The sequence below is a fragment of the Myxine glutinosa genome, chromosome 1, assembly GCF_964187855.1.
Source record: "Myxine glutinosa chromosome 1, kmMyxGlut1.1, whole genome shotgun sequence".
NCBI classification, from domain to species: domain Eukaryota; kingdom Metazoa; phylum Chordata; class Myxini; order Myxiniformes; family Myxinidae; genus Myxine; species Myxine glutinosa.
This window is the reverse complement of record NC_136261.1, coordinates 400,476,821-400,548,909: the sequence shown is the minus strand read 5'-3', so window position 1 is coordinate 400,548,909 and position 72,089 is coordinate 400,476,821.

Sequence of the window (72,089 nt, the reverse complement as noted above, 5' to 3'; positions counted from 1 at the left end):
ACATATTCCTTTTTGACAAACTCTATTATTTTTAGCTTTAACATGAGATATTTTTAGATTTAGTTTTCTTTTTACATTTGAGACAATAACTCATATTTATTTATCAGAAAAAGTCCGACAAAGTATCAAAACCTTTTTGGTTTTCAACATATACATTTCTATCCTAATTTTTAAAACATAAAGAATCCTTAGGAATGCCTTCACTCTCTCCTCCATTTATTTACAAATAAAAACTAACTAAAGTCAATAACACCAACATCATCAACTATATGACCTTTGTCTTCCTCATGTAAATCTCCTCGCTGAACTCATCTCAACCATTTTTAAAATCATTATCTTAGTAAGAGTCTTTAATTCTTTATTTTCCTCTTCGGTGCGTTGAGATTGATTTATTTGCTGTAATACACTCATTCTTTTATGAATCTCACTGATTTTCATCTTTTTATATTTTTCCTCCCTCTCTCTTTGCTCCCTTTCCTCCCTCTCCTCCTTCTCCTTTTTCTCCCTCTCCTCCTTCTCCTTTTTCTCCCTCTCTTCCTTCTCTCTTTTCTCCCTTTCCTCCCTCTCCTTTTTCTCTCTTTCCTCCTTCTCCTTTTTCTCCCTTTCCTCCTTCTCCTTTTTCTCCCTTTCATCCTTCTCCTCCTTCTCCTTTTTCTCCCTTTCCTCCTTCTCCTCCTTCTCTCTTTCCTCCTTCTCTTCTTCAACTCCTTCCTCATCCCTTGCTACCCTTGAGCTTGAGCCCCAAAGTATATTATACATATACTCATCTGGATTTTGAGATATTCTTGTATCTATAATTATTTTTCTCATAATAGGATACCAATAAGATTTGTTGACGATTTCTAAAAGAGTTTTATATTTCATAACTTTGAGAAGTTCATTTTTATTTAATATTTTAAACAAGTCTCTATTTGTGGGTTTAGCAATATCAGTATAAGGCCAGTTTTTTTATGACAAAATTCCCATGTATATGCTCCAAATCATAAGGTATGTAATACCGAGCACCCTTTTCTTGTAGGTATCCTTGAATACAAAAATTATAATTCTCTTGTAGTCTTCTTCCTGCCATTTATGTGTCAGAAATATATGTGAGATTAATATTATGACAAGTAATACCACCCCATCTTCCCACTACCAAATCGGTTTGTATTCCTCGGCTTTCTATCCTTATCTCATTACCTTCCTTCTTTGTGATGCTAACCATCGCTATACTATCATATATTTTTCTTTTCTTAAAATCATGCATTTGTTGTTTACCAATTGTACTTCCACATAAATCCTTATCCTCGCCAAGCGGATAATATTCTTCTTTACGAGACTGATTCAAATCATGCAGGTCTTCTAAGTTTATTGAAAAATACCAATTGTACCCTAAATCAGGCATATCATACCCCCATTTATTAATTCGCATATTAACTATATGTCCTTCTTTATAAAATTCAATTGTAAGCAGGTAGTTAAATTCAATGAGGAAAGGTGTATGGTCAGTATAACCAGGTGTTGTGGTTGTAAATTTTACTTGTTTAACAAAACGTGCTGTTTTCTTTAAAAATATATATTGTGATAAATCACTGAATCTAATTAAGTCATTCGCATCTGTAGGGTTTGGATAATTGATTAATTTATAAGTATTCTTCATATTAATATTTTTACTTATACTATATTTTGGTCCTCCTCTTGACTCGTCTATTGAATATTTCTTTAACATAGGTTTTGTCATTTTAATTTTAAGTGAACCAGTATCATTTAGTGTTTTTACTTGTGTGTGTGTGAGTAAAACATCAATTCTTACAGCTCCTTTTCTTTGAATTGTATTAACATTAATAAATACAAGGCTTTTGATTTTGAATACAAGATGTTAATTTATTAAGATTGATTTGATTAACATATACCCCTACCATTTATTTATGAGAAAAAAACCTATGTGATATTAATCATAACACCATTATCTGTATTAATCTGTAATTCTGTTTCTTCCAAAAGCAAACAATAAGCATCAACTTCTTCATTCTCTCCTCTTTCAATGTATAGAGAAGTGTCCACTCTATTAGACTTTATAGTTTCTTTTTGAGAACTCAGGTCAATTGTGTAGATTGTATAAAGTTTTTGAAACGCAACCATATCCAAAATAGGGTTCTTATTACCATTACTTTCACACACCTTTTGGTAAGACCTGTAGGCTTCCGCATCATCATTTTTTTTCCAATCAATTTCCAATCTATCTCGTGGTTAAAATGTGCCATCAAGAGAAACCCAAAGTTGTTTCACCTTAGCATTATCACTCAGCGCATTATTCTTATCAGTACCTTCATCTCCATCTGGTTTCTTAAAAATGAGCCATCGGTATCGTGGCTTTCCTTGAAGAACACCTAAATTCCAAGTGTAGGTAGAGTTCCAGTTTAACGTGTTGACATCTTCTTTTAAGGTACGATACATTTAGTGGTTTCTTTGAGTTAAGTCTTCTATTTAACATCTCTTCCGTTTTAAGATTAGGAGTATATTCACTGATATACCAACACAAATCATTAATAACAAATTTATTATTATCACCAAAAGCATTTTGAGCCCCAAAAAGCAATCTGTTTACATTATCATTCCTTTGTAGTTGAAATCTAATTTTAAGCCCATACAAAACTTTATCATAATCACAAAATCCAAATATACCTTTCAGAGGTACTGCTACGGTAAAACTATTCTCTGCTTTTGTATCATCATTATACATTGACTTCCTTTGACTATAACCGGGGTCAGCATTTGTTCCCGTTGACGACATAGGAATAAAACCTTCAACAGCTCCCTTACCCATTCTATCACTAAACGAATATAGTGTAAATTTCATCATTTCAGATGTAGCAGAGACATAATCAACCGCTTCAACCTCTTGTGTTCCAATATACAGGTGGACACTGTCAAACATTTTCCAGAAGAAATCATTTACGAGTGTAGCATTAGTATTATTCGCAGCCTTAGTGAATTTAAATTTACACAGCAAGAAACTATCAGCTATATTCAAGTAAGTTTGTTGATTACTTATTTCAAAACTTTTTGTTCCGTTTGAATTCCAGTCTGTTCCTGTTATAGCATTTACCACCCACAATGCCCGAGCGCCCTGCGCGGTTGGAGGCCGAACTGCCGGTGCAACTGGCGGCCGCCACGCCGTGCCGACCGCTTCCAACACGACGGCCGGGGCCTCCACCTGACCAGGCGTCGTGTTATTACCACGCCAGGTTCGGACACGCTGACCCCCGTGCACTTTCGGCAAGTCGGGAAACGGCCGGGCCGGCGTTCATTACCAGCCATGAGCGCCGGCCACTCGGGCAACTTGCTTTTTATTAAGGACAAAGCGTCCGGGCGGCGTTTCCTTTGTGACACCGGCGCCCAACTGAGCGTCATACCCACCTCCGGGCAGGACAGGCGGAACGCCGTTTGCGGCCCCTCTTTGGTCGCTGCTAATGGATCGGCCATACGCACTTTCGGTCCACGCGACGTCACCCTCTGCTTCGGCAGCCAGCGCTTTCAGTGGACCTTTGTGACCGCCAGCGTCCCCATGGCTTTGCTGGGCGCCGACTTCCTCTGCACGCACGGGCTGCTGGTCGACGTCAAACGACGTCGCCTTGTCAACGCCGAGACCTTCAGCTCCCTGGCGTGTATGATGAGCAGCTCCGCGCCGACCGAACTGGCATGCGCCCTCCCGACGGCGAACGAGTTCGCTCGCCTGCTCGTGGAATTCCCGGCCCTCACGCGGCCGAAGTTTTCGGCCGTCGCATTGCGGCATGGGGTCGAGCACCACATACCCACTACGGGCCCGCCGGTCTACGCCAGGGCCCGCCGCCTCGACCCGGCCAAGCTCGCCGTGGCAAAGGCCGAGTTCGACGCGTTGGAGCGCCTTGGCATCGTGCAGCGCTCCGATAGCGCGTGGGCCTCACCACTGCACATCGTGCCAATGCCGGGGGGTGGATGGTGCCCGTGTGGCGACTACCGCCGCCTCCTCAACGACGCTACCACCCCCGACAGGTACCCGATCCCGCATATCCAGGACTTTTCCGCCCGTTTGGCAGGACGGGTCATATTTTCAAAAATTGACCTGATACGGGGATACCACCAGGTACCTGTCCGGCCGGCCGACATCCCGAAGACGGCCGTCATCACGCCGTTCGGCCTGTTCGAATTTTTGAGGATGCCGTTTGGCCTCAAGAACGCGGCCCAGGCGTTCCAACGCTTGATGGACGGCGTGCTGCGCGACCTGCCATTTCTTTTCGTCTATCTGGACGACATCCTCGTCGCCAGCACGTCCCGCGCCGAACACCTCCTCCACCTCCGAACACTGTTCGGTCGCCTCAGCGAGCACGACCTAATTGTCAACCCGGCCAAATGCCACTTCGGCACGACGACCGTTGACTTTTTGGGCCACCGCATCACCAAGACCGGGGCCGTGTTGCTGCCGACCAAGGTCGAGGCCATCACCACGTTCCCGCGTCCCCGCTCCATCAAGGCCCTACAAGAGTTCCTCGGCATGGTGAATTTTTATCACCGATTTGTGCTCCGCGCTGCTCAGCTCATGCGGCCCCTTTACGAGGCCCTCCGGGGCAAGCCAGCCAAGCATGACATCGTCTGGTCCGCGGCCATGGACGCGGCATTCGCGAGCGCAAAGGGGGCCTTCGCCGACGCAACGCTGCTGGCTCACCCGGTGCTCGACGCGCCCATCGCCCTCACTACGGACGCCTCCAACTACGCGGTGGGCGCCGTCCATGAACAATGGGTGGACGGGGTTTGGCAGCCACTCCCTTTTTTCAGCCGGCAACTCCGGCCGAACGAGTTAAAATACAGCACGTTCGACTGCGAGGTCCTCGGTCTATTCCTGGCCGTTCCCCATTTCCACCACCTCCTGGAGGGCCGCACGTTCACGGCTTTCGTCGACCACAAGCCATTGGTTTATGCAATGGCCAAAGTCACGGAGCCGTGGTCGGCCCGCCAGCAGCGCCACCTCTCCGCCGTGTCGGAATTTACCACGGACATCCGGCACGTCGCCGGCAAAGACAACGCCGTGGCCGACTGTCTTTCTCGGGCCAGCACGAACACGGTCCACCTCGGCGTGGTCTTCGCGCTCATGGCGGCCAACCAGACCACCGACACCTCGGTGCAGGCCCTCTGGGCGGCGGACACGGGCCTCCGCCTGGCCGACATCCCCTTCGCGGACACTGTCCTGCTCTGCGACGTCTCCCAGGGCCAGCCTCGCCCCATCGTGCCCGTTACCTGGCAGCGCCACATCTCCGCCTCCATCCACGGCCTTTCTCACCCGGGCCGGAAAGCTTCTCAGAAGCTGGTGTCGGCGCGTTTCGTCTGGCATGGCCTTCGATGGGACATCCGCGACTGGGCCAACGCCTGCACGGCCTGCCAGCGGGCCAAGGTCCACCGCCACACCCAGGCCCTGCTGGCACCTTTCACCGTGCCTGAACGGCGTTTCGACCACGTCCACGTGGACCTGGTGGGTCCCCTACCCCCATTGCGGGGGTTCACCCACCTGCTCACCATGGTGGACAGGACCACCAGGTGGCCGGAGGCCGTGCCCCTCACCTCCACCACCACCGCCGACGTGTCGCAGGCGTTCATCGCCACCTGGGTCGCGCGTTTCAGTGCACCGGCGGACATCTCGTCCAACCGCGGCCCACAGTTCACGTCCGAACTTTGGGGCGTGGTCGCCCGCTCGTTGGGAGTCACTCTGCACCGCACCACGGCCTACCACCCCCAAGCCAACGGGTTGTGCGAGCGGTTTCACCGCTCCATGAAGGCCACACTCATGGCCGGCCTTCAGGACGACGGTTGGGCCGACCGGCTGCCGTGGATCCTTTTGGGCCTCCGCACGGCCCCCAAGGAGGACCTCCGGGTGTCCGCCGCCGAGCTCATCTTCGGCCAGCCGCTCCGCGTCCCGGGCGAGTTCGTGCCCGACGCTACCAGTCTCTGGTCCGCCGCTCGCCAGCACTCGGACCTCCAGGAGGCCGCCCGGCAGTTTGCCCCCGTGCCAACGTCCCGCCACGGTGGCCCCCAATCCTACGTCCCCCCCGGCGCTTCGCACAGTGGAGTACGTCTTTGTGCATCATGACGCGCACCGGGGGCTACTCCGGCCGACATACGACGGGTCCTTCTGGGTCCTGCGACGGGGCGACAAGTCATTCGTCGTCGACTTCGGCAGCCGGTCGGACCGGATTTCTGTGGACCGCCTCAAACCGGCGCATGTGGACGTCGACCGACCACCACGGTTGGCCCTTCCTCCACGGCGAGGCCGCCCCCCGTCCACAGTTCCCCCCGCTCGACCACCCACCACCACATCGGACACCCCCCCCCCCCGCCCCCCCGCGTCCCTCCAGGGGTCGCTTCGGCCGGGTCATCCGGACTCCCCTTAAATTGACCCTGCCGGTGCAGGTCGATTCTGGAGGGGCGTGTGTAGCGGTTACCGCTGGGTGTACACAATCGCCTTGCACCTGCCAGGACGCGGCCAGGGCCCAATCGCCATGCCGGGCTCATCCGGACGGGCCCAGACGCGCCTCTCCCGGGCATGCCCGAACTCGCTGTTCCCGGGCTCGCCCGAACCTCCCGGGCACGCCCGGTCTCGTCTTTCCAGTGCTCGCCCAGAACGCCCGGGCATGCCCGCTCTCGCCTTTCCAGGGCTCCCCCAGAACGCCCGGGCATGCCCGCTCTCGCCTTTCCAGGGCTCGTCCAGGACGCCCGGGCATGCCCGCTCTCGACTTGCCAGGCCTTGTCCAACACGCCCGGGCAGGTCCAGACTCGCCTTTCCAGGGCTCGCCCAGAGCGTCCGGGCATGCCCGCTCTCGCTTTTCCCGGGCAAATGCTCCGGCATAAATGTGTATATATATTGCTGCCCGATAAATGGGCTTTTCAGAGTACCCGAGTTTGATACGTGCAATAAAGTGTGCAATAAAGACGGATACGTGCAATAAAGACGGAATTTCCGTCTTTGGTCGCGTCAATTCTTTCGACTCGCGTTGGAGCACAGCTCCTTCAGTATCTTGTATTAACATTTCCATTAAAATTATTTTGAATAATAAATATCATTAAACCCTTATACATTTCCTCAATACAAAGAGTCTCTTCCCTTGAAAGAAATGGTGTATTATCATCATAATACTTAACATTCATCTCTCTTATTAATCTTGTAAAGTAATTCATTTTTGGTTCTAATTTAAAAGAGTTATATATATATATATTTTTTATTATTATCATTAATTAGAAGATAATCACAGAAAATACATTGTTTGTATGAACCCTCATTATTAAGCCCTATTCTATCACAAGCCGAACAATTCTCTAATTTATCATATGGAGTCTGGAAATTCTAAATATCCTTCAGAACTTATCATATTTATATGGTAAATTTTTACTTAAACTAAACGCAAGTTTATTCGTTAATAAATACAATGTTTCAAAGCACAAAAGACAAATTTCAATCAATCTCTACTTCGGTGGAAGATATAGAAAAATATGTCAAAGATGTTAAATTGAACAAAGATAAATATGGGAATTTTTGGGTAAAACCAGTTATGAAAAATAACATGAGCCCCTCTATTTCATTTAAAGGAAGAGCTCTAACTATACCTGGAAAGACATCCATTAAAGTAAATCTAACAAAAGTTTCTCCTCGACTCCTGGCAATTTATTCAAAGCTTGAAAAAGTGATCGATCGCGATACTTTGAAAAAGAATGATAAGACCATCAACAATACTCGTGGAGAAATTTGTATTTACTTTAATAATCCAAAGGGTGTAGATCTAAGTAAAATGAATGATGTTAATATTTCTGGTGAAATGTCATTTCGTTCTATGCTAGTTAGAGATTATTTAAAGATAACTTTTGATATTAAAAATGTAGAGATTGAATCTGTTAATGAAAGAAAGTATATAGATATTGATGGGAATATTTTTCCTGCTAATTAAATATGAGTCATTACAGCAGTGAAGATTTTACTATTTTATTGAACTCGGACGATAGTGATGATAGTATTTCATTGAACTCGGACCATGGTGATGATAGTATTTCATTTAACTCAGATGATAGTTATGATGCTAATAGTTTGTGCTCAAATGATAGTTGTGAGAGTAGCTTTATTGATGACTCTGAGTATGATTCTGAGTATTCATGTGTTAGTTATGACTCAGATGATTCTGAGTGAAAAAGTGTTTTAGTTTAAGTAGTTTCATATATAAAAAGCCTGTAAAAAGGCACTTTCTTCTACAAGTGTTTTACTTTAAGCACAGTTTCATCTTTAAAAAAGCCTCTAAAAAGGTGTTTTACTTTAAGTATAATTTTGCTATATAAATATGATCAAAGCAACGTATTGCGACGTTTGTGAACAAGAATATAAACAATACAAAAGACACCTTAAAACTAACAAACACACATTTAATCTACTTCACCTATTATCTCCTATTCAAAAGGAAACAAAACACTGTTCTGCCCATCATAAAACTATCCTCAAGAAAGGCTTCGAAATACATCTTAAAACAAATCAACATTTATCAAATTTTATCACAACTAAAAACTCTGATGGTGCATTCAAAGGACATATTAAAATAAGAGTCTTTAACTTCAAACCTCCTGAACCAGAGTCTATAGTTGATGCTGTAGAAATAGTTAAACCTGCTGTTCAAACGTTGATTGAAAAAACACAAAAAGAAATGAAACCACTTAAATTTTATATGGGAGTAAAATTAGAAATGACAAAGGACGAAGGAGTTATAGATACACCATACATGAGAACTGAGCCACACTTTATATCTTCATATCAAGATTTTAAAACATCAGGAGTCTATGATGAACTTATTAAACAAGAGCAAGATGTGGATAATTCAATCGTAGGAAGTGGATTCAATATAGGAAAAATTATTTACATAGACATTCATATTCTTAAATCAGATCCTCCAAAAGCTTCTTCTTACATTGATTTACCCAGTGTTATCAAAAATAGAAAAGCAGTTATCAATATCAAAAATAAAGACAATAAATGTTTTCTCTGGTCTATTCTAGCACACTTACATCCTCCACATTTTCATGATGAAAGAGTATCTCATTATAAAATTATGAGAATACATTAAATACGAAAGATCTAAAGTTTCCTATGGCTTTAAATGATATTCCGAAATTTGAAAAGTTGAATAATTTATCAGTTAATGTTTATGGTCTAACAGAAACAAACAACATTCAGGTTTTAAAGCTTTCTGACAATTGTAAACAAACTCATATTAATCTTCTATATTTTATTTCAGACGAAAATTCACATTATACATACATCAAAGATATTACAAAATAAATAAAACCACAAGTATGTAAAAGAACAAATAAAATATATATTTGTATGCGTTGTCTAAACTTCTTCCATACACAAGAAAGATTAGATAAACATTCAAATTATTGTGGTGAACATAAATCAACGGTAATCAAGATGCCTAAAAAAGGCTCAAAGATCACATTCAAAGATGAAAAGAAAACAATACAACATCCATTTGTTATATATGCTGATTTTGAAAGTATTTTAGAAAAAATTGATACTGCTTCTCCAGATCCAAAAGAATCATACACAAATAAATATCAAAAACATACTCCTTGTGGTTTTTGTTATTATATCAAATCATCCGGTGGTGATGAATATAACAAGGTAGAGGTGTATAGAGGCTCAAATACCCCCCGAGGAGTTTGTGAAACGACTAGAAAAAGACTGTGTCCGATTAACCAAGATAATGAGAGAAACCAATAAACCAATGTCCTTAACAAGTAAAGAAAAAAGAGAATTTAGACAGCCAAAGGCTGCCTGTCATATTTGTGAGAAGAAAATTGGTAAAGGTCTAAAGGTTAGAGACCATCGTCATCTCACTGGTAAATATAGAGGTCCAGCTCATCAAAGTTGTAATATTAATGATCAACTCCCCTCTTTCATTCCTGTTTTTCTTCATAACAATGCTCATTATGATGCACATCTATTTATCAAGGAACTCTCAAAGACTTCTGGAAGTATCTCAGCAATTCCAAACACGGATCAGAAATACATTTCATTCACAAAAACAATTCACACATCTCCTATTACTCATATCAGATTTCTTGATACATTTAAATTCATGGCAAGTCCATTGGCTAACTTGGTTCAAAATCTAAAAGAGTTTCCATGTCTTTCAGAGTATTTTTCAGACAAAGATTTACTAACACAAAAGGGAATTTACCCCTATGACTCTATGGACTCTTTTGAGAGATTCAATGAAACACAACTTCCTTTAAAAGAAAATTTCTATAACAAATTAAATAATAGTCATATATCTGATAAAGATTATGTACACGCACAAAATGTTTGGAAAAAATACAACATTAAGAATCTTGGTGAGTATCACGATTTGTACCTCAAAACTGATGTGCTTTTGTTGGCTGATGTGTTTGAGGCTTTCAGAACAATCTGTCATTCTGGATATGGATTGGATGCTGCTCACTATTACTCTGCTCCTGGATTGGCTTGGTGTGCGATGTTGAAAATGACAAAACAAGCTTTGGATTTGATAACTGATGTTGATATGCTTTTGATGATTGAAAAGGCAAAGAGAGGAGGAATTTCACAAGTCTGTTCAAAGAGATATGCTAAAGCAAATAACAAGTACATTCCAAATTATGATCCATCGGTAGAGCTCCTACTTGATGTATTATGATGCGAACAACCTGCATGGCTGGGCAATGTCTCAGGCTCTTCCTTCTGGAAAACTTAGATGGGTAAAGGAAAAAGATTACAAAAAGGTTTTACAAGATGTATGTATCTCTACACAAAAAGAATTGGATGATTCAAAGGTTGGTTATTATTTTGAGGTCGATTTGAAATATCCAGAGGAACTTCATAACCTACACAAAGATCTCCCATTTGCTTGTGAAAAGGAAAGTCCAAAGAAGGAGTGGTTAAGTGATTATCAACAATCATTTAATATAGGTGAATCAACAGAAAAATTACTTACTACATTATATAACAAGAAAAATTATGTTCTACACCAAAGAAATTTGCGACAATATTTATCAAAAGGTCTAAGAGTAGAGAAGATCCATAGGGTTCTAAAGTTCAATCAAAGTCATTGGTTAAAGGGGTACATTGATTTTAATACACAGAAGAACAGAGTCAAAAACAGATTTTGAGAAAGACTTTTATAAATTGATGAATAATGCGGTCTTTGGTAAGACCATGGAAAATGTGAGGAAAAGACAAAATATCAGACTATCAACATCTTGGAAACAAGCATCAAAATCAATTAATAGACCGAGTTTTACTAGAGCCGAGGTCTTTACTGAAAACTTTTGTGCGATCCATTTGATTAAAGAGAGTATTGAAATGGACAAACCTATTTATATTGGAACATCAATTCTTGATTTATCAAAGTCATTAATGTATGATTACTTTTATAATAACTTGAGGAATAAATATCAAAATGATGTTAATCTACTTTATATGGATACAGATAGTTTTATTTTGCAAATTAATACTGATGATGTTTATTCAGACATGAAAAAGGACATTAATATCTATGACACGAGTAATTACAGTCCAGAGAGTGAGTTGTTCTCTTCTAAAAATAAAAAGGTGATTGGAAAGTTTAAGGATGAATTAGGAGGAAATGTCATGAGTGAATTTGTGGGATTGAGGTCGAAGGCTTATGCTTATAAATACATTGTGAATAACGTTGAAAAGACTGATAAGAAGTTAAAAGGTGTAAAGAAAAATGTTATTAAAGAAACAATAAACTTTAAGGATTATTATAACTGTTTAACAACAAAGAAAGAAGAGTTTAGAAAGATTAATGGAATAAGAAGTTATAAACATAAATTATATTGAGAAGAGGTGAATAAGAAAGCATTGGGGGCTTTTGATGATAAGAGGTTTATTTTAGAAAATGGAATTGATAGTCTCCCTTATGGTTATATAAGTATATAAGTGATAAGTTAAAAAGGGGGTTAGGGATTTTAACGGGCTACCGCCGCCTTTTTTTACTATTATATAAATGATAGAACCAAGTACCAACCAGACTAAAGAGTGGAGGTGTAATCAACCTTGGTATATAAATGGTAAACATAACGAATGTGAAAAATATCAAATAGGTATAATTGAAAAGACAACTGGTAAAAAAATTTACAAAACAAATAAGAGAATTAATTTAAATACCGGTGAATTGGGTAAAAAAGATGGAAATATTTTTGAGTGGACGGAAAACTTTGATGGTTGTCAGGAAAATATATACTTTAATTTAAAAATGGTATGTGGCACTGGAGGCGCTCAAATAAGAACATTGAGGGAGGTTTACCATTTTATCTTAGCTCAGTTAAAATATCTTGATAAAGAACCAAACTCAAACATATACTTTGTTAATATATTAGATGGTGAAGAGAGTTGTAGGAGAATTAAATTATTTCCTATGCATAAATAAATATTTGTAGGATCATTGTTTGAGTGGTCTACTCGGGATCATTGATAGTAAGAGTACCATAAGACCAAGGGGGAATCATTGTTTGAGTGGTCTAATGAACAACATTAAGGATAGGTGTCAAAAGGCTAAACGGTTCGTAAAGAGGTGAGAGGAAAATTAACATGTAAGTGAATGGGTCGATGTTTGAGTGGGTCAAAGATAATCTGCTAGATGATATGTAGAAGAAGGATTATAGGTCTATAAGGGAAAACAAATATTTGCAGCGTTTGAGAGGTCTAATGAACAACATTAAGGAGAGGTACTATAGACAAAAGGTTCATAAAGATTAGGGTGGGAGAAATAGAGGTGTTAATGGGCAATGAGGTTAAAAGGAAAATTAACATGTAAGTCAATGGGAAAATGAGAGTGTCCCAGAAGCAACATATATACACTACTATGGTCTGTGATTAGATGAACGAATTGATGGTGTTGGGGTTGCCCACAGGAAAATTATGTAACCAACAGTCAATTGAGAAAATCCCAAATTTGTGTGTTAAATCTTTCTTTGTGTATTAAATTTGTGTGTTAAAAGAGGAATGCAACCTTTTTTCTTCATTCCTCTTCTCTTTTATCTCTTCTTTGGCCCTCATTCATTCCTTCTTTCCAATCTTTTCATTCATTCATTATTCATTGATTTTCATTGATGAAGGAAATCTAGGAATGAGAATGGGGACACTAATTTGACCCTCTCTTCTGACGGAGGTAACAAGCGGATAGCGAGGCACATGTCACTTCCAGGTGGGCCCCCACGAAACAGCATTGTGCTTCCTGCTCGCAAAATGAAGAATCACTCTGAATTGAGCTAAACTCGTGATTCTATTGGATTTTTGGTGGTGTAAGTATGGAGATGATGACCAACCAAGAAGATTAATTTGATTTATATATCCTGATAGTTGATGCTGACCTTTGCTGGTGTTTTGACCATTTTATCCAGGTGGAGGTCGTCATATTTTCACCCATGTTTGTCTGTCTGTGAACTCGAAATATAAAAGGTTATGGACGAGTTATGACTAGATTTGATGGACGAGTTGATTAGGTTATAAGAACGAGCCGATTAGATTTTGATTCAGGAGCGAATCTCGGTTCGGCCAACAAGCTGGATATAACAACATGGATTGTTCGGCCTGGTGGAGGTAATTTACAACCATTCACGCATGATGGTGAATAGAACTGAAAGACAATTTTCGGAACAATCAATTTACCAGTTAATGGGGAACGCTATGTCACATGAAATTTAATGATAACATGATTCTCACATGGAAGTCACAGGATGATCACGTGGGTTTTTTGGACAATTGACATTGTTTATCTGGCATGTGAAAATATGTCATTAATTTGGGGTAAAATAACATGGGGAGAATTGACCATGGAAGGTAAAAGGGAGCTGCACATTTTAATAATGATAGACCAGATGGGAAAACACTGGATATATCAGGGTGGGTACCAATTTCATAAGACTTTATGAAATTGGTACCCACCCTGATAGGCAAATAATAATGCACAAACGCAAACATGGGTACATAATGCATGAGTTTGTATATTTTGCTTGTGTGGGTGTTTGGTTTGTGTATTTTCCAAAAAAAAAAAAAAAAAGAAAAAAAAAAAAAGATTTCTAAATATGGCGGTATACCTGTATAAGAACAAACAAGTGAATCCTCTTGGATTGCGCTGAGGTTCGGGCATGGAATTTCGAGCCTCGATCATGGTTCGAGCCTCGATCTTGTATACAAAAATAATAATAATAATAATAAGAACCTTGGGCCGAATCTCGCGCTTCACCAGTGCGCGTGCGCGAATTTACGTCACGTCGGCAGCGAGAAGGGGTTCCCCAACACGAACCAATCAGGAACTGCCACGTCACACTTATATGATCTCAGAATTCCTGTGACAGGAATTCGCGTTACACTGGCTGGAAGTCATTCGCTAGAGGCGCTTCCTCAGCGCTAATAAACATGGCCTGGTCAAGATAAAATATTCATGAAATAAAAGACACATTTGAATTGGGAAGGGGATTGAGAGTAACCTTGGGATTCCATTTTTTGATAACGACCATATGAGGATACAAAGCTATTTATGAATATGAGGTTCACCAATTAAAAGGTCGTGATATGCCTTTGGGAGTAAAATTCGCCAAATTTGTGAGGAATCTTAAACGGACTTTGGAGAGTACTCAATGCTCACGGCTTTCTGATACATATAAAGTTGGATTTTGTTGGAATGCAATTCTGCTGGAGGTATGGACGTGTGTTAGGGGTAAACGATATGTATATTGACAAAGACGGATGTGACAATGGGGAAGAGCTCAATAAGATGAGCTGGAGGATTATTAGGAGATTTCTTTTTACTCCCTGAAAATGGTAATATCAATACAAGGATTGAGTTTGATAACTACCAGGGAATTTTGATGTGTAAAATCTTGCTGAATTTATAAAGGAAATGTAACACCAGACTTGAACGTATATTGATTTTAATAAAATATGGATTTTATGAGAAATGAAGAAGGATGGAAAATGGAAACGAACAAATCATATTGTGCAATGGACCAAGTTGGTTGATTTTATTAGTTATTAATATAATAAAAATAATGCAAATAAATCTGATTGAGTGACATTTTGGTTATCTATCTATAATTCCAGTAATCTCTGTACGTCTGTACGTTTGTTTGTTTGTCTGTGACCGCTGTTTCTCGACAACTACCGGTCCGATATACTTGAAACTTGCCAGGTATATTGCTGGGGACCCGAGGATGTGCCTTTTCAAGGTTTCATATTAATCGGACAATTACTTACCGAGCTATGTCCAAAAAACGATTCAACCAATCAGAGAGCAGCGAACGATCGCGTGTGCCGAACGTGGAGGACACACTCTGCCTCGGATGGCACATTTGAGAGCGTATTCATTTATTTCACGTTTGCAAACTATGTTGGCGTTAAACTATGTTTTAAAACTAATAAAACCGAATTTGCGATTCATTCGCTTTCCTGCGCGTTTGTGCACGCGATGGCGATTTCTTTACCAAACTCCGGAAGCCGTTCGCTTTGGACCAAACCATTGCATGTAAATAGAGGGGGGGGATTGTCACCGTACTCGCAAGCCGTTCGCTTTGGACCAAACCATTTCATGTAAATAGAGGGGGGGGATATAATTTTAGATATAGATATAGTACGGGCAATGCCCTAGTCTATCTATAATTCCAGTAATCTCTGTGTGTTTGTTTGTTTGTCTGTGACCGCTGTTTCTCGACAACCACGGGTCCGATATACTTTAAACTTGCCAGGTATATTGCTGGGGACCCGAGGATGTGCCTTTTCAAGGTTTCATATTAATCGGAGAAGTAGTTACCGAGCTATGTCCAAAAAACGATTCAACCAATCAGAGAGCAGCGAGCTATCGCGTGTGCCGAACGTGGCGAACACACTCTGCCTCGGATGGCACATTTGAGAGCGTATTCATTTATTTCACGTTTGCAAACTATGTTGGCGCTATGTTGGCGTTAAACTATGTTTTAAAACTAATAATAAAACTAATAAAAACTAATTTGCGATTCATCGTAACTGCGATATACGACCTTCCGGAGCTCCTGTGAGAGCGTGCGCCATTACGGATAGTACGGGTACGTGCATGCCATATGTTGGCGTTAAACTATGTTTTAAAACTAATTAAACGGACAAATTTCATGTCATGTTTCATGTAAATAGAGGGGGGGGGGGGATTGTCACTGTACTCGCAAGCCGTTCGCCGTTCGCTTTGGCGTTGCGAATGGACCAAAACATTTCATGGACCAAACCATTTCATGTAAAGCGTTCGCCGTTCGCTTTGGCGTTGCGAATGGACCAAAACATTTCATGGACCAAACCATTTCATGTAAATAGAGGGGGGGATATAATTTTAGATATAGATATAGTACGGGCATGCCCTAGTGGTATAAAATCTCACAAGAGAAATAATTAATGGGAATATTCAGCGACGACTGTGAGCTTTTCAACGGAATGTATTGTGAATCTCAAACCAAGGGACAAACACGAACACATTGTTCCGGAGCTTAAAAATCAGAACATGATGTTACGTGTACCTGCACTATATATTTTAATAACTTGGGACACCGATATTTGCATACTGGTGTCATTGGTACTCACCCGTTGCATATAAATGGAGACGAGAAACAGCTAAAGGGGAGTAACACTTACTTGGATATTTTCTACAACATACAAAGGGTCTGAATAAGCAGTGGTTTGTGCACATGTGATTCACCAAATGAAGCTTTGGAATTTAAACAAAGTCGCTGGTTAATCAGAAGGAGAATGGAGAGTGAATAATTTTTAGATGCAGTGTTACTGCATTGTTAGGAACTGCAGTGAAGTGCAAGTGAAGTGTTAGTGTTATTGCAGTGAATTAAGGGAGATATTACGAAGATTAAGAGCTATTATTCTTCCTTACGGAAGTTGGAAGACAGATGCAAAACAATGAATCTATAAATGAATATGACAGCGATAACATCCTCAATTTGTTCTAATTAATTAATTGTGGAAAAAGGAATTAATTTATGGCAGTGGAATGTTAACAGCATCCTAAAATGTCCTGAGAGTGTGCATCCATATAATCAGAAATCCCAGATTTTAATTTTGGTAGAAGTCTTATGTGGGAGTAAAATTGCTTGGTAGTTGAATGTAATGTAAATAACAAATTCTACGGCCATAAAGGCCAAACAAATTGAAAAAAAACAAACTGTAATTGCATACGTAATTTGCAGATGAGTATTTGGTAAATAAAAAGGGAATTTATTGATTTGGAAGATATTTCCAAAGGTCGATAAAAATGTTAGTGTCACAGTTGTCAGGTGTGAAAAAGCCATTGGATGAATAATAAGATCTGTATATATATGTATGTATATAATTTTTGCAAAGCCAAAGAAATTGTAAAATCTGAGAATAAAAAAGTATGATGGCAAACAAAATGTATAAGAGTTAAGGTACATGTGAGCAAAATTCCATGATTGTACAAATGTTTTGTGAGATTGAGAGAGATATATATTTGGAAAAGTAACAGCTAAGATACTTGAATATCTGTTTATTGAATTGAAAATTGAGAAAGCAATAATCATGATGTAAATAACACAGACACCCGTATGGTGGCTTGCTTAAAAGCTTTGGTGACGGTGTGTTTGAACAAAATAACGAACCATGAAATGGTGCATGGAGAAGAACTAAATGTGAACTCAGATGAGGAAGACCCCTATGGTGACTTTGATAAAGAGATGATACAACTGAATCAAATAATGATACAGATGGACGGTGCAGATTCAGAATGATAAGATAAAAGGATGTTATGTATTGTCGGTCTTATAAGACCAGTGAACTAATATCATCAAAGTTTGAAACCAGGAAAACTGATGTAACATCAGGCACCATTTTTTTTAAATCAAACACTATTGTAGAAACTGTTGATTAACCCCAAAGTAAAAAAAAAGAAAAAAGAAAAAAAGTGGGAAATATCTATGATAATGAATACATTGTGCATCGCTGATTGGAGCGAGGTATTCCTGTTTGTGATTTTAACCATTATTAATTAATTATTTTAAATGCATGGAGTTAAGCATTTGTGAGATATATGAAGGACTCATTTTATACCTGTTTGGTAATAATAAAAGGAAAATTGTTGATCTAGAAGGTAAGATAGTGATTACATTCCTCATTGATTTGTATGACGAGGACCACCTAATTTTAAATAATTTTAAATTGTCAATTGATGAATCAGAAGGTTCGAGATATCTGAATTGTTTGAGATATCATAGGTTAAACACATCTGGTGTTTTGTCATTATAAATATACATCTGATGTTGGAGCTCATGTCTTTGTGATATATATGAACATATAATCTTTGAATGTTTCAAAGGAAAACAGAAAACTGTTGAATAAGAAGCTGTAATAAGATAAACATGATCAGTTAGAGCATGGTAACCTAATGTTAAGGTGTGCTCACTCTATCTGATTCAGAGTGTGTGGAAAGACTCAGATATGGCTGGGTGAAGAGACCAACTGGCATTTAAATAAACTAGGACGTGCCCGTACGTGGGTGCCCGTACGTGCGTGCAAAAAAACATGCGTGCAAACAACAACAACAAAAAAAAACTTTGAAACCACGTGGCAGTAACGACCACAGAACCCCCCCCCCCTCTATTTACATGAAATGGTTTGGTCCATTCGCAACGACCACAGAACCCCCCCCCCCCCCCTCTATTTACATGAAATGGTTTGGTCCATTCGCAAAGCCAAAGCGAACGGCGAACGGCTAAATCGCCATAGCTCGGTAACTACTTGTCCGATTAATATGAAACCTTGAAAAGGCACATCCTCGGGTCCCCAGCAATATACCTGGCAAGTTTCAAGTATATCAGACCCGTGGTTGTCGAGAAACAGCGGTCACAGACACACAGACATACACACAGACATACAGAGATTACTGGAATTATAGATAGATGAAGTGGTAACTGCTTTGGGAAGAGCTACGAGCAGTAAATCTGGATAGAAGAGGTTAATTTGGCATACACCTCCCTCCAAAGTATGACAAAGGTACCATCCTCTCGAAGATTTAGAGAAATGATGTTCACCATCACCACGGGGAAATCATGTGACCATTCGTCTGAACCACACTATTATGCATGAGCTAAGAGTGGCCACCTGCTTCAGTTCGGTGCCTGGAAGACCCATTGATGCAGCAGCCAAATGGGAATTAATGTCAACAGTCAAGGGCATTTCTACTCCAACTGGATGCTTGGGCTGGATGTCATTACTCCATTGACGACCAGGGAACCAAGTCCTGCCTGTGACTGTTGACCAGTGTGGAGTTTTAAGTGGATGGCCTTGTCTTTTCCACACTGGACCTCCTTGACTCTGCTGGTGTTTCTGGTATGGGCTATGGACCACTTGGACATGATGGTCCTAACGTCTCCATCGATGCACCTTTCATCTCAGGCCCACACCTGGCATCGTCTGGATGATCAAGCAACATCTCATCTGCACCCTCTGCCCACTCACGTTGTGTGAAAAGGCAGATCAACTGCAACTGGATGACAGCCTTGGTCAAGGTCTACGAAGGCTCACTGCAAGAGTGGCAATGATGCTACTTACGGAGCAGGGTCATTTTATGATCTTGCCCACCTTCTACGCACAATAGTGCAGGTGCTCCCATGACGCCAGAAGGAGATGGTCCACACTTGATTTTCAACCGCACAAGTGATCGGTCTCTTTCTCAAACAGAGTTCCAGCATTCTCTTTGCAGGAAAACATCCTGTAATCATAAATGTCAAATGTTGCAGGTGTTGAACATCGAATCATGCTGACAGTGTCGCCCAGATAATGCTGAAACGGATAAAGGAAATAATGGTGATAACCTTTATTTTGAACTGGGAAATTTGTGCATGTGTATGAGGTAAAGTTTGTTTGCAGAGATACTTGTGCTGCTAACTGATGTTAAAGCAATGCACATCTGATGGAACAGCGTGTCGTATGCTTTCTGCTGGTACAATATCTATCAGTCATTGCAGATAACATCATATGGCCGCGTGGTCAACAGTGACTCACTTGAATACAATTTGTTTTTTTTTTTTGGATACAAGATCGAGGCTCGTGAAATAAACGGAACTGTCAACAACGGATGGATCAACGAACAAGAAAACGCCTATGAACGACCAGATCTTCTCATGTGGATGGTGTATGCAAATTGAACATCCAAATTTTGTAATTTGAGTACCTTGTAAATTGTTGTTTAAATTAATTGTTTAATTTAAACAAAAACAAAAAATGAGAGATTGTAGAATTATGAAGACCTCTGCAAGCCAGGAGTAGGCGAGTTATCGCAGGCATTCAAATTCAAACTTGTCCATGATCCACTTAATTAATAAAATGGATTGTAATGACAATGAGATATAAATAGTTTAGTTATTTGATGAATCTTAATAATACTATGCTATCGTTCATAATGATCTTGTAGAAAAGGAGTAATTATATTATTGAGATGTGTGTATTTCTATGTATTACAAACTTAGGAATTCAAGAGTATAACTCAGACTTTGGTGGACTCATAAGTTGCCTTGTGATGGAAAGATATTGTTATGGATTCGTCACTTCCGTTGTTGTGGTTCTCATCCACTGCAAACATTTTTGGTTGCATGTACTATAATTATTGTTATCATTTAGGTGAAATAGAGATAACTGTTTTCAAAAGGTAAAAAAAAGTTAATGTTTTAAAAAGAAACCGGAAACCGGAGGGAGAAGAAAAGGAAGAAGAAGGAGGAAGAAGAGGCAGAGCGAGTGAGGTGGACAAGGAGCCGAGCTGTTTGGAGGTCTGGAGCAAACGCTGGCGAACGGGGGTCACGAGTGAACCTTGGGTTTCCTGGGAAAGGGATTCCTGCAACATAGTTGTTATCTCTGTGACAGATAAACCTGTGTGACAGGTTTTGCGGTTGATTCCGAAGAGAATCATTGGAGTGCCGTTAAGTCTCGAGAACGTACTGTTGGCCACTTTGCCTCGTGACCGATTTCGCATCGCTCCAGGTTTTTCACCTCGCTTCAACCATTTTCACAACCATCCAGACGTTAATCTGGTGTGTGTGTGTGACGTGGATTTTGAGTGGGAATTTGTGGTTCACCGTCTGTGAGCCGTTGAACGTCCATACCCGAAGGTGTTATTTCCCAGTCACCTCTTGACGGTACCTTTGCCCATCTTTGGCAGTGTGACTGTCAACCGAGCGGGATTCTGGTCTCGATACATCATCGTTCTGATGATCATTGGAGCGTGGATCGACTTTGGTTTGAAGCTGGGACAGAGACATTGGGAATGTTATTTTCTCTCACTTGGAGCACAGTGAGTTATGTTGTACAAAACTGATGGTACCATCATAGGAATGATATATTGGTTGTACAATTGATTACTGTTGTTATTGTACTGTTATTCTTGTGTGACCTTAATACAACACTTGTTTGTTGGTAACAATTGATGTGGTTTCACCATTGATCGTTGACACACAGAATAACACATCTTTCTGCCGTGACTCCTCTCGAGGCTCAGAGGTACACCGTGACCGGGGTTTGGGGAGGAGCACGTAACAATATACATATCTTTCATATGCAGTCTTGTGTAAATACTCAGGAGGGAATAGACTTTTTGAAACAAAGAACAGAACTTCTCTGTAATCAAGTTACCTGCTGAGAAGATAATGGCTATCAAACTTCCTCGGCCCCCAATCTGCTCCCTTCCTACTTCTTGCTTCCTCATCAGCGATCCCCATCCCCCAGATCTACCCCTCCCTAATCCCTTATCAGAATCTCCTCCCCCTACCCCCTCCTACTGTGAAGACCCAATCATCATTCTCCTATTGTTCAAAATGATATAAATTGAGCTAGGTTCGCTCAATCGGTGAAGAATGCTCATTTCGACCTGGGTCCTGTGCTGTGAGTTTTATATACAGACTTGGCACTTAATATGGAATATTTTTTTTGTGGGGGTGAACTTACTTTACAAGATGACTTAGAACCAAAAGTTCATTGGAATTATGTTGAAATTATTCTAGATTTTGTTAATGTGACCTTTAAAAGAAACAAAAACCACATTTGACATTTCGAAGCAAATAAATTGATCCTTGAAAGTGATGGAAACTGATATCGAACTCAATTCACGGACAGTACTGTGTTAAACTTCTGTACGTTTTCCAGAAGTATCTCTTTATTTTGCACATTAGCCCAAAAAAATTTCAACAAAAACAAAAGCTAAATTATGACTGGGATTACGGACAGTAAAATTGCAGTTCAGTACTTCGTGTAACCCCCACGAGCATTCAGGAGAGCACGTACACGTCGACGCATGCTGTTCACGAGATTTGCCAAGGTTTGGACAGGAATCGCTTGCCATGCAGTGACAATAGCCTGCTGCAATTCACGCACAGAGGTAGGCTGCTGGTCCAAGTTGTCGATTTGATGCGTTAATTCTGCCCACAAGTTCTCTATCGGATTCATATCCGGGGACATGGCAGGCCACTCAATATGCTCTACACCACGGTCAGCAAGAAAGGGTTGGCTCATGCAAGCACGATGAGGCCATGAATTGTCATCTTGGAAGACAACGTTTCCTCGAAAGGCTGCACGAGCAAATGGAAGCAATGTTTCTTCCAGAATGACCCTGTACTTGAACTGGTTCAGGTTTCCATTCAGAACAACCAGGTCAGTTTTGCCCCCTGCATGAAAAGCAGCCCAAACGGTCACCCCACCACCTCCAGCTTGGACTCTTGGCACGATACAATCTTCGTTGTGGGCTTCATGCACTTGTCTGCGCACTCGGACACGGCCATCTTGACGATAGACCAGAAACCTAGACTCGTCACTGAAAGTCACGTGATTCCAGTGTCCTGGCTGCCATTGACGGTGCTCTCTGGCCCACTGCAATCGGCGCTGGCTGTGTTGTCTGGTCAGGCATGGCTTTCTCAGGGGACGCCTGGCACGATAGCCTGCTTGAACCAGTCGTTGGTTGATGAGCCTTCTGGATACAGGCACATTTGTCAGTTGCTGCCACTCAGCCCTAAGCCGATTAGCTGACTTGGTACGGCCATTGCAGACTAACCGGTGCAGCTGGCGATCATCTCTCCTTGTGGTTCTGCGTGGACGTCCTGGCCTCGGTATTGGAGTAGGGACACCCCTCTGAGCATTTCGTTTCAGGATCTTGGACACCTGACCTTGAGTGATGCCATACTGCCGAGCAATAGCACGCTGTTTCATGCCAGAATTTCGTAAAGCCACCACTCCATGACAAACAGCATTGTCAAGTTGACGGACCATCTCCAGAGGAAGCGGCAATAACTTTTGTAGACGTGCAGCAGTTGTTTTCCACTAATACAGAACGCAACAACCCTTATATACCCGATTGTGAAGCCAATCGTCAAATGTACCTGTCCTTACATTTTGTCATGCCACCTGTGATATAATCCTGTTATTGACTTCTTGCTGTGAAAGACAATCAGTGACATAGTTCTTTCAACAAAGACATCACCTTAGGGTAAAATAAACTCACCAGATTGATATACTGAGTTCAGAAAGTAAACCCAAGTCAAGAAAAATAAATATTCCATATTAAATGCAAAGTCTGTATTATGTATTTCTGTTGTAACCAAATGAGTATTTTCCCAGTGTTATTAAAAATACTTACAAGTGTTCATGGCTTATTTTTGTGCACAAACCTGTTCTTCAACAATATAAAGGATTGATTCGTCCTTGTGCAGAGTACTGCTCTCACATCTGGGGAGGTTCTAGCTTCTTATACTGACTGGACAGAATTGAATCCAAAGTAATCCGACTTATCAACTCTCCCAATCTGACATCAAAACTCGACCCACTCAAATTACGCCACAAAGTTAGCTTTCTTTCTCTTTTCGACAGATATTACTTCAGTTTCTGCTCCCAAGAACATGCTGCTTGTGTACCTCCGCCATTAGTGAGACCACGGAATATTCGACAAGCCACGACATCTCATGATTATTGTGTGGCCATTGAAAACTCAAGGGTGGGCCGTTATGATGTTTGTTTCTTTCTCTCCACTGCCAAACTCTGGAAATCTTTAACTTCTCATGCCGTTCCAAACACTTATGAGCTTCCCCTTTTCAAAAATCTGATTTTTTTACTTCCTCAAAAACTCGACGACTGTTCTCTCTTCACTTTTCTATCAATGCAGTTTTATTTTACGCCGGCCTCGATGAGGACTACATACTCCGTGAGTGGACCAATCAACATTTAAGAAGAAAAATTGTGAAAATGTGCCATAAACTTTGAAATACAGTGATCCCTCGTTTATCGCGGGGGTTACGTTCCAGAACCCCCCGCGATAGACGAAAATCCGCGAAGTAGCGACCATATTTTTATTTTATTATTTATATATATTTTAAAGCTTTATGACCCTCCCCACACTCTTATTAACCTTTCCCACACTCTTATTAACCTTTCCCATACTCTTATAAACACTTCCTATACTCTTAAACACTTTTTACACTCTTAAACATATGTAATTTTAACAACATATAAAATTCTAATGGGTACTCACCATTGAAGATACTGCAGCGACCCATGGGTCCCCCAAGCAAGACCAGCATCAGAATCTCCTTGCTCCAGCCGGTGACGTCACCGGCGGGGATCCGCGGCGCAAGAGTGGCTGGTCACGTGACCACCAAAGCATGCCGCGCGTGCGGGTATAATCAGCTACACCTGTTGATCACGTGACCACCGAAGCACGCCACGCTTGAGAGGCGTGGCTTTCGGTTTCGGTTTCTGGTTGTGCTTTATATATGCAGCCCGATAAACGGGCTTTTCAGTGTTCCCGAGTTGGTTTTGAGAATAAATATCTTCTTGGACGAGTTTGTGTCTTGCCTGTCATTTCGTCCGTATCAAGCAAGAGCCCCGGCTCTTCAATACTACAACTTGCGTGATGAAGATGATGATGAATTAGCTGTGCAGTAATGATGACGATGAAGGTGATGACGATGATGAATGTACTGCACAGCCAGAAAGAGCATTACAGTTACCCATTACGTGGGTAACTAGCGCAAGTGGAAGCTGCCGCATCTGCGTTTTCCATACGCACGACTCTTTGTCTCTTTGTCTACCCTTCTACTGTACACTATGTACAGTATTTTATTTCTTGTAATATGTTTTAATTACTGTATTTTTCTTATTTTTTGACGTTTTTTAATTTTTTAGGCTAGAAAATGCTTATTTTACCACAAAAATATTTAAAATAATAGTATATAAAAATACATTTATACTGCAAAATCCCGCGATATAGCGAAAAATCCGCGATATAATTTTACATATACTAGCGAGAAAAACCCGCGATGTACCGAAGCCGCGAAAAGTGAACCGCGATATAGCGAGGGATGACTGTATTGAATTTAGGATGCTTGAGTATCAATACAGAATCAATGAACTACACAGGATACATTTAAGAGGTCGTTAAAATTTATCTTATTGATAAAAGACAACTCGGAGGCGAGCGTGCGTATGGCGAGGCCACCTTGGCAGCCCACGAGGGACAGGTAACCAAGCTTTTAATGTGGTTAGTCTGTCTTTTCATCTGTGAGTAGAATATCTCAAAAAGTTAAGGGCTCTCCTTTGTGGCACCTTAAATGATTCCTCAAAGACCTCACATTCAAGAAAGTCTCTGCACAAACCGGACACATGCACGGACGCTCTCTCGTGTGAATCCGCTCGTGAGACCGACAGTGCGTTGACCGAGTGAACCCCTTACCACAAACATTGCATGTATAAGGGCGCTCTCCGGTGTGAATTCGCTTGTGAAACCGACAGTCCCCCGACTGAATGAACCCCTTACCACAAATATTGCATGTATAAGGGCGCTCGCCTGTGTGAATTCTCACGTGCCTCTGAATCGATGTTGAAGAACCGAATCTCTTTTGACACACCTTGCAGGTGAACCATTTCTTTCTTGTGTGAATATCAAAATGACTCACGAACATGCTTTTATTTTGCGTTGAACAAGAATATTCAGTGCGTTTGAACTCTTCATCACTGGGAACTTGTCGGTGCCTCTCCTTGTGCTTCTTCAAATCTGCCTTTCTGGTGAAGCTGTGAGAGCACAAGGTGCAGGTGAACTTCTTGATGGGCTTCTTCTGTTCTCCTGTGAAGAGCATTCATCAATGTTTTAAAATGTCAGCGCCTAGTTTACACTGAATAGAAGCTTAAACTCCCGTCGCCAAATTGTACGTTGATAACATATCAAGTTCAATAATGAACATAAACGCTCTCTAAATAATCTGCAATAAGTTGACATTCTGCAATTCTAGACCCCACCCGGTCCTGCCATTAAGAAGTGTTTTGTCCCAGAATGTTCTGGGTTGAACCTGTCACTCTCCAAATCATCACAAATTAACATATACTATACAGGTACACAGGCAACGAAATGCAGTGAAAGACTATTCTGCCCATCTTGCCGACACCACTGTCGAATCCACAAATGTGGGGGCATTGTTTGAATGGGGTAAAGGGAGGATTTTTTTTTGTTTGTTTACTCTGCATGGTTTCGGCTCACGGAACAGCTTTGACACAGAACAAATCAGGACACAACATCACAAAGTGAACAGCAGGAGAAAAGTGGAAACGCCATCAACGGGGTGGAGGGAGAAAATAGACCGAGATGAACAAACGAGGGATGAAGGACAATGCAAATGGTGGGCAAGATGGATACAAAAGCAACATTTTATGGAGGGGTCGGGTGGTTTATCAGGTGTAGAAAAGATCATGATTTTAGATCGGTGACGACTTGAGATAGTGGTTAACAGCTGTCTTAAAGATATGGAAGGAAGGATGAGATTGAGGAGAGATTAGCAGGTGGTTCCACAGGTGGGGAAAAGAGGAATAAAAGAGTGGAGGTGAGCATTGGTTTTGGATTTTGGCATTTTCATTTGGAGAGGGTTGCTGGTGGACCGAGTGTATCTTGCAGAAAGCTGAGGGAGACAAAGCACGGAGAGGGCAGAAGGTGCAAGTCTTGACATGTCACCATCAGGTTTTAGAGGAGGGAGACAGGTGTGAAAGCTCATTGTAAAGATTGGACAGGTGTTGTTTTCTGGCCCTCCACAGAGTAGACACACACTTGTTGCGAGCTTTGTGGAATGATCTGAGGTCGTCTTCAGTTGGATTTGCTTTCCAGGAGGAAAATGCAAGTTGTTTTAAAGTAACTGCCTCACCACAGGATTCAGATTACCAAGAGTGGGAATATGGGTAAGATAATTGGAGACGATAGATGGCTGGACCGAACGCACGCACAGAAGCAGGCACACCGAAAACAGGCTCCTTTTATCTATTAGATGCCCAAAACCAAGGACACTGCACAAATTGCTTTAAGATGACAGGACTGATCCAATGGGACAAGTGTAGGTTCTGTAAGGCAGAAACACAAAGCACAAGCCACTTCCGATGCCGATGTAAAAACCTCATGTCAGAACAACTGTGCACACAAAGGCATAACAAAGTACGTGGAGTAATCCACCGGCAATCTGCAAAAAATTCAATATCCGTTTCACAAAACTCATGGAAGCATGAACCAAAAGCAATCATTGAAAATAATAACGTCATGCTCGTGTTTGACCTGATGTTACCATCCACCGTGAACATCGAAAAAAAGCACTGCGACTGTACGTAGCACTCAGGAACAAAAACGAAAAGACAGCAATGCTAATTGAGGTTTCAGTAACCAGTGAGTTTCGTCTAAATAATGCAGAAATCAAGAAAATTACCAAATATCAAGACCTCAAGAATGAAGTGAAAAGATCCTGGAAGCTGATGAACGCCAAAATTGCACCAGTGATAATTGGGGCAACGGGAATGATAAAGAAGAACCTTGCAGAGATTAAAAAAACCCATCCATGGGAACATTACCACAAACGAACTGCAGTTGGAGGCTGCATGGAGGTCAGTGACAATCCTGAAAAGAGCCCTTGGAACAAAACTCTGATAACAACAAAACTTCACAACTTAGTCCATGAGTCACGATACTTCGTTTCCTGGGAGGACTCCATTCCACCTTCTGAAACCCAAATTATGGAGAAAACAATCAACAACACACAAAGGCACAGATAGACAAATATACACACAACTAGACACACACACAACTACACACACACACACAACTACACACACACACACAACTACACACACACACACAACTACACACACACACACACACACAACTACACACACACACACAACTACACACACACACACAACCACACACACACACACACACACACACACACACACACACACACACACACACACACACACACACACACACACACACACACACACACACACACACACACACACACACACAGGAAGGTGTTTGGGTGCAGGAGTGAAATGGAAAGATGGGTGGGGGGAGGGCAAGAGAGGGGATGAGGGAGGGAGTAGGGTCGTGGAAATGGTAATTGGAATAGTGAGGAAAGAAGGATGAGTGAGTACATCACAAACAACACACCACCTTTCACACAAAATATGGATATCATATCTTCTTTGAAATTCATAACAATTTGTTTACTTTATTACCAGCAAAGAGCGCGTCTTTATGAATGGGAGGAATAGGAAGCAGGACTTAAGAGTACGTGTTTACTGTCACGCCGCTATAAAACCCACAAACAAACAGACAATGTCTTCCCTGTCTGGGGTAGTGGTTTGGTTTAAACCCCCAAACTAATTGGTAAGAGATTGAAGGGGTGGATAAAAGACAAGGTACGTTAGGGGATAGATACGGTTTAGGGATAGGTCTTCTTCTTCATTCATGTGCAGCAGGCTGTGGGTAGCACCATGAGGTTAGGACATGGCTCTGCCGCTGATGCAGTGCCCCTTGTAGGTTCGGGCAGGAATTTGTTATTTGTTCATGGTGCGGACAGCTTAGTTACTCTTCACGAAGGACACCCTGGGATATTTAACATCCACCAACTAATACCGGTCGATGCGATGCCCCATTCAATGTCCACCCGAGAGAAGGCACACACATTGATGAATGCCCTAGACAACTTAGAGGCGAGTGTGCGTATGTCGAGGCCACCTTGGCCGCCCACTCGGGGCAGGTAACCAAGCTGTCAGCAAAATTAGTGCTTTTGTGCAGTCCATCAAGAATAAGGGCTGTATCGGGTTTCAGGGTAATCAGTTGGTAAATCAGTCGAGTCAAGATCGTAAGTTTTTGGGGGTAACCCGCCGTCCCTGGCGGCCCACATGAGCCAAAATCGAAACCTGAAAAATCGAAGATTGTGCGAACAACTGTCTTGTATTCATGTGTCAAGTTTCAGAACAATCAGACTTGTGATAAGGGAGGAGTAGAAAAATAGCAAAAAGTTAACTCTCCAAAAGGTTATAGCAAAAAGTTAATTAAGTGAAAAAAAGATCATCAGCATGGTCGCTCTTTCACTTCATCAAACTTTCCCTGAATCCAAGATGACGATTCGATCATTTTTTAAAGTTCATTATTCTGTAATAATGTAACATAATCTATGTCCACAAAGTAAATTTCTCGGTATAGAGAGAAAAGGAAAAGGAGGTGAAGATGGGCAGAGAAATGCAACAAGCAGATAAAAAGGTGAAGAGTAGACAATGATGGAAACACAAATGGAAAAAGAAAGAAAGCGAACATGAGGAACGAGTGAATATTAAATAAATAATTATTCTGTTATATATGGATGTAAGGAGACATGTGTGGAGACATGTATGGGGACATGTATGGAGACAAAAGGTGTGAAGGTGAATATCAGTAAAACGAAGGTGATGGCTTGTGGTAAAGCATGTGGTGAGGTGGAAAGAACTGGGAAGTGGCCGTGTGCTGTGTGCAAGAAGGGTGTCGGAGTAAACCCCATTCAATGTATAATGTGTGCTGAGTGGGTTCATCAAAAATGTAGTGGTTTGAGAGGGTCATAAACCAGTGTGGCAGCTTCATTCAAGAGTATGGTGTGCACAGAAGGAGCTGCAGATGGAGGAAAGGTTGAGTTGGATCTTGGAGATGGTGTGAAGCTGGAAGGTGCGAAAACATTTCGCTACCTTGGAGACATGTTGAATGGAGAAGGTGGATCAGACTCGGCAACGGTTGCTCAAGCAAGATGGGCATGGAAGAAGTTTCGGGAACTGAGTGGCGTGCTGATGAGGAGGGGAGTGTCGTTGAAGCTGAAGGGAAAGGTGTATGCTGCACGTGTGAGACGTGTTATGATTTATGGAAGCGAGACGTGGGTAATTAACGTAGAGCAGCAACGAAGGCTGGAAAGGGTGGAAATGCGAATGGTTCGGTGGATGTGTGGAGTTTCGTTGAGAGAGAGGAAGACAAATGATGAATTGCGAATGATGATGTGAATAGAGCCTGTGATGGATGCTGCGAAGAGAAAAAGGTTGAGATGGTTTGGTCATGTGTTGAGGAAGGATGAAAGTGACTGGTTGAGAAGAGTGATGGAAATGAATGTGGAAGGAAGTCGACGACGGGGAAGACCGAGAAAGACTTGGCCAAAGGTGGTGGAAGAAGAAATGCGGGCAAGGGCGTTAACAAGGGGAGATGCAGAAAATAGGGCAAAATGGAGAAGATTGTCATGGGGCCCGCAAGGCTAACCCCCGCTCTAGCAGGGAAAATGGCCTTAAGATGGCTGTTGTTGTTGTTGTATATGGATGAATCGTGTGTGTGTGTGTGTGTGTGTGTGTGTGTGTGTGTGTGTGTGTGTTACTTTTTGTGTCTATTAATTGCAGGCCATTCAAATTTACTTTTAACTCTTAAAACTGCTGAGACCCCTTCAACTTTTGAAAACCCTTTAAGACCCCTGAGATGCATAGGACCCAAAGTTCCCGAGGAACCCAAAAGACTCAGAAGACCCAAAAGTCGCAGAACACCCAAAATACTTGCCTTTGTTTAAAATCTTAATTCAAAAATAAATAAATAATTATTTCCTTCTTTGTTGGTTCGTTCTTCGACCACGTGTTTCACCCCACCCGTTTTTCTCTCTTTTTTGCTCTCCTTCCTTCATTACTCAATCCTCTCCAGTGAAAAGACACCTTTCCAATTCTTACTAATTTTCACCATACTCCAACTTTCTCCTTCCTCCCCTGATCCACTTTCACCTCACCTTCCAAAAAAACATCTCACTGAAGAATTTAATAAGCAGGCCTCTCCTCCCGTTCCAACACATTTTTACTTATACACCTCACTATTCCTTCGTGCTCTGCTCTCCTGGCTGTCAATCTCATATTCTTCTGTTCCTGCATCTGAACCTGTCCTGGAAGCATTAATCCCCCTTCGGAATCCTTCATGTTCTCATTTAGGGAATTTTCCCACATAGTTTTCACGGTTTAGTTTGAAAGTGTTTAAACTTTCCCCTGAAGTGTTGTATTCTGTCATATATTATAACATATTTTTCTTCTTCTTCTTTAAAAGGTTGTATTCGATTTGCTCACTAAATCTCTTCATTTCAAATAAAAATTCAATCTCTTGCAGTTCTTCCTTTCGACATTCCCAAAACTCACATGCATGCCACCCCCTCCTCCAAAGTTTTCAAGCAGATCTCTGACTCGAAAATCACAAGAAAATCATTTTGCAATAAATGTTCGTTTTCCATTAATTGTCCAACACTTTCTAAAATCCAAACTCACTCCTCTCCTTCGAAACACCCCCCTAACCCATCCCTTTCAAATCTCCCCCCTTGTCCCTTCCCACATAAATTCCCCCTCGCTCCTCCTCTCCTAAACTCCCCCCTCCCCTCCAAAACTCCCCCCTCACTCCTCCCGTTCAGAACTCCCCGTCCTCCTTTTTCTGCAATGCTCCCCTCTTACCCCTCCTCCTCAAAGCGTCCTCCCTGATTCCTCTCCCTTCCAACTCTCACCTCCATCTCCATCTCCATTTCCTCCAACCTTCTTCCTCACTCTGCCCCCCCCCCCTTAAACAACACCTCACTGTGCCTCACTCAATCACCATCAAACTTTTGTCCTCCTCATCCTTCCCTTTCTCCTTGCTATTCTGAAATCTCTGACACACTATCAACTGCTCTCCCTACCTCCTCCTGCACCACCACATCTTACCCTACCCCGCCTCTCCCTTGTCATGTGTCCGATGCTCGCCTTTCCTCTTCATTTACGGGATAGATCTCAAACAGCCGGGGCCTTCGCTCAAACCTGATTGATCTCTCCATTCAGGTTGCTTCTGACAAACCAGACTTGATCTGCTTAACAGAAACTTTCCTCCTTCCTAATATCTCTGATTCCTTAATATCTCTCCCTGGTTACTCCCTCCTACGGTATGATAGACCTGAGCCTCGTCCTGGAGGTGGGGTTGCTGTCTTTATCAAAAACTCTCTTCTTCACTCTCTCTGCACTTCCCTCTCTCCACCTCCACCCCCAGAAGTACCTTCAACTATGGCTTCCCCTTCCCTCCCACCTTTTGTTCATATGTGTGTTGTCTGTTGTACCGTCCACCAAACAGTGATGACTCCATCTACATCTCACCGTCTGATAACATGGACCAACTTCCATCTACTCATCCCAACTCTCGGTTCCTCATATGTGGTGATTTCAACTGTCATCATGCCAGCTGGCTGGGTGTGGGTACCTCTCTCACCAGCCATGTCTCCTCAGCAAAGGACTTCTGCGACCAACTGGACCCGACCTAGATCTCAGTCAACGGAGCATCTTCTCTTCGAGACTTGGTTATGAAAAACTTCCCTGCAAATGTCTGCTGCTCTGATTCTGCTCCAATCGGTTCATCTGACCACATGTTTGTTAAAGTGGACATCTCTCTGGCCATTCTCACAGAGCCTCCTCAGCATCGACAAGTCTGACATTTCACAAAGGCCAACAGGCACGGACTTCAAGGAGCCATCATTCATCTGGACTGGTCTCCCATTTCTACTGCCTGACATCAACTCATCCTGGGAATTCTCCCAAAGTAAATTGTTCTCTCTCTTCCACAGATTTATCCCATCTCGTCTTCAGTTGTCATACACTTCCACCCGTCCATGGTACACGGAATCTTGTGGTGAGGCAGTTGCCCTGAAACAACTTGCCTTTGCCTCCTGGAAGGCAAATCCAATGGAAGGAAATCCAATTCCTTTCACAAAGCCCGGAACAAGTGCGTTTCCACTCTCAGGAGAGCCAGGAAACAATATCTCTCCACTCTCAAGACTGAACTCTCAAACCTGTCTCCCTCTTCCCAATCCTGGTGGTGTCTCGTAAAATCTGTTTCTGGTGTTTGTTTCCCCTCCATGCCGTCCCTTACCTCAAATGGCTGAAAAGCTGACTAAACACGTTAAAAAGCTGAATGCAAATGTCTGCTGCTCTCTGTGTTTGCCTCAAAATATTGTGTCCCAACCACATCTCTCTCTGTACCCACCATACCCAGTCATACCCAGCTGCTCCTGGACTTTGTCTCCTTCTCTCCTGACTAGGTGCAGAAGTTTGTCAATCCACGACTTGCATTCTGCAACTGGACCAGACGGCATCAGGCCACGGATCTTAAAATCCTGCTCTGCCACACTTTCACACTTTCTCTCTGTTCTCTTCACCCTCTTTTGCTCAAGGTCTACTGCCATCAGCTTGGAAATCAGCCAACATTACCACTTTACACAAAAAAGTTGCAAAAACAGATCCTTGCAACTACAGTCCAATCAGCCTGCTCCCAATTGTCAGCAAAGTCCTGGAATCCATCATTGCTTCAGATATCAAATCCTTCCTCTTCTCCAATGGCTTGATCTCTGATCATCAATTTGGTTTCAGACCAGGTCACTCTACTCTGGACATGCTGCTTCTGCTGTGTCAACAATGGATGGAGGTCCTCAATGCCAAACAGGAAATTAGAGCTGTCTCCCTTGACATATCATGTGCCTTCGATACGGTCTGGCACCCCGCCCTGCTCACCAAACTCTCCTCCTCTGGTATCCATGCAAATCTTCACGCATGGCTTGCGGACTTCCTCTCTTGTCGTAGTCAACATGTGGCCCTGAATGGGTTTCTCTCATCTTCCCTTCCTGTTCAGGCTGGAGTTCCCCAAGGCAGTGTTCTGAGCCCTGTGCTTTTTCTGGTCTTCATCAATGATCTCTCTGGCTCTCTTGAAAATCCTCTCTGTCTCTTTGCTGATGACTCCACTCTCTGCCGCTCGATACCTCATCCCTCAGATCGGCAGTCTGCAGCCTCCTCACTCTCTGCACACCTGGACAAAATCACAGACTGGTCAAAGAAGTGGAACATGTCTTTCAATCCTGACTAATCTCACACTCTCACCAAGGTCTCTCCGAAAAGACCAACTGGACAATTCTCCCATCTACTTCCTGAACAGTCTTCTCCAAGATGTTGTCACCTCAGCTTTTGGGTTTCACTATCTGCCATGATCTTTCCTGGGAAAAACCACATTTCCAAGTTGGCCTCCAAAACCAGTCGCCGACTGGGCATCCTCCATCATGCGAAGTCCTTCCTTGGCACACCTGAGCTGCTCACCACAAACAAGGCTTTCATCCGCAGCGCAATGGAATACTGTTCTCGCCTCTGTGCTGGTGCTCCTGCCACACACCGAGCTCGTCTTCACGCTGTTGAAACCAAGCTTTCAGAAGCTCACCAACTCCAAGGGCCTTTCACTCGCTCACTGCAGGCAGGTTGGTGGTCTTTCTGTCTTCTACTCTCCAGCCTTGCTCCCCCAGGTCTGTCTGTGCTCTGTCCACCAAATATTCCTGCAGGACACACAAGATCTGCCAGCAACCCTTTTATGGTGAAACTGCCAAAATCAAGACTCTCTGCTCACCTTCACTCTTTCATTCCTCTTTTCTCCTGCCTCTGGAAGAAACTCCCTCACTCTCTTCAATCCTACTCCTCCCTCCAGGTCTTTAAAATAGCTGTTCACCACCATCTCTTATCTTCCCCCATCCAAAACCTTGATCTTTTCTACCCCCGTCAATTCACCCCAGATCCACTTTTTTGAAATACCGACTTCTTTCCTTGAAGTCCTCGGTCTCCATGTGTTTTATGCCTCTTCCCTTCCCCCCCCCCCCCCGCCCGCCCCCTTTCCCATGCCGCCTCATCCCAAGCCCTCTCCCTTCCACAGATCTCCCGATGTCCCTGTGCTCTACTGTTATACTTGTGTGTTTGCCTCTCTCTCCCCATCTTGTCCCCCGCTCCCTTGATCATATGTATTTTTGGTCAGTTTATTTTTATGTGATTAATGTCAGCTCTTACATGAGCCTCGATCTTGTACAATGAATGAATGAATGAATAAATGAATGTTAACAAACAAAAAAAGGCCCCGAGGAGCCAAAAGACCCAGATAACCCAAAAGACCCTCCCCCACCTCCCCCCCTCCCCCTTCCAAGTCCGGTAGGCAGGTAAGCTCCCTGGAGGTGAAAACCAATAAAAATTTGGTCCAATGGACCAACGGGGCAACGGGGCCCCCCGAGGAAGGAGTAAAAGCATAACAATGAAATAGACCTTCATTTAAATTTTATTTGGCCATCAAGAAAAAGGTCTTTCACCCATGCTGATGTTTTTTTCTTTTCTTCATATTTTGCCACCAGATCACAATGCAATCATGTGATATTCATTACTTCCTCGGAACCGACCGACTCACGTAGCTGCAAACAAAATGGCCGACACGGCCCATGTGATCAGAATCTTTCGGACCTGCCACGTCGGGACTCCATTTATACAGGGACTCTAGTGTGGATGGTGAATCAGAACATCAGGACTTTTGCAACCTCAGAATGGACTTTCCAAATGTAGGTTTATGTATATGACGGTTTTAAATAAAGTTTATCACAAAATGTCCATAATTGTTACAACTCACCATCCTCCAGGTCTCCTCTGTCATTTTCAGGAACAAACGAGTCCGATTCTTCTACCTTGATGCGCATGTCTCCAATTGGTCGTCCCGTCTCCATTGCGACGGTCCATCCCGTTCCTCGCCCCGCACGGCACGACTCCATGTACCGACAGAGCTCCGCGTACATGGTGAAGGTGAACTTTCGTGTGGCCAAAGCACAGAGTTGAACCCTCACCTGAGCGGGCTCGGCTCGGGCACAAAGAGCCCCGAAGATCTCGATCCCCATCTCCGTAACCAGAGCTCGGAGAGACTCCTCTGATAGACCCTGGAACTTCAGCCAGGCCGGGACAAGACCGAGGCCGCTCCGAGCTCTCAACGACTCCATTGTGCATGAGCAACTCACATCGAGAGATTCAAAATAAATAAAGAAATCGCACGTGTTTCACCTTCAACATGTCGGAGATCTTCAACTTCAAGAACTTCGCGTTGCTGCTGCGGATCGTGGTGGGGGTCGATTTTTGAAGTGTGCACCCATTGGTCGATCAACCCCCTGAACACACCCACTTATGTCTCTTGACTCCACCTACCCAAGGCTGAGACGAAATGATATGGCCTGCATATTCTTCTTCTTCTTCTTTTTAAGGTTTAATGGTGCTTTCAGAGCCGCGAGGCTCTATATACGCCACGCACCCGAACATCCAAACAAAACCAAACCAGGACGTTTACACGAGAAAAACTAGAGCCTCACACTGCTAACCCCGTATCTTTGATGAACTTTAAAACTGATCTACAAAACCCAGGATGTTTCAGATCCAGCCAGCAAAAGGCTTCCTGCAGATCTTACCACGTGATCCCCATTCCGCGGACAGGAAGCTGAAGACGAGATCTCGCATTATTATAACGCAGACAAAAAGAAAAAACATGGTCCAGATCTTCGGGAACTTTACACCGATCGCACCACCCCGAGGGATGGCGCCCGATCCTATGAAGATAAAAATTGAGAGAACAATGTCCAATTCTAAGTCGAGATAAGATAGACTGCTCCCTGCGAGAGTGCGAGTGAGCCGGGGAGATGACCCCAAGGACACGATCGATGGATGCACCTTGTGACACCACCTCCCCTTAGGGGAGGAGTCCCACTGACTTTGCCATATAACATTAATTTTCTGTTTCATTAAATTAGAGAGGTCTGCCTGGCCTAGCGGAACCGGGGTTTCGAAATCCAGATTGAGGGCGCGTTTGGCCGCCTGGTCACACACTTCGTTGCCTGCAATGCCCACATGGGCCGGGACCCAACATAGATCGACGACCGTGCCCCTCCAATGGGCCAAACTTACGAGGTGAATTACCTCCAGAACCAATTCGTTCCTACTGCCAGGCTGGAACGACCTCGGCGCTATCAGTGCCGAGAGAGAGTCGGAAAATATGACGGCGCTGAGGGGATAAAAGTCTATTCAAGTGTGGTGTTGCGCACACAACTTGCTTGCCAAAGAGGTAGGCCACAACGCGTTTGATAAAACCAAGAGTCTTAATTATGAAAGCTCGAACTGCAGCACTGAGCGGGCTCGAGCTGAGAGCCCGCATATATGTGCCGAGGCCACGCCTAGTCCCCGGGCGTGGCCGCTCGGTCGAAGGGCGGGGCATGTGCCATCGGTTCCCGCATGGGCGCTCGTGCCACCCACTGGTGTGCGGAATTATTGCTCCATGTGCCCGCCACACGCGCCCCCCCAGAATTCCCACGCATCTGAAGGGTGAGTTTGCGGGGAAGCCGGATGACCCGGCCGAAACGCCCCCTGGCGATGGGTGCAGGGCTGGGGGGCAACGGGCCGGCGGGGCTGAGGGGTGCCGGGGGACCGACCGCCGGGGGGCGGCCTCGACGCGGAGGCAGCGCTGCCGGCGGGGGGTGGTCCAGATTGAGGTGGGCCGGCTAGAGGCGGTCCATGGAAATGCGATCCGGGGCACCGCCGATGTCGACCATGAAAAACTTGTCACCGGTCTCCAGCACGCGGAAGGGCCCATCGTACGGGGGCCGTAGCGGTGCCCGGTGGGCGTCGTGCCGGATGAACACATACCCTGCCGTGCGAAGCTCCGGGGCGACGTGGGAAGGCGGGCAACCGTGGTGTGCCGTTGGCACCGGGGCGAACCTCCGGGCGGTTTCCTGAAGGGCGGAGCGCTGTTGCGCCGAGGACTAAGGAGCCGTGGATTCGGGGATAAATTCACCCGGTACCCGCAGTGGTTGCCCGAAGACCAACTCTGCCAAGGACGCGCGCAGGTCATCCTTGGGCGCCGGCCTGAGGCCCAGCAGTTCCCAGGGGAGCCTGTCGACCCAGCCGCCGTCGCGGAGGCTGGCCCGGAGCGCGGCCTTCATGGAGCGATGAAAGCGCTCACACAGACCATTGGCCTGGGGGTGGTAGGCCGTGGTGTGGTGTAGCTTCACCCCGAGTCCTTGCACCACTGCGGCCCAGAGCTCCGAGGTGAACTGGCGGCCGCGGTCGGATGAGATGTCCGAGGGGGCACCGAACCGGGCAACCCAAGTGGCGATAAAGGCTTGCGCCACCTCAGCCGCAGACGTTGCCGCCAATGGGACGGCCTCCGGCCACCCCGTGGTGCGGTCGACTATGGTGAGGAGGTGGGTGAACCCTCGCGAGGGGGGCAGAGGTCCCACCAAGTCGACGTGCACGTGGTCGAACCGCCGCTCGGGCACCGTAAACGGGGCCAACGGTGCCTGGGTGTGGCGGTGGACCTTTGCGCGCTGGCACGCGAGGCACGTCCTGGCGCAGTCGCGGACGTCCTTCCTGAGGCCATGCCAGACGAACTTCGCCCCGACGAGTTTCTGGGATGCCTTCGCGCCAGGGTGGGACAGGCCGTGGATGGCATCGAACACCGGGCGCTGCCAGCCAGCGGGCACGATGGGGCGAGGCCGGCCGAGGGAGAAGTAGTATCGGAGGGTCGTGCCCGCGGCGTCGAACGGCACCTCGGTGACGTGGAGGCCCGTGACGGCGGTCCGCAAGGCCTGGACGCCGGGGTCGGCGGTCTGGGCCTCCGCCATCCGGGCATAGTCGACCCCGAGGTGGACCGCGTGCACGACGGATCGGGAAAGGCAATCCGCCACCGGGTTGTCCTTACCCGCCACATGACGGATGTCCGTCGTGTACTCGGACACGGCAGAGAGGTGGCGCTGCTGCCGTGCCGACCATGGCTTGGCGACCTTGGCCATTGCGAACACAAGGGGCTTGTGGTCAACGAAGGCCGTGAACGGGTGGCCCTCCAGCAGGTGGCGGAAGTGTCGGCCCACCAGGTGGAGTCCGAGCAGCTTGCGGTCGAAGGTGCTGTACCGGCGTTCGTGCAGGCGAATCTGCCGGCTAAAAAACGCCAGCGGTTGCCAAGCACCACGCACCTGTTGCTCGTGCACCGCGCCCACTGCGTAATCCGATGCGTCGGTGGTGAGGGCGATCGGTGCATCGGGCGCCGGGTGCGCCAGCATGGTGGCGTTGGCCAGAGCCAGCTTTGCGCCCGCGAACGCCGCGGCCATCGGCTCCGACCATGCGATGTCACCTTTGCCCGGCTTGCCCCGAAGGGCCTCGTGCAAGGGGCGGAGGAGCCGGGCGACGTGGGGCACGAAGCGGTGGAAAAGGTTTACCATGCCCAGGAACTCCTGGAGCCCCTTGATCGTGCGGGGCCGCGGGAAAGCCCTGACCGCCTCCACCTTGGCTGGTAAAGGGACGGCCCCGTGCTCGGTGATGCGGTGCCCCAATAAGTCGATGGTGGCGACACCGAAACGGCACTTGGCAGGGTTGATGATTAGGCCATGCTGGCCCAGGCATTCGAAAAGCGTGCGGAAGTGGAGCAGGTGGTACTCCCGGGACGCGCTCGCGACTCGGATGTCGTCCAGGTAGATGAACAGGAAAGGTAAGTTGCACAATACGCTATCCATAAGCCACTGGAACGCCTGAGCCGCATTCTTCAACCCGAATGGCATCCTTAGAAATTTGAAGAGGCCGAAAGGGGTGATGACGGCCGTCTTCGGGACGTCGTCTGGTTGGACGGGGACCTGATGGTAGCCCCGGATGAGGTCCATCTTTGAAAACACGGTCGTGTTGGCTAACCGGGCGGAAAGGTCCTGAATGTGTGGGACTGGGTAGCGGTCGGTGGTGGTGGCATCGTTGAGCCGGCGGTAGTCCCCGCACGGCCGCCATCCCCGGCCGGGCTTCGGCACGATGTGCAGCGGGGAAGCCCACGCGCTGTTGGAGCGCCGCACGATCCCCAGCCGCTCCAGCGTGGCGAACTCCGCTTTCACCACCGTGAGCTTCGTGGGCTTGAGTCGGCATGCCCGGGCATAGACCGGCGGCCCGACAGTGGGGATGTGATGCTCCACCCCGTGTTTAACGGCCACCGCTGAGAAGGTGGGCCGCGTGAGGGCCGGGAAACTGGCGAGGAGGCGGGTAAAGTCGTCCGCTGCCGGAAGCGTGCAAACTAAACTCACCGGGATGGAACCGTCCAGCAAGCCGCTCAACGAGCAGCTCAGCGAACAAGCGAGCGAGCTAAAGGTTTCGGCCTGGACGAGCCATCTGCGCTTTACGTCGACCAACAACCCATGCGCACATAGGAAGTCCACACCGAGCAATGCCATGGGCATGCTGGCGGTCAGGAACGACCATTGAAAGCGCTGCCGTCCGAACCACAGGGAGAGGCAGCGCTTCCCGAATGTGCGGATGGGTGTACCGTTGGCGGCAAGCAACGCGGGGCCCAAGCCCGCGGTTCGCTTGTCGGACGTATAAGCTGGGATGACGCTTACCTGCGCTCCTGTATCGCAGAGGAAACGGCGCCCGGACAAGGTGTCCGTGATGAATAGGAGGCTGTCGGAATGGCCGACGCTCAGGGCCGCTACCGAGCGCCGGCCCGGTCGTTTCCCGACTTGTCAAACGAGCACGGCGGGCAACACTTCTTAGCCTTGTGGCCGAACCTGGCGTGGAAATAGCACCAGGCTTGCGGCGGCGGCGGCCGCGGTGTTCTCGGCTTCGGTGGTGGTGGGCGGGGTGCGGCAGCTGCCATGAGGGACGCAGTAGCATCTGCCTCAGGATCCACGACGGCCGCACCATAATTCGACCGCGTGTCGCAAGCCGCGAAGAACTTGTCGGCCTCTACGGCCAGGGCGCGGGGTTCCCTTATTTTGGAACCGGCCAGCGCGAGGCATACCTGTAGAGGTAGCTGGCGTAGGAAAAACGCCCGGAATAAGAAATCCGGGGCTTGGTCACCCAGCAGCTACAGCATATAATCCATCCGCACGGATGGTCGTGTGTCGCCGAGTTCGGGAAGGTCCTGGAGGCGGTCGGCCCGTTCGATCTCCGTGAGGCTGACCGTGGCGATGAGGAGACGTTTGAGCGCCCCGTACTTGTGGTCGACCGGCGGGTGCCGCAGGATGGACACGACTCGGGTGGCAGTGCCGGGCCCGAGGGAGGCGACCACGTGGTAGTAACGGGTCTCGTACGCCGTTATGCCTCGAAGCTGAAATTGCGCTTCGGCCTGCACGAACCACACATCGGCCTGTGCTTCCCAAAACTCTGGGAGTTTTACCGCGATGGCATTGCTGGCCATGGCGCGTTCAGTGGTCAGCAACGGCTGAACCAATCGGGGTCACCAGTGAAGTGTGGTGCTGCGCACATAACTTGCTTGCCAAAGAGGTAGGCCACAACGCGTTTGATAAAACCAAGAGTCTTTATTATGAAAGCTCGAACTGCAGCACTGAGCGGGCTCGAGCTTAGAGCCTGCATATATGTGCCGAGGCCACGCCTAGTCTCTGGGCGTGGCCGCTCGGTCGAAGGGCGGGGCATGTGCCATCGGTCCCCGCATGGGCGCTCGCGCCACCCACTGGTGCGCGGAATTATTGCTCCATGTGCTCGCCACACTATAATCCATTCAAGAGCCAAAACAATCCATCTTGTTTCCAAGTTGGCCTACCATTACGCTTGTATAGGCCTCTGCTGATTATACACCGTCCAGCTTTGTTACGTCAGATTTCCCATGGCTTTCTTTGGGTCAAGTGTAAATTGTAAATAAAGTTTAATTCAGCCCGAACACGTTTCCCATAAAAGTATTGCTCCGTAATATTTGATCGTCACCATATGCGTGTTTTCGAATCGACTCATTGCCGGATTTTAACCCTCTGGAGTCCTCAAGCCGATTCTATTGGCCTCACGCATGCGCCGAAATGTCTCCAAGCCGAATTTATTGGCTCTGACCCACGGAGGTATATAATAAACCTGGAGAGCCAATGACGGCTGTCGGCTGAAGCTAGCGGAAGTTGCTTGGCGGCCATATTGGGAAGCCGATTGTGTCTGCGTCCGTGTTTGATCTCACAATCAGCTGATCTCACAATTTCTGATTCATTTTGGATGCTTACCGACTGTAAGGAGTCTTATTTGTGAACGCGCTGTTTCAAAATGCCACAGTGTGTTGCATTTGACTGCACAAATACCTCAGGGAAGGCCTCCACATGCACATTTCACAAGTAAGTGACAAACCGCGATCGCGGGTGTTCTGCTTTTTCAGTTTTTGGCGTGGTCACGGTGGTGGGGCTAGGTAATTAAGTTTCAATGAAGCTTCAATGAAGTTTGAACACTGTGTTTGAATTTGATGATGTTAGACCACGCGCAGGGTGTGCAATACGACACAGATCTCAAATATAACTGTATTGTGTATTCACTAGGGCTATGTGAGTATGTCAGACTGATGTCTGATTGACTCATTCATTGATTCAGATTGAAGTATCGAGATTGACTCGTCAGCTCGTGATCATTGTCAAGTGATTTAATTTGTGATGAGCTTAACTTAATTGTCCAGTCTACTACTGTCAGGGTTTCCATGCCCTCCTGTGTCACTCGTGAGCAGAAAGAGCAAATGGGGGTTACTTGTGGAAGGTACGAAAGTCCGACACATGGCAAACATTAGCAGATGAAGTTGTATTTAACTATACATATGAAACTCAAAATATTATTTTGATATGGAGTCGTTTTGACTCGGATGTTTTGACTGCCCTCTGAGGTTTTGACCCGCAACCACATTTTGTGACCACAATGTATTTTGTTTCAAGGTTTCCAAAGGATAAGGACTTGTGCTCTCGATGGACATCTGCCCTGAGAAGGGAGTCCTTCTACCCCACCCCAGGCACCACAGTTCTGTGCAGTGATCACTTCAATGAGAGTGACTTCGACAGGGCTGGTCAAACCGTCCGACTGAAGCCGAAGTACTCGAAGTACTCGATGCATGTCACATGCTTAAACTTGCAAGAAACTGTCTTGGATCCATGAAAATGATGGAGGATGGCAACAAAAAAGTCATCGCGTGGAAATACATCCAGGCACTCTTTGATCTGCAGAAGAGGGAAGGCTTGCGTCTGGGAAATAAGCTCTCCCGGAAACACATCGAGTGGAAGAGCAATGTCATGAAGGTGGACACAGCCACTCAGACATTGAGCTCAGACACTTGTGTGGCAGATGCAATTCGGTTTTGCAGGGACACTTTGCAACTATCAGAATTTCAGGGCAGTGAGGCTACCTGCCAATACATTGAAACATTGGACAAACTGTTTGACATTCTAAATTCTCGCAATCCATTGGCACGAAACTACAAGGCACCACTCATGACATCACGAGAAGGACTTTTCCTGCCATTCCTGGATACTGCCTACAGTTACTTGTCCAACATCAAAAACATGAATGGTCAAGTTATGACCAATACGCGTTTGAAAACCCCCTTCATTGGTTTCATGATCTGCATAGAGAGTGTCACAATTTTGTATTTCACATATGTCAAACCTGCCTCATCTCCCCTGCGATACCTGCTCACGTACAAAATGAGCCAAGACCACATTGAACTTTTCTTTGGAGCGGTCCGCATTGCATGTGGAAGTGGGAATAACCCAACGGCCCGGCAGTTTGTTGCCGCATATAAGCGCCTCTTGATGCGACATGACATCAAGTCTGCAAGTGGGTTGCCCTTTGTCTGATATGGCGAGTTCACCAACACTTCGTGTAAATATTTAAACTGTAAAAGATGTGTTGCATGAGATGTCTATATCTCCGCTCCATTATTCATGTAACAATTACCATGTCCTGCTGAACGTTCCATTGCAACATGTAAGTCTTGTATGTTATGAATAGCAAAAACTTCCGAAACCCAAGAATTGTGTGGGTTAACTACATGACAGCGTTTCATGTCATTTATGTGACTGGTTTCTAACATCTCGGTAATAGAAACATACACATCTTAGTTACAATATAATGACTGAATTAAGTAACATCATATAACATGACAACAAATCAGATCCTTATATTGAGGAATATTATAGAACAAGCCAAAGAATGGCAAACGACGATGTACCTCAATTTTATAGATTTCTAGAAAGCTTTCGACTCCTTGCCGAGAGAAAGTCTGGCTCATAATGAAGAAATACAGCATACCTGGAAAATTAGTGAACCTTGTAAAAGCCCTTTACCAAGACTTTCAATGTGCGGTCGTCGACCAAGGTGAAACAACAGAATGGTTCAAGGTGAAGACAGGAGTTAAACAGGGGTGTAACATGTCAGGATTCTTATTCCTACTAGTGGGTGATTGGGTCATGAGAAGGACGATAAAGAACACCGAGCGGTAATTTTGGGCACTTTTTTTTCAAACAAGCTCTAAACCATTGGATTCCCCAGGAAAAATGCGTCTAGAACCAACTTCAAACTTAATGAACACCATTTCCTTAAAGAACGGGATTCTGAGCCCGAATATCAGTTCAAATATTAGTATTCTATATTAATTAAATAGTCGGCGGTCCTAAAATTCGCTCCAGCTGCATCATCAGTGCGCCACGCCTTTGCTTTGACAGGCTTTGTTTACAAAACGATCGGCTTCCCAATATGGCCGCCAGACTATTTCCGGTGGCTTCACAGCGGCTAATGCTGCGAGGTGGCCAATTGGCTCTCCATATTATATACCTCCGTGATCTGACCGCATTCAAATTTACCGCGCAATTACCGCCTCCTGGATTCGATGTGCCTGCTGTCAATCCGCAAATGATTCAGGTGTACAATTCAGGGATGAGGGGTGAAGACCTCGGCGACAAAAGATTTCCAATTATATGAAGGAAGCCCGCTGCCACACGTGGTGTCGGAAGGTGTTTTTCAATTTATTCCAAAGGGCCAACCTCAACTCTTATATTATTTATAGCCACATCAAGGGTGACCAAGCTCGAACAAGGGATGATTTGATGATGGATCGAGCCTATTGCGGAACAACACTGAACCAGCCGGGCAAATGTTGTTGATCCAGAGCAGCCTGTGCGTCACCCTCCGGATGCCCAGGAGTACACTGTTCATGGTCACGTCATACGTCGTGTGCCCGTTGTTATCACAAGAACAGGCAAACGTCGCCAAGGAGAACGGGACTGTGACATTTGCAAAAGGGCAGGCAATGGGCGCCGTCGGTCTGCACAAGATGTGACATTGGCATTTGTAAAGAACGCATCCCAAATCATAGATGGCATGGTTGAGGTGAGGGCACATTTGATCAGTGTTGTTCCTGGTCTCAGAATTCTATGGTGAGGGTTTTCACATTTCCTCTCCTTGGTTGCCTCGAGTTCAACCAGTCACTTCAAGTTCAATGCCTTTCATTTGAAGTTTGTACAACTGGAATTGTGGAATTGTTGTGATCTGTAATCCAGCCTGATTTGACTCTGGTATTTTTGCCTTATTTTTTTGAGATAAACCCTTGTTGAATGGCAATGGCTGCCTTGTTTGTGGCCTGCATGAACTACATTCTCTCCCTCAGAAATACTTGAAAAAAATTACTGGTACTGAATGTAATAATGTATTTTTATTTTGAGGAAATGGTTGTACCTCCCGAGTTGTCCCATCAATGAGGGTCACTGTCCAAATTTCACGGTTCAAAATACACTTTTCAGGGGTCAGTGAGAACCCTGTTCATTGGTCCGGAAATCCTTTTGAGAAAAACGTTTTCAAAACGGGTTTATTGGCTCGAATGTGAAGAAAAGGTTCACTGGTCTGTAGGTTCACTGGACCACAAGTGGAAAATGGAAAGTGAGCCTTTTTGAACAGTGAACCTTCGGACCAGTGACATGAATGAGCTGTAAATGTGCTGTCACCTGAAACATTCCTGTGTTGGATTCCTTGCTCTAAAAATAAAAATAAAGTTTTTCTTGTCAAATTTCTCTTGCAGTCTTTCACAACCTTGTTCCCTTGTTCTTAACTTGTTCTTAACTAATCCCTTAGCTTAACTAATCCCTTGTTCTTAACCACAATCATCATTCTCTTCCTTCATTGTAATTACTGTTTATTGGCAGTGATGTTCTAATGCAGATAATCTTTAAATACAGTCGATTAGCCAACTCGAAATTCGACATGGCGGCCATTTTGATGAAATGGCCACCAAAATTACCAGCAGGTACCTCTCCTCACGTCTTGCTTCTCTCAGAGACCCAATTGTCACATAATGTTCTTGTTAAATCATTTTACATTTCAAGCTGCAATCTTCATTCACGATTCCGCTTCAAAGGAGGAGTTCGGGTCGGGTTAGGGTCAGGGTTATCTACTCCAACATCAACACGCCTGCTGTCCGCCCTGTGGACCCCAAATCTCCAAACTTTGATGTCAGATATGGCTTTAGATTTGTCTCCCGACCATCACTATTTTTCTCTGTTTCACTTTCTGCTCTCCCAACTCCACAAACTTTATCGCTTTCTTTGACGATCTTTATTCCTGCAATGAGGCCGTGACATCCGAAGAACCTCAAGCAGAATTCCTCGATTTAGGAGACTTCAATGTACACCACAGGCAGTGGTTGAAATCATCGCACACGGATGTTGGGACAGTTGAAGGTCTTATATTTTCCATTCTCAATGATTTGGAACAAATTATTACCCACCCGACCCATATTAGTCAGGTTCACTATGTTTTTTCGTTCAAAATCATGGTAGATTAGCAAACCTATACATTTTTTGAAACGTTATTACATGGAAAATCTGAAAATCAATGTTTACATTTGCCAATTCCGACCAATTCGATTCGACCAATTCGACCAATTCGACCAATCGACCAATTCCATTCGACCAATTCGACCATTCGACCAATTCCATTCGACCAATTCGACCAATCGACCAATTCCATTCGACCAATTCGACCATTCGACCAATCGCTTCAATCGACCATTCGACCATTCGACCAATTCGATTCGATTCGATTCATCGAATTCGATTCGATCGACCATTCGACCAATTCGATTTTCCAATCAATTTGACCGACCTTTGCTTGTGTGGAACGGACTGTGAAAACGATGCGGACTATATTGTCGGATACGACACACAGGACAGTGATGACGAACTCTAAATGGCATATTCTGTAATCGTGTATGTTTGATGCCATTGACTGCCTGTGTATATTTTGTCATTGACTGCCTGTGTAGATGTGAAGTTATACTGACTGCATGTGTACATATGATTTTGCTGACTGCCTGTGTATGTTTGCTGATATGAATTATTGTGACACATTTTGATGTTATTAACTGTCTGTACAAAATGATAACATGTATTTGATTATGCAACTTATCGCGAATACAAAGACAGTATTTTGCAATTCAAAACCTTTGATTCGTGTCTTACCATTCCCCATAGCACTAATTTGATACTTTCATTGGATTCCTTGTCCCTGAAAATATAGGTTTAGTATATTTTAAAAAGTTTTTAGGGTAATTAGAGGCAGAAATAGAACAAAATATGTATTTTACAGTGGCCATTTTGAAAATCCAAAATGGCCGCCATACAGGTATCTCTCCAAATGTAAACATTGATTTTTAGTTTCCTTATGCTATAACCTTTCCAAAAGTGTATAGGTTTGCTAATCTACCATGATTTTGAACGAAATATAATTTATTGACAAAGTGAACCTGACTATATCACAGATCGTCATGACCACTCGTCCAATACTTGGGATTTGTTCTTCATCGCCAATCCGTTGCGTTGCAGCTACACAATTTCACCTCCAATTGGTTCTTCTGACCACAACCTTGTGAACATCACTTTGCTTACCACCACTCCTCCTCCGACTGCTCCGACTAAATACCAGTATTCGCACTTCAATAGCACCAACTGGACTTGTTTACGAAATTTATTTTCTGGTTTTCCATGGAAAGACGACTGCCTCTCCTCAGGCGATGCCTCCATCTCTGCTGAACGTACAGCTGAGGTTATTGTTGCAGGAATGGAGGCTTATGTCCCCTTCTCTTTCAAGTTTATCTCTCCTACCAACTCTTGGTTCAATAATTCCTGCTGTGCGGCCATTCTTCGTGCAAAGGATGCGGCGTATAGAACATGGAAAAAGTCTTCTTCCTCCAACTCTCATTCAGCTTGCATATCTGCCAGAAATTATTTAAAACATGTTATTTGTGAGGCGAAGCATTCCTTTATCCAAAATAAATGTGGCAGTCTCTCATCTTCTTCCACTTATAGAGCTTTCTGGTCCTGAGCTAAAAGTGTCAGCAACAACTTCTGTCGCTCGACCTGACCTTCACTTTTCCGTTCCGATGATACCATAGCTGTCTCTCTGACTGACAGAGCAACTCTTTTTAGTTCTCTTTTCTCCTCCAATTCCACACTGCAAGACGAACATTCCATCTCCCTCAGATGTTCCCTCAGAATCTCATGCCCCTCCCATTAATCTCTTTTCATGCAGTCAAAAAAGTACCCCCCTATCTGGACACAAGCAAGTCATACGGACAAGAGACACATTCCTCCTTCTGCATTGAAGGAGGGTCTTCAGAACTTGCTCGTTTGTTTTGTTTTTGTTTAAAACCCCAATCTTTACCTCTTTCCTGGAAACATGCCTCACCCCAGTCTATTTTGAAGAAGGGTGATCGTTCAAATCTTTCCAACTACCGTCTTATTGCTCTGACTTCTACTATTTCCATTGTCTTTGAATGTCTCCTCAATAACCATTTCCTCAAGCATTTTGAATCTTAGTCTTACATCTGACCATCAATATGGCTTTCGCATACCTACCGGTGATATCCTTTCTGACATTAGGAATGTCTGGGCATCTTCTCTGAGAGGCTTTGGGGAATCCTTGGTTGTAGGCCTTGATATCTCAAAATCCTTTGACAGAGTTTGGCATCGGGGTCTGATGTCCAAGTTTCCCTCTTTCAGCTTTCCTCATTCACTCTGCTCTCTCATATCGAGCTTTCTCTCCGACTGCTCTGTCCCCATAAATGTTTATGGTTCAATGTCTCCCTCCTTCCCCATCAACAGTGGTGTCCATCAGGGTTCTGTCCTGTCTCTAACACTCTTCCTTCTTTTTATCAATGACCTTTTTCTTCTGAAAATAATCAAATGCACTCGTATGTTGATGATTTGACATTACATTCCTCCATGTTTTTCCCATCTGCCCGTCTTCCTCATTCGATCTGCATCTCGTTTGATCACAGCCACCTCTTTAAATTCAGATTTGGACAAGATTTCCCAAAGGGGCAAATGTAATTAGGTTAAGTTTGATGCTTCTAAAACTCAATGTCTTCCCATCTCTCTCTAAAACTTCTCTGAACTCTCCAATCTTTTTTTAAAGATCCACAATTACACCATGTGATTCAATAAACCTACTAGGTATTACCGCAACATAAAATTTATCCTGGAATCCACACATTAGAGAAATTTTGAAATTTCATTTTTTTGAAAAAAGTTACCCGTTAATAATTTTTTATATATATTTTGAAGACTTTTTGAAACAAAGAACAGAACTTCTCTGTAATCAAGTTACCCGCTGAGAAGATAATGGCTATCAAACTTCCTCGGCCCCCAATCTTCTCCCTCCCTACTTCTTGCTTCCTAATCAGCAATCCCTGTCCCCCAGATCTACCCCTCCCTAATCCCTTATCAGAATCTCCTCCCACCTGCACCTCCTACTGTGAAGACCCAATCATCATTCTCCTATTGTTCAAAATGATATAAATTGGGCTAAGTTCGTTCAATCGGTGAAGAATGCTCATTTCGACCTGGGTCCTGTGCTGTGAGTTTTGTCTATAAGGAATTTCTGTTGTAACCAAATGAGTATTTTCCCAGTATTATTAAAAATACTTGCAAGTGTCCATGGCTTGTTTATGTACACAAACCTGTTCTTCAACAATTTGGCATCCCAGGGTGGGCCACTTCAGGCCGGAGTTGAGATCCGTGCACAGGAAGGTGATTCCAGAACTCTGATCTGCTTTGAGATGGAGTAATGGACTCTCAACTATCCGTAGACGGAGTTCTTCGTAGCCTCTGCTGAACGTGGCTTCTTACCATGTTAATATTTAATAACACTGTTGTTGTGTGTATATGTAATATCTATTGATGTTCCAAAGTGTTTCATGATGAAACTGCAGGTTGGTGGGATTTCCAAAGTTGCAAATGCAAAATAAAACCCTGAAGCAGGTTGGTGGGTCCGATCCTCGCATTTATTTGCTTTAAAACCCTGAACGGGATGCATACACACAGTATACATATAGTAGTCTATATATATCAGAATACTTGATGCATACATGCATACATAAACAGTATACATATAGTTTACAGTGTGCACGATAGACGACATTCTAATATTTTGCCTAAAGCTTTTGAGCTGTCCCGAAAAATTGTGTACAAATAGTTGAAATCCTGTGGGAATGCTTACAGTGAGATCCTAAACATACACATGCTTGGTAGACGATGGGGTGATTATGTAATTTAAAAGCTGGCCAGTCTGCTTAAAACATACCAGTGTTCAGTGGCGTCTGGAACTGGCAAAACGGAGAGGTATTTTTGGCTTGGTATTGAAAAGTGTTGGAAACGGAGAGGTATTTGTCCTTTGTTTTGGAATGGTATTTGTCCTTTGTCTTGGTATTGAGAAAGTATGTTGTTATATGGTTAACCGAGTGTAAGATTGTGTAAATTGCAGCGTGTAAAAAAAAAAAATTAAATAACTTTTCACAAAATGTCATATAGCAGATTTGTGTGTGCACCAGAAGCATGCTTATGACATTTTGGTGGATTAACATCGACATAAGTAAGATCTGGATGTATCTAGTTTAATAGAGTGGTTCGCATGAAAGGAGAAATCCGGACGTTCAGCCTGGATGAGGTAAGGTCCGAAGGACGAACCGCGAACCGAAGGACGAACGAAGTCGGCACGGACAAACTTCAGCCCAGGTAGATGAACTTCAGCGCAGGTTGAGCTAGATTCAGCACAGGTGGGACGACCAGCTTCAAGATGGGTCACGGGAGGGGCCAACGCTTGCAGGTCCACCGGATCAGAGCGAGAAATCAGTGAAATACAAAGCAAGAGAGGTCGTCAACAAAGGACAAAGGCAAGAGAGTTCGGGCAAGAGGAAGAGGAAGAGGAAGAGTCCAGAGATCGGCGAAGAGCGATGGGTGTCTGGCGTCGACGCAAAAAGCAAGAAAATGAAAATGCGATGGACGGGGGTTTCATCACACCCGCCCACGCCTTCAAAATGTTCCACAGCCTCCCGTTGGCTGAGGTTGGTCACACGCTGGCCTTCAATCCTTCCTTCTCCCAGTAAGGTTTCAGTTTTCCTTCCCCCTTTCATTCGGGAAGGTTTCACAGCCCATTGTTTGCTTCCTGGTGCAGTCTCACCGACTCGTCATTGGTCACGTGGGCCTGTTCTTTTGGCCACGCCTTCCTGCTCATGAGAAATGGCTTCCCTTGACCACACGAAGGTTTGAAATCCTGCCGACTCAACGCACATTTGGTCTTTATAACTACACAATGGGAAAGGGCTAATCTTTACATTCAATAAGAAATAGCTAACTACGGCAGGCTACATGTTGTCGTGCAATTAACTATAGGGGGTTTGCCTTTATGGCAAAACCCCAACAATATTGTTGTGGATATGAGAATGTTTTTTTTTTTTGTTGTTGTGGTAAAATGTTGTTGTAAAAGGTTGTTGTAAAATATCACCCCTCCTCCCTCCGTTTGTGGTTGTATAAAGGTCAAAAGGGCGTTCCCGTAGTTAGTCCATAAAACATACATGCAGGACACGATATATCTTTTTTTGACAGTTATATCCTTATTATGTGTATTAGTGTAAGGCTGTCTTCCATTAATTGAAATACTCCATTGCACCAGTGAAAGAAATAGATCCCCTTTCCTTCCCATCCCCAAAATCTCCCTTTCCTTCCCATCCCCAAAATCTCCCTTTCCTTCCCATCCCCAAAACCTCCATTTCCATATTACATCCCCTGTCGTCACTGCTGAGCCCTCGATTGCCCATATTACCTCCCCTCCAATAACCGCCATTGACCACGAGGCTCGAGTCGGGGAAGAAAGGCGTGTCTCCACCTCGTCATAGAGGGGAGGAGTGAGCCAGCCCCACTCGACCAACCATGAGCCAGGGGTTTGGCTAGAGAGGGCGGAGGAAGAGCGATCAGGGAGGTTCGAAAAGGTTGAGGGGCGGGGGCCTATATAACCCAAGGCAGGGTGTGTCCAGAAAAGAGATGCGTTTTTACAGAGGAGAGGAGAAGACAAAAAGCCCTGGAGTTGGTCACAAGGAGTTGGAGTGAGTCGGTTGCCAGTAGAGGGTCTGAGTCGGTTGGTCACAAAGGGTTGGTCTTGGTGAGAGAGGTCTGAGTTGGTCGTCAAGAGAGAGTGGTGAAGAGTCAGTCAGTAGAGGTGGTGGTAAAGAGTGAGGGACCAAGAAAGAGTTGAGGGTTGGACCAGACGAGTGGGACAAGGCCTGGCAAGGCAAGCGGAGGCGGCAGCAGCAGCGACACCCGGCAGCCGCTTGGGGCCTGGGCGGCGGTTTGGAGCAGGGCCGAAAAGGAACGGCGGCTGCTAAATGCGCCGATCGTGCTGCATGACCCCCTTGGACCTCCCTCTCCCTCCAGCCATCCACATCCTGCGATTCCTGCAATTCCCCGCGTGAGTCAGTGTCTTTTGTTTGTTCTGTCCTGGGATAAGTTAAGCCTGTAGATAAGCTAGTATTTGCACTGTGTCACCTGCGTCTTATGTGTTGTAAATAAACTTGATTGCTCCTTTTTGCTTGTGTGTGTAAATAATAAACCCCATTACTCGTCTGTACGTCTTCTCGTTTTATTCCTTTTTCCTCTTTGCATTCGTCGCCTTTGTCTTTTCCCTGATTGAGCAGCTGTGGTGCGATACGGCCAAAGTTCGGGTGGAATCGGGTAAGTCTGTTAGGTCGCGGTCACCAACCGCTCGGTCTCCAACATCTAACCGCGATCTGTAACAATATATTTAAATGATCCAGCACGTGTTTTCAGAATTCGTCTTTTCTGTAAAATGAAACCGGATCGTGTCCTCGACCCGAGGTGAGGGTTTTTTGATGAATGGAGCCTGGATCGGGTGCTTCTTCCACAGGGCAGCGCCCCGTTTGATCGACCACGGTTCGTTCGTGCGAGTGTTCGATCTTCGGGCGGCTCTTCGTGGGAAGGCAATGGCCAACCACCCAATGTCGTACACGATATTTCCAGCACGATCGTGGTGTGAGAATGCAAGTGACTGGTCATCTCGCCTGTCCCGTGTGCGGAAGCGTCGGACAGTGTTGAACAAATTAATACAGAAAAGATTATCATGGCGTTTTTAATCCCAAAGTCGTAATGACAGGGTTGGTGGATTGAAGCGGTGTGTTTCATGAACCAATGATGAGCGTTGTTCGGTGTTAATGGAACGGCTGGCTTGGCAAGCACTTGCTAGCTGTTTGAACACACCTCGAAACCTGCGACGCACACCCCAGCCCCCACCCCTCCTCCACACCCGCACCCGACCCCCGCACTCCACCGGCCGACAGTCGACACAATAGTCGAGGCTCGTATAACAACTTTGACAACTCCATTTGAATATAGAACCTGGGTTAGCACAGAACGGTTTTCAACTCTGATTGAATCAGGTTAAGCTGAATAAGTTGAAATCGGCTGAATTGCAAACCGACATCGCGTTGTTATTTAAGTTACTAGGGCATGCCCGTACTATATCTATATCTAAAATTATATCCCCCCCCCTCTATTTACATGAAATGGTTTGGTCCAAAGCGAACGGCTTGCGAGTACAGTGACAATCCCCCCCCCCCCCTCTATTTGCATGAAATGGTTTGGTCCAAAGCGAACGGCTTGCGGAGTTTGGTAAAGAAATCGCCATCGCGTGCACAAACGCGCAGGCAAGCGAAAGAATCGCAAATTAGTTTTAAAACATAGTTTAACGCCAACATAGCGGCAACATAGTTTGTCAACGTGAAATAAATGAATACGCTCTCAAATGTGCCATCCGAGGCAGAGTGTGTTCGCCACGTTCGGCACACGCGATAGCTCGCTGCTCTCTGATTGGTTGAATCGTTTTTTGGACATAGCTCGGTAAGTAATTGTCCGATTAATATGAAACCTTGAAAAGGCACATCCTCAGGTCCCCAGCAATATACCTGGCAAGTTTAAAGTATATCGGACCCATGGTTGTCGAGAAACAGCGGTCACAGACAAACAAACAAACAAAAACACACATACAGAGATTAGTGGAATTATAGATAGACTAGGGCATGCCCGTACTATATATATGCCCGTACTATATATCTATCTAAAATTATATCCCCCCCCCCTCTATTTACATGAAATGGTTTGGTCCATTCGCAACGCCAAAGCGAACGGCGAACGGCTTGCGAGTACAGTGACAATCCCCCCCCTCTATTTACATGAAATGGTTTGGTCCATTCGCAACGACCACAGAACCCCCCCCCCCCCCCCCCCTCTATTTACATGAAATGGTTTGGTCCATTCGCAACGCCAAAGCGAACGGCGAACGGCTAAATCGCCATAGCTCGGTAACTACTTGTCCGATTAATTTCAAACCTTGAAAAGGCACATCCTCGGGTCCCCAGCAATATACCTGGCAAGTTTCAAGTATATCGGACCGGTAGTTGTCGAGAAATCGTTGTCGCATACACACATACACACACACATACACACAGAGATTAATGGAATTATAGATAGACTAGGGCATGCCCGTACTATATATATATCTAAAATTATATCCCCCCCCCTATTTACATGAAATGGTTTGGTCCAAAGCGAACGGCTTGCGAGTGGTGACATTCCCCCCCCTCTATTTACATGCAATGGTTCGGTCCAAAGCGAACGGCTTCCGGAGTTTGGTAAAGAAATCGCCATCGCGTACACAAACGCGCAGGAAAGCGAATGAATCGCAAATTCGTTTTTATTAGTTGTAAAACATAATGCCCAATTATTCAATTATCGCCAACGTATTTTGGCTTTTTGCAATTTAATCGCAAGGAAAAGTAGAAAGAGAAGAGGGGAAAAAAGAAAAGCCTTGCCTTGCTGCAAACAGCTGCTGCAAACAACAACAACATGGAAGGCTGCACTGTCCGGAAGTTGGCATATCGCAGTTACGATTATTTTAGTGTTAATGGCCAATTATTCAATTAGCGCCAACGTATTTTGGCTGTTTGCAATTTAATCGCAAGGAAAAGTAGAAAGAGAAGAGGGGAAAAAAGAAAAGCCTTGCATTAACGCATTAACGCTTGCATTGCATTAACGGTTCGGCACACGTGATAGCTCGCTGCTCTCTGATTGGTTGAAGCGTTTTTTGGACATAGCTCGGTAGGTACTTGTCCGATTAATTACAAACCTTGAAAAGGCACATCCTCGGGTCCCCAGCAATATACCTGGCAAGTTTCAAGTATATCGGACCCGTGGTTGTCGAGAAACAGCGGTCACAGACAAACACACAGACACACAGACACACAGACACACAGACACACAGACATACACACAGAGATTGCTGGAATTATAGATAGATACTCGATTAATCGTGTCGCTCGATTAATTCTGCAGTTGCATGCAAATGAATGTTACATGCATGAATTTAAACGAAATGATGGTTTGTCTGTCTGTTAATGTCTGTTAATGTTAATGGTCTGTGACTGGATGAACGAATTGATGGGGTTGGGGTTGCCCACAGGAAAATGATGTAACCAACAGTCAATTGAGAAAATCCCAAATTTGTGTGTTAAAAGAGGAATGCAACCTCTTTTCTTCATTCCTCTTCTCTTTTATCTCTTCTTTGGCCCTCATTCTTTCCTTCTCTCCATTCTTTTCATTCATTACCTTCGCAAAAGCGGAAGGTTATGTTTTGATCGCTGTGTATTTATTTGTATGTCTGTGTGTGTGTGTGTGTGTGTGTATGTTATTCGCATAACTCAAAAAGTATTCAACCGAATTGCATGAAATTTGGTGGGATGATTGGTTATTATACGGGACACATTTGATTAGATTTTGGGAGCAATCGGGTCAAAGGTCAAGGTCAAGGTCACGAAAAGGTCAAAATCGTATTTTTTTTTGCTGCGGCGAAGGTATGCGCTCTACCGAGTGCCCGTTCTAGTTCATTATTCATTGATTTTCATTGATGAAGGAAATCTCGGAATGAGAATGGTGACACTAATTTGACCCTCTCTTCAGACGGAGGTAACAAGCGGAGAGCGAGGCACATGTCACATCCAGGTGGGCCCCCAGGAAACAGCATTGCGCTTCCTGCTCGCAAAATGAAGAATCACTCTGAATTGAGCTAAACTGGTGATTCTATTGGATTTTTGGTGGTGTAATTATGGAGATGATGACCAACCAAGAGGATTAATTTGATTTATACATCCTGATAGTTGTTGCTGACCTTTGCTGGTGTTTTGACCATTTTGTCCAGGTGGAGGAGGTCATATTTTCACCCATGTTTGTCTGTCTGTGAACTCGAAATATAAAAGGTTATGGACGAGTTATGACGAGATTTGATGGACGAGTTGATTAGGTTATAAGAACGAGCCGATTAGATTTTGATTCAGGAGCGAATCTAGGTTCGGCCAACCAGCTCGATATAACAACATGGATTGTTCAGCCTGGTGGAGGGATGCGCTCGTTCTGTCTGATGCGAGTATGTTTTTATCATGTGAAGCTGTTTTTCTGAGTTGGTAACAGGAGAATACGGAGAGCCTGACATAATTGATGAATTGTTTCAATCCTGACATTGAAAAAATGTCTTTCAATCCTGACAAATCTCACACTCTTACGATGTCTCTCCGAAAAGCCGACTGGACAACCCTCCCATCCACTTTCTGAATAATCCTCTCCAAGAAGTTCTGTCACTCAAGCTTTTGGGTCTCACTATCTGCCATGGTCTTTCCTGGGAAAACCACATTTCAAATCTGGCCTCCAAAGCCAGTCGCCGACTGGGCATCCTCCATCGTGCGAAGTCCTTCCTTGGTCCACCTGAGCTCCTCACCACTTACAAGGCTTTCATCCGCAGCTCTATGGAATACTGCTCTCCCCTCTGGTCTGGTGCTCCTGCCTCACACCTAGCTCGTCTTCACGCTGTTGAAACCAAAGCGTTCAGAATCATTGGAATCTCCCACGATGAAGCTAACTCCAAGGGCCTCTCACTCACTAACCGCAGGCAGGTTGGTGGTCTTTCCGTCTTCTACCGACTCCTCTCCAGCCTAGGTCCCCCAGGTCTGTCTGTGCTCTGTCCACCAAATATTCCTGCAGGACGCACAAGAACTGCCAGCAATTCTCTTATGGTGAAACTGTCAAAATCAAGAGTCTCTGCTCACCTTCACTCTTTCATTCCTCTTTTCTCCCGCCTCTGGAACAAACTCCCTCACTCTCTTCATTCCCACTCCACCCTCCAGGTCTTTAAAACAGCTGTTCACCACCATCTCTTAATTTCCTCCATCCAAAACCTTGATCTTTTCTACCCCCGCTAATTTCACCCCAAATCCACTTTTTTGAAATACCAACTTCTGTCCTTGAAGTCCTTGGTCCCCTTGTGTTTTGTACCTCTCCCCCCCCCCCCCTTCCCACGCCTCGTCCCCCCGGGGCCTCTCCCTCCCACACTTCTCCCTGCTCTCAGGTGTTGTGTTTGTGTGCTTCCCCTTCTCTCCAAATCTTGTCTTCCGCTCCCTCTTTTTGTATATTTTGTTTGTCTGGTTGATTTGTTTGTGAAATAAATGTTAGCTCTTTCACTAGCCTCGATTCAGTACACAAAAAAAAAAAAAAAAAAAAATGGAGCTCCAACAGATGCAGACATCTCCAGTAATTTGCAGGCACACCAAATGGTCTGGAAAGGGAGGTACCTGGAGATGTTACAACAGGTGTGAATAGGTGAGTCGTGACACTCCGAAGCGGATTCTGACTTCCATGACAAAAGGTTGTGAACAGATTTGGACAAATTTTGGGAGGGAAACAGCGAATTTCACAACAACAAATGATTCGATTTTGGTAAAGATTTGAATATGGATTCGGATACAAGAATTATTTGATTTTTGTTTTAGTGATTCTTCAGCATTAAGTGATGTGGCCAACCAGGTGGAGTTGTGTTCTCTACTGAGTGCCATTCTAGGTGTAAAATGCTATTGTCAGAAGGCATTTTTTTCAGAACGATGGGAAAGGTGAACTCGATGCAAAGAGAAGATGATGGTGCAAGGTCATGGAAATGTGTGGATTAATCTTTTCTCTTTTTCATGTTTTTGTTTCAATGATTCACATGTTCAAGTATGATTCATCATACATGACAAGGTTCTAATTTGAGTGTGTATGAGAAAATTTGTTACAGGGTTCGTGGAATGTTCATGGTTGGACATTATCATTGGAGAACTTGCAGTGAATTTGAAAAAAAGTGAATTTCCATAACTTTTTCATGAAGGATTTTCATCGAAAAAGAGAATAAACTTGAATTGGAAATTTTGGAAAATTAGATTAAAAGACCCTGGATTCACTACAAATTCGCTCAGTACAAAACTAGTACGTACAAACTAGAAAAGTACAGTACAAAAAATCCCAGACTTGCAAAATTTACACGTGTGTTTCGGGGCGCATGATGGTGAATAGAACTGAAAGACAATTTTTGGAACAATTGATTTTCCAGTTAATGGGGAACGCTATGGAAGTCACATGAAATTTAATGATAACATGATTCTCACATGGAAGTCACAGGATGATCACGTGGGTTTTTTGGACAATTGGCATTGTTTATCTGGCATGTGAAAATATGTGTTATTAATTTTGGGGTCAAATAACATGGGGGAGAATCGACCTTGGAAGGTAAAAGGGAGCTGCACATTTTAATAATGATAGACCAGATGGGAAAACACTGGATAATCGATTGTGGGAAAAAACGTTGGTCTAACTCTAAATGTTAACATTGTGTGTGTTTCGAAAAAATTTCTGTTTGTGTTTGTGTTTCTGTGTTTCCAAAAAATTAAGGGACAGACTTTATGAAATTGAGACCCACCCTGATAGGCAAATAATAATGCACAAACGCAAACATGGGTACATAATGCATGAGTTTGTGTATTTTGCTTGTGTGTGTGTTTGGTTTGTGTATTTTCCAAAAAAAAAAGAAAAAAAAAAAGATTGCTAAATATGGCAGTATACCTGTATAAGAACAAATAAACATGGCCTGGTCAAGATAAAATATTCATGAAATAAAAGACATTGAATTGGGAAGGGGATTGTGAGTAACCTTGGGATTCCATTTTTTGATAACGACCATGTTGTGGAAAACCATTCAGGTCCACACAACTTTAGTCCAACGGTTTGGTTTAATTGCATTTAGATCATCACATCATTCCTGTAAAGTAGAAATACACAATAAGTATACGATGCGACATGTCATGGATCCATTCATATCATTCAATGCAAGCAAGCTAGATATTCTATAAAGGCGTACCGTTAACGAGGCTACCGATGTAACATGTCACAAGGGAGAAGTCTCGGAGCACCGTCGCAGCAACGGGTCTTATAGTCACGCCCCTAGCGGTGACAACGATGACAACGAGCAGCGAGCATCACCCCGGGTTCAGTACAGATACGATTTCACTACATTCTCCCCCCGTCAGAATTATACGGCCGCGTGGCTAAAAGCGAGTGAGCGTCAGCATGAATAGGGTGTGGAGTATCAGTCGACCCAACCGTATCGGGCCGGGCGGCGAATTTCTCTGCCAGCACGCGTTCGAAATTCCCCGGGTACGGCATCTCGTATCCCTGTTACGGCATCTCGTATCCCTGTGTCCCCGGCGTCAGAGGCGCCAACAGGGTCGGGTGATGAAGGGGGTAACTCCAAGTCGTCGGACCCGGGCAGTCTCGACGAGGGGAGGGTCGGTGGACTGTCGGCGATGGGAGCGTCGGGAGAGGCCATAGTCTCATAGATGGGTTCGATCGGTTCGTCCGATTCCCTACTAAGGTCGTCGACCCCGCAAGGGGCAAGGTGACGAACGGAGACAGTAGTCTCACGACCATCAGACGTCATCACACGAGCATGCTCAGGATTAGCCTGGAGAATCTGCACTTTGTCCACTAGGGGGTCGTACTTGCTCGCGCGAACCGCCCGTTTAAGGTAGGCCGGCCCGGGCCCAGCGAGCCAACTGGGCAAAGACCGTATACACCCCGAGCTCCTGGGGTGATGGAAAAGTCGCTCGTGGGGAGTTTGGTTGGTTGCCGTACTCAGGAGAGCCCGGATTGAGTTCAACGCCGCAGGTAGCGACCAAGCCCATTTATCGAGGCCCCGGCCGAGGGTCCGGAGATGGAGCATGACGGCCCTCCAGATAATCCCGTTGAAGCGTTCGATCTGCCCATTAGCCTGGGGTCTGTACGACGTGGTGTAACTAGACGCAATGTTGTTTTGGAGCAGATAGCTGCGCACCTCCTGAGACAAGAAGACCGCACCCCGGTCGGTATGGACATAGGCCGGGTAACCGAACATTGAGAACAAGTTCTGTAAGCATCGCATCACCGTGGCAGCAGTCATGTCCGCGCACGTATAAGCAAAGGGGAATCGTGAGTACTCATCAACGATAGTGAGCAGATAGCGAGAGCCGCTCGACACCGGCAATGGGCCCTTGAAATCCATCGCCAAGCGTTCCCACGGGCGTGTAGCCTTCACCAGAGTCCCCATGGGGGGGTTATAGAAACGCGGTTTGATTTCCGCGCAGATAGCGCATTCGCGACAGATACTGCGGATATCGTCAATCGAGTAAGGGAGATTCCCACTCCGCACGAAATGAGCGAAACGCGTTACGCCGGGATGGCCCGCAGTGGCATGCAGCACCCGTAGGCCCTCCAAAGAGGTGATACCAGCACATGTAGCCGGGCGTGATAAGGCATCGGCGGCCTGGTTATCCTTCCCCGGGCGATATTTGATGGTGTAACAGAAGTCGGCGAGTTCGATACGCCAGCGAGTGATTTTCTCGTTCTTAATGCGCTGGGCGTGTAAGGTGTCGTACATGAACGCAACGCTTTGCTGGTCCGTGATGATTTGGAAGCTCCGCCCGAGTAGGTACGGGCGCCATCGCCGAATAGACTCGACGATCGCATACGCTTCCTTTTCAACGGACGAGTGCCTCCGCTCAGCGGAGGTAAGAGTCCGTGAAAAGAAAGCCACGGGATGCCCCCCTTGGGAGAGGGTCGCCGCGATGGCCTGATCCGAGGCGTCACTTTCGAGGACGAACGAGCCGCTCTCGTTGATGGTCGCTACGGCGGCTCGGGCGATGTCGGTCTCAAGACCTTCAAAGGCCGTCAATGCGGCCGAACTCAGGGGAAAGGTGTCGCAGGCCACAAGGGGGCGAAGTTTCGCGGAGAAATTTTGCACCCATTTGGAGTAATGGGCGAACAGCCCAAGGGCGCGCTTCAGGGACGCCCGATCGCAGGGAGGGGCCATGTCGAGCAAAGGTCACAGACGCTCCTTATCCGGAGAGACAGAGCCATGGGTCACGGTGTACCCCAGAAGATCTATCGTGCGTAGGGAGTATTGGCACTTATCCTCGTTCATAGTTAAGTGATACCGTTGCGCGACCTCAAGGAAGCGCTTCAGATTAGCATCATGGTGCCCTTGGTCATATCCACAAACCGTAAGGTTATCGAGGTAAACGAAAACATCGGTTAAGTGCTCCCGCGCAACGAGGTCATCCATGGCCCTCTGGAAACAAGTGACCCCGTTTGTTACCCCAAAAGGCAATCGTGTAAATTGGTACAACCGCTGCCCCGACTCGAAAGCGGTATAGATACGATCCGCCCTAGAGATAGGGATCTGGTGGTACGCACTACGGAGATCGAGAGTGCTATAGACCGAATACTGGGACACCTGTTGCACTAGCGCGTCCATCCCCGGAAGGGGGTAGGCATCCAGCTGTGTAAAGCGGTTAATCGTTTGGGAATAGTCGATTACCATGCGTTTGCGATGGGCCTCGCTGCGCACCACCAAGACCTGGGCGCGCCACGGCGACCTACTAGGTTCTATGATGCCGTCTTTCAAGAGCTGAGCCGTTTCATCCGCAATGAATTGCATGTCCGCGCGAGAGTAGCGTCGCGATTTTACCGCGACAGGGGTGCAGTCGGAGGTTAGATTGGGGAACAGCGAAAGCGGCCGGACGTCCATTTGCGCTAGGGCGCATACCGTTAGCGTGTCGTCCGCCCCCACAACAAGAGTGTCAGGCCCACCGAACTCCATTACCAGACGTCCATGCAGCTTAAGAAAATCGTGTCCTAGCAGAATATCAGCACATAATGCGGGTAAAACCATAAGGTGTACATCAGGGAAAACCCGTCCCTTTAACACGAGTTTCAATCGGCATTCCCCCTTCGTGCTGAGCCGAAGTCCCTGGGAAGCCATGAAGATCCGTCTCGTAGACCGCCCGATCCGCCATCCATGCATGAGCACAAGTCGCTGGTCGATAAAACTATCCGTAGATCCTGTATCCACCAAGGCCCGAACACAATGGCCCTCAACCATAAGGGGAACAAGGGCTTGAGCCAGGCCAGACGAGGCTGCTGGGAGCGGGACTGAGCCCCCCGAATGGGTCGGACCAGCCTCTCGGGTGGATCCTACACCAGCAGCAGTTTTGCAGTCGTGGCCGGAGTCTGCGTTGACCATGGGGAATCCATTACCGTCATCAGAGGGCTTTCCCCAGCATTCCGGTGTTTCACGATTCAAAATCCGACAATTCTGACGAGAAAAGGCCTCCGTAGTATGTGACATCGCCTTTTGACACTTCTGGCAGAAAAAGGCTTCCGTAGTATCCGAAATCGCCTTTTGACATTTTTGGTCACTTTGACAAAAGGCTTCCGTAGTATTCGAAATCGCCTTTTGACATTTTTGGTCGCTTTGACGAAAGGCCTCCGTAGTATTTGAAAGCTGCCTTAACTCTTTTGACGGGGTGGGGGCCGCTGTTAGCTCGTGGACGACTCGAGGAGTACGAGGGGCTTGGCGAAGTGTCAAAGCCCCTTGCGTGGCCCGAAGTTTGGCCAAGGACACGGCCTTTGTGCCCGATGGAGAATGAGACTGTGGTGGATGTCCGGTGGCGCCCGTCAAGGACGTCTGAGCGCCCAGCGGGCCGCAGAGAGGGGCCCTCCCCTTCGAAGTCGGGTAAGGCGCCGGGTGTCGGGCTGGGCTCGTGGGCTCCGCTATGAGCCCGTTCAAGGTTGCTGCGCCCGCGCGACCGCGACTGCGCGAGTCGAAGTGCCGCGAGCCGCGTGCCGTTTTCTTGCACACTTTCGCGTAATGTCCCTTTAGCGAGCACAAATGGCATATAGCGTCACATGCCGGACATACGACTCGGGCATGACGAGGCCCTCCACAAAAAAAACATGTGGCCCCGCGCAAGGCCTTGGGTCTGCTGGTCGTAACGGCAGCCGTCAGGGCTGGGTCATCCTCCGGAGCATCCCGGGGTTCAGCGAGCGGATCCACGTCCTCGACGGTAGCACTCTCCGGCCGGGCGTGTAGTGAGGTGCCCGCCAAAAGGCGCGTGCGATCATAGGCGTTCGATTGCATCCGCGCTTCAGTATATACTGTCGCTTGCTCAAGCGCCGTAGCCAAGGTCAGGTCGGTCTTCTCCAAGAGTTTGAGTCGTAGTTCCTGGGAGGAGACCCCTGCTATGAAGGCATCTAAAAGACGATCATCCTGAGCCTGCTCGGGAGTCCGTGGCTCCCTGACGCTGTCCAGCAAAAGCTGCCGGAGCTCCTGGGTGTAATGGTCCATCGCTTCGTTGGGTTGCTGCCGTCGCGTTTGCAGCAAATAACGCGCATACACCGGGCTTTTTTCTTTTATGTATAGCCGCTTGAGCTCCGCGATGGTGAGATCATACGTCGTGCATCGAGCGATCGCGTGGTAGACCCGGTAGTCGATTTTTGAGTGTAAAATCGCTAGCTTCGCGGCAGCCGTCGGAGCGGTCTCAGGCTCAGCAAAGAGATGCTCCAGTTGTCGGAGCCAGTGCTTAAGCTGCAAGCCTCCGTCCGTGGCTTGTGGGTCGGCGCTGAAGATGGACACCGTCAGCGTCTTGTTGCCAGCCATGTCTGCAGATCTTAAATGCAATTAAGTGTTGTGGAAAACCATTCAGGTCCACACAACTTTAGTCCAACGGTTTGGTTTAATTGCATTTAGATCATCACATCATTCCTGTAAAGTAGAAATACACAATAAGTATACGATGCGACATCTCATGGATCCATTCATATCATTCAATGCAAGCAAGCTAGATATTCTATAAAGGCGTACCGTTAACGAGGCTACCGATGTAACATGTCACAAGGGAGAAGTCTCGGAGCACCGTCGCAGCAACGGGTCTTATAGTCACGCCCCTAGCAGTGACAACGATGACAACGAGCAGCGAGCATCACCCCGGGTTCAGTACAGATACGATTTCACTACAGACCATATGAGGATACAAAGCTATTTATGAATATGAGCTTCACCAATTAAAAGTTCGTGATATGCCTTTGGGAGTAAAATTTGCCAAATTTGTGAGGAATCTTACACGGGCTTAGGAGAGTACTCGATGCTCATGGCTTTCTGATACATATAACGTTGGATTTTGTTGGAATGCAATTATGCTGTAGGTATGGACGTGTATTAGGGGTAAACGATATGTATATTGACAAAGACGGATGTGACAATGGGGAAGAGCTCAATAAGATGAGCTGGAGGATTATTAGGAGATTTCTTTATACTCCCTGAAAATGGTAATATCAATACAAGGATTGAGTTTTATAACGACCAGGGAATTTTGATGTGTAAAATCTTGCTGAATTGATGAAGGAAATGTAACACCAGACTTGAACGTATATTGATTTTAATAAAATATGGATTTTATGAGAAATGAAGACGGATGGAAAATGGAAACGAACAAATCATATTGTGCAATGTACCAAGTTGGTTGATTGTATTAGTTATTAATATAATAAAAATAATGGAAATAAATCTGATTGAGTGACATTTTGGTGATGGTATAAAATCTCACAAGAGAAATAACAAATGTGAATATTCAGCCACTACTGTGAGCTTTTCAACGGGATGTATTGTGAATCTCAAACCAAGGGACAAACACGAACACATTGTTCCGGACCTTAAAAATCAGAACATGATGTTACGTGTACCTGCACGATATATTTTAATAACTTGGGACACCTACATTTGCATACTGGTATCATTGGTACTCACTAGTTGCATATAAATGGAGACGAGAAACAGCTAAAGGGGAGTAACACACTTGGATATTTTCTACAACATACAAAGGGTCTCAATAGGCAGTGGTTTGTGCACATGTGATTCACCAAATGAAGCTTTGGAATTTAAACAAAGTCGCTGGTTAAACAGAAGGAGAATGGAGAGTGAATAATTTTTAGAAGCAGTGTAAATTAAGGTAGATATTACTAAGATTAAGAGCTATTATTCTTCCTTACGGAAGTTGGAAGACAGATCCAAAACAATGAATCTATAAATGAATATGACAGCGATAACATCCTCAATATGTACTAATTAATTAATTGTGGAAAAAGGAATTGATTTATGGCAGTGGAATGTTAACAGCATCCTAAAATGTCCTGAGAGTGTGCATCCATATAACCAGAAAACCCAGATTTTAAATTTGGTAGAAATCTTATGTGGGGGTAAAATTGCTTGGTAGTTGAATGTAATGGAAATAACAACTTCTACGGCCATAAAGGCCAAACAAATTGAAAAAAAACAAAGTGTAATTGCATACGTAATTTGCAGATGAGTATTTGGTAAATAAAAAGGGAATTTATTGATTTGGAAGATATTTCCAAAGGTCGATAAAAATGTTACAGTGCCACAGTTGTCAGGTGTGAAAAAGCCATTGGATGAATAATAAGATCTGTATATATATGTATGTATATAATTTTTGCAAAGCCTAAGAAATTGGAAAATCTGAGAATAAAAAAGTATGATGGTAAACAAAATGTATAAGAGTTAAGGTATATGTGAGCAAAATTCCATGATTGTACAAATGTTTTGAAAGATTGAGAGAGATATATATTTGGAAAAGTAACAGCTAAGATACTTGAATATCTGTTTATTGAATTTTAAATTGAGAAAGCAATAATCATGATGTAAATAATACAGACACCCGTATGGTGGCTTGCTTAAAAGCTTTGGTGACAGTGTGTTTGAACAAAATAACTAACCATGAAATGGTGCTTGGAGAAGAACCAAATGTGAACTCAGATGAGGAAGACCTCTATGGTGACTTCGATAAAGAGATGATACAACTGAATCAAATAATGATACAGATGGACGGTGCAGATTCAGAATGCTAAGATAAAAGGATGTTATGTATTGTCGGTCTTATAAGACCAGTGAACTAATATCATCAAAGTTTGAAACCAGGAAAACTGATGTAACTTCAGGCACCATTTTTAAAAATCAAACACAATTGTAGAAACTGTTGATTAACCCCTAAGTAAAAAAAAAAAAAAGTGGGGAATATCTATGATAATGAATACATTATGCATTGCTGATTGGAGCCAGGTATTCCTGTTTGTGATTTTAACCATTATTAATTAATTATTTCGAATGCATGAGTTAAGCATTTGTGAGATATATGAAGGACTCATTTTATACCTGTTTGGCAATAATAAAAAGAAAATTGTTGATATAGAAGGTAAGATAGTGATTACATTCCTCATTGATTTGTATTACGAGGACCACATAATTTTAAATTGTCAATTGATGAATCAGAATCAGAATCAGAATCAGAAATCAGATTTTATGATCTTGCCCACCTTCTACGCACAATAGTGCAGGTGCTACCATGATGCCAGGAGATGGTCCACACTTGATTTTCAACCGCACAAGTGATCGGTATCTTTCTCAAACAGAGTTCCAGCATTCTCTTTGCAGTAAAACATCCTGTAATCATAATTGTCAAATGTTGCAGGTGTTGAACATCGAATTATGCTGACAGTGTCACCCAGATAATGCTGAAATGGATAAAGGAAATAATGGTGATAACCTTTATTTTGAACTGGGAAATTTGTGCATGTGTATGAGGTAAAGTTTCTTTGCAGAGATACTTGTGCTGCTAACTTATGTTAAAGCAATGCACATCTGATGGAACAGCGTGTCGCATGCTTTCTGCTGGCACAACATCTATCAGTCATTGCAGATAACATCATGTGGCCGCGTGGTCAACAGTGACTCACTTGAATACAATAAACGGAATTGTCAACAACAGATGGATCAACGAACAAGAAAACGCCTATGAACGACCAGATCTTCTCATGTGGATGGTGTATGCAAATTGAACTTCCAAATTTTGTAATTTGAGTACCTTGTAAACTGTTGTTTAAATTAATTGTTTAATTTAAACAAAAACAAAAAATGAGGGATTGTAGAATTATGAAGACCTCTGCAAGCCAGGAGTAGGCGAGTTATCGCAGGCATTCAAATTCAAACTTGTCCATGATCCACTTAATTAATAAAATGTATTGTAATGACAATGAGATCGAAATAGTTTAGTTCTTTGATGAGTCTTAATAATACTATGCTATAGTTCATAATGATCTTGTAGAAAAGGAGTAATTATATTATTGAGATGTGTGTATTTATATGCATTACAAACTTAGGAATTCAAGAGTATAACTCAGACTCTGGAAGACTCAAACGTTGCCTTGTGATGGAAAGATGTTGTTACGGATTCGTCACTTCCGTTGTTGTGGTTCTCATCCACTGTAAACATTTTTGGATGCATGTACTATTATTGTTATCATTGAGGTGAAATAGAGATAACTGTTTTCAAAAGGTAAAAAAAGTTAATGTTTCAAAAAGAAACCGGAAACCGGATCGGGAACCGGAGGGAGAAGAAAAGGAAGAAGAAGGAGGAAGAAGAGGCGGAGCGAGTGAGGTGGACAAGGAGCCGAGCTGTTTGGAGGTCTGGAGCAAACGCTGGCGAACGGGTGTCACGAGTGAACCTTGGGTTTTCTGGGAAAGGGATTCCTGTGACAGAGTTGTTATCGCTGTGACAGATAAACCTGTGTGACAGGTTTTGCGGTTGATTCCGAAGGGAATCATTGGAGTGCCGTTAAGTCTCAAGAACGTACCGTTGGCCACTTTGCCTCGCGACCGATTTCGCATCGCTCCAGGTTTTTCACCTTGCTTCTACCATTTTCACAACCATCGAGACGTTAATCTGGTGTGTGTGTGTAACGTGGATTTTTAGTGGGAATTTGCGGTTCGCCGTCTGTGAGCCATTGAACGTCCATACCCGAAGGTGTGATTTCCCAGTCACCTCTTGAGGGTACCTTTGCCCATCTATGGCAGTGTGACTGTCAACCGCGTGGGTTTCTGGTCTCGATACAACATCGTTCTGATGATCATTGGAGCGTGGATCGACTTTGGTTTGAAGCTGGGACAGAGACATTGGGAATGTTATTTTCGCTCACTTGGAGCACAGTGAGTTATATTGTACGAAACTGATGGTACCATCATAGGAATGATATATTGGTTGTACAATTGATTAGTATTGTTATTGTACTGTTATTCTTGTGTGACCTTAATACAATACTTGTTTGTTGGTAACAATTGGTGTGGTTTCACCATTGATCGTTGACACACAGAATAACACATCTTTCTGCCGTGACTCCTCTCGAGGCTCGGAGGTACACCGTCACTGGCGTTTGGTGAGGAGCACGTAACAATATACATATCTTTCATGTGCAGTATTGTGTAAATACTCAGTAGGGAATAGACTTTTTGAAACAAAGAACAGAACTTCTCTGTAATCAAGTTACCCGCTGAGAAGCTAATGGCTATCAAACTTCCGCGGCCCCCAATCTGCTCCCTCCCTACTTCTTGCTTCCTCATCAGCGATCCCCGTCCCCCAGATCTACCCCTCCCTAATCCCTTATCAGAATCTCCTCCCCCCTACCCCCTCCTACTGTGAAGACCCAATCATCATTCTCCCATTGTTCAAAATGATATAAATTGAGCTAAGTTCGCTCAATCGGTGAAGAATGCTCATTTCGACCTGGGTCCTGTGCTGTGAGTTTTACATATAATGTATTTCTGTTGTAACCAAATGAGTATTTTTCCGGTGTTTAAAAATATATTTACAAGTGTTCATGGCTTGTTTATGTGCACAAACCTGTTCTTCAACAATATAAAGGACTGATTCGTCCTTGTACAGAGTACTGCTCTCCCATCTGGGGAGGTTCAAGCTCCATATACTTACTGGACAGAATTGAATCCAAAGTAATCCGACTTATCAACTCTCCCAATCTGACATTAAAACTCGACCCGCTCAAATTACGCCACAAAGTTAGCTTTCTTTCTCTTTTCGACAGATATTACTTCAGTTTCTGCTCCCAAGAACTTGCTGCTTGTGTACCTCCGCCATTAGTGAGACCACGGAATATTCGACAAGCCACTACATCTCATGATTATTGTGTGGCCATTGGAAACTCAAGGGTGGGCCGTTATGATGTTTGTTTCTTCCTCTCCACTGCCAAACTCTGGAAATCTTTACCTTCTCATGCCGTTCCAAACACTTATGACCTTCCCGTTTTCAAAAATCTGATTTTTTACTTCCTCAAAAACTCTACGACTGTTCTCTCTTCACTTTTCTATCAATGCAGTTTTATTTTACGCCGGCCTCGATGAGGACTATATACTCCGTGAGTGGACCAATCAACATTTAAGAAGAAAAATTGCGAAAATGTGCCACAAACTTTTTGGTTCACGAGTTATCAAGTGACCACTATGTGTGTGCGTCTGTCTGTGTGTGTGTCTGTGTGTGTCTGTCTATCCGCAACATAACTACCCGATGATGTCATCCGATCTTGATGAAACTTGGGTGGGAGGTTGATGTCATGATCCAGTTGTGTCCTGCCGAGAGTGGGCGTATTGTGCCTATTGTGGGCGGAGCCACACCCAGAAAAGATGTCTTTTTCGGGGGTAATCGAGTTCAAGCTACATCTTCTCCGAGGGGTTTGGTGGAATATGACAAGGGTTTCGATACTTGGTGAGACCAATGCCATGTGTAAAGCCCCACGGAGCTCGATTTTTCATTTCATTTTTTTTCATTTTTCACCGAATTTTCGTTATTGTGCAGCTAACTAACCTCATAACTGATTGTACATTATTTTCTATCTCATTTCAAGGTCAGTAACCTTCGTTTTGACATTTATGGGCCTGGCCTGTCCGGGCCTGATTCGGTTATAGTCCGTCCTTTGTCATTGAATACCGCTCGCTCATGAACCATCGGCGTCTCCCGACTTGTAAATATTGAAATTTGGATGCTTGAGTATCAATACAGAATCACTGAACTACATAGGATACATATAAGAGGTCATTAAAATTGATCTTATTGATAAAAGACAACTCAGAGGCGAGCGTGCGTATGGCGAGGCCACCTTGGCAGCCCATGAGGGACAGGTAAACAAGCTTTTAATGTGGTTAGTCTGTCTTTTCATCTGTGAGTAGAATATCTCAAAAAGTTAAGGGCTCTCCTTTGTGGCACCTTAAATGATTCCTCAAATACCTCACATTTAAGAAAGTCTCTGCACAAACCGGACACATGTACGGACGCTCTCTCGTGTGAATCCGCTCGTGAGTCCGACAATGCCTTGACCGAGTGAACCCCTTACCACAAACATTGCATGTATAAGGGCGCTCTCCCGTGTGAATTTGCTTGTGAATCCGACAGTCCGTCGACTGAATGAACCCCTTACCACAAACATTGCATGTATAAGGGCGCTCGCCTGTGTGAATTCTCACGTGCCTCTGAATCGATGTTGAAGAACCGAATCTCTTTTGGCACACCTTGCAGGTGAACTGTTTCTTTCTTGTGTGATTATCAAAATGACTCACGAACATGCTTTTATTTTGCGTTGAACAAGAATATTCAGTGCGTTTGAACTCTTCATCACTGGGAACTTGTCGGTGCCTCTCCTTGTGCTTCTTCAAATCTGCCTTTCTGGTGAAGCTGTGAGAGCACGAGGTGCAGGTGAACTTCTTGATGGGCTTCTTCTGTTCTCCTGTGAAGAGCATTCATCAATGTTTAAAAATGTCAGCGCCTCGTTTACACTGAATGGAAGCTTAAACTCCCGTCGCCAAATTGTATGTTGATAACATATCAAGTTCAATAATGAACATAAACGCTCTCTAAATAATCTGCAATAAGTTGACATTCTGCAATTCTAGACCCCACCCGGTCCTGCCGTTAAGAAGTGTTTTGTCCCAGAATGTTCTGGGTTGAACCTGTCACTCTCCAAATCATCACAAATTAACATATACTACACAGGTACACAGGCAACGAAATGCAGTGAAAGACTATTCTGCCCATCTTGCCGACACCACTGTCGAATCCACAAATGTGGGGGCATTGTTTGAATGGGGGTAAAGGGAGCATTTTTTTTTTTTTTACTCTGCATGGTTTAGGCTCATGGAAGAGCTTTGACACAGAACAAATCAGGACACAACATCACAAAGGGAACAGCAGGAGAAAAGTGGAAACGCCATCAGCGGGGTGGAGGGAGAAAATAGACAGATGAACAAACGAAGGATGAAGGACAATGCAAATGGTGGACAAGATGGATACATAAGCAACATTTCATGGAGGGGTAGGGTGGTTTATGAGGTGTAGAAAAGCTCATGATTTTAGATTGGTGATGACTTAAGATAGTAGTGAACAGCTGTGTTAAGGATATGGAAGGAAGGATGAGATTGAGGAGAGATTAGCAGGTGGTTCCACGGGTGGGAAAAAGCGGATTTTTTTTTTTTTTTTTTGTATACAAGATCGAGGCTCGTGAAAGAGCGAACATTAATCACACAGAAAGACAAACCGACACATAAAACATATAACATCGGGAGCGGTAGACAAGATGGGGAGAGAGGGGGAAGGACACAAACACAACATTTGAGAGCAGGGACCGAGAGACATGGAGACATCGAGAGATCTGAGAGAGGGCGA